Source organism: Manis pentadactyla, chromosome 4, assembly GCF_030020395.1.
Source record: "Manis pentadactyla isolate mManPen7 chromosome 4, mManPen7.hap1, whole genome shotgun sequence".
NCBI lineage: Eukaryota > Metazoa > Chordata > Mammalia > Pholidota > Manidae > Manis > Manis pentadactyla.
In genome coordinates this window covers 123251562-123312509 of record NC_080022.1, presented here as the reverse complement: position 1 = coordinate 123312509, position 60948 = coordinate 123251562, and the positions used below count along the sequence as shown (strand labels likewise).

The 60948-nt window shown below is 45.3% G+C and overlaps 2 protein-coding genes and 1 non-coding gene across 3 annotated transcripts in view; 1 reads left to right on the top strand and 2 right to left on the bottom strand.

Moving 5' to 3' along the window:
• Nucleotides 1-2050: 2050 nt before the first annotated feature.
• TRIM16 (tripartite motif containing 16) lies at nt 2051-25918 on the bottom strand. Its single transcript, XM_036925840.2, has 6 exons — nt 25041-25918; nt 19683-19778; nt 13983-14216; nt 11722-11887; nt 11151-11246; nt 2051-7777 (listed from the first exon to the last, which is right to left on the bottom strand). Exons 1-6 carry the CDS (start codon nt 25530-25532, stop codon nt 7194-7196), a joined length of 1668 nt encoding a protein of 555 aa, XP_036781735.2. The 5' UTR covers nt 25533-25918; the 3' UTR covers nt 2051-7193.
• LOC118932413 (U6 spliceosomal RNA) lies at nt 9252-9355 on the top strand. Its single transcript, XR_005032771.1, has one exon. It is a non-coding gene; the product is annotated as a U6 spliceosomal RNA (small nuclear RNA).
• A 31092-nt stretch (nt 25919-57010) lies between the features above and the next one.
• Nucleotides 57011-60948, bottom strand: part of LOC118932406 (zinc finger protein 300-like) — a 20606-nt gene continuing 16668 nt past the window's right edge. Inside the window, exon 6 of the mRNA XM_057500832.1 lies at nt 57011-57270. Within this exon, the coding sequence (XP_057356815.1) occupies nt 57119-57270 (152 nt within the window). The 3' untranslated portion in view covers nt 57011-57118. The remainder of the gene's footprint in view (nt 57271-60948) is intronic.

Here is a 60948-nt window from a genome sequence, read left to right as displayed (position 1 = left end):
CTCAACTATTTCTTTCAGAATGTATGTGTGTCCTTGACCAAGTCACTTAACCTCTCTGAGCACCAGTTTTTTCATATTCATTCCCTAACACAGGGAAGCTATCTCATTGGCCTGCAAAGGTTAAATGAGATAAGAAATGGTGTGGATAAAGTGAAGGTTCCTATGGCCAGGATCCTTACCTGACCCTAAACTACTTGATGATGAAACAGCCCTGCTGCTGGGCTACTGCTTCCACACCCATAGGCAATAAGCTATTATTGACTGAGTCACTATAGAGACGAAGGAGGATTACAGACCTGCAGACTGTTGGATGCAGATGTAATTCTAGTGCTCGACCTATCGCCAGGAGAACAAGCTGAGCAATAAACCCTTTCTCCCCAAGCATGTTCCAATATCATTCCTCAGTCTCACTGAATCCATAGTGAACTTGCCCAGGGCTGAAACCCATTGGTAAGACAAATGGTATTCAAAAATAGCACTCAAAATGCTAGAGCCCTTTTTACTTCTCATTAATCTTTTAAAAAGTTTAAGCTTTTTAGAGGACACTTGAGGACCTCGGCAGCACTCAGCTGATACATGTGATAGCCCAAGGTGGACTTGGAGAGAGGCTGCAGGTAACTGACACAGCTAACCCACTGAATCTGCTATTGTATGTTGTCTTGCCTGAGGGTTTCAGCCCTGGCAAGTTCACTCACTATGGATTCAGTGAGATGAAGGAATGACAATGGAACTTTCTTGGGGTAAAAGGGTTTATACCCGGCTGTTTTGCCAATGGGAGTTTCAGCCCCAGGCAAGTTCACTATGGATTCAGTGTGACCAAAGAAAATGATAGTAAAACGTTCTTGGGATGAAAGCATTTATACCCAACTTTATTTCCATGATGGCAGGTCAATCACTAAAATCCTGTTTGCTCAGAGCAAGTCTGCATGCAGCAAGCTGGTAGCTGCCTCTGGGCCTCTTTGCCACACAGTCATCCTGCACAGCCATCCCCTGGGCCTCTCTGCCACACAGTCGTTCTGCACAGCTGTCCTCTAGGCCTCTGTCCTTGGCGCTGCCACCACTCCAGCCTCTGCTCCACTCTCCTGCAGCCTTGCAGCCCTGCCACCGTATCACCCAGAGCACTGGGCAGAGCTCTTTGTATAGAGTCAATAGCAACATATTGCCCACATGTGTGCAGTGAGCTAGCCAACCAGGGCCAGGTGAGAATCCTGGCCACAGGAATTTTCATTTTATCTACACTGGCTTTATTCTCATGGTAGTAGGTAGAGCACTAAAATAATGTCTGCACGCAGCAGTCTGCAGGTCTGTAATCCACCTCGGTCTCTGCCTTCGCCCGGAGCACTGGGCAGAGCTCTTTATATAGTGACTCAATCAGTAATAGCTTATTGCCTATGGATGTGGAAGCAGTGGCTTAGCAGCAGGCCAGTTACATCATCAAGTAGCTTAGGGTCAGGTGAGGATCCTGACCTAGGAACTTCCATTTTCCCCACACATGTTATTTGTGCTTACAGACTTACCAGATTAGTGAGGGCTCCTGTGTGACAGCTGTCTGGTTTGCTTTCAGACAGGCCCTAAAAACCATGCTACAATAGCTTAGTAGCTTTTTGGGGGCTCTAGCTATGCATTTATCACTGATGAATAACACATGATACATTGGTAAAGGAGGCAAAAGTGATCACCAGTGTTCCGTGAATAAGAAAAGGGCCAGGTTTTAGGGCTGGATGCACTCTGAGATGCAGGTGGGGAGTCCAATGCCCCCATTTTGCATATGAAGAAACTGAGGCTCAAAATGATTCCACTGGCAGAATGCCAAAGTTAAAGGCAATGATGAAAAATAAAGTGACAAATACATTCCAGGGGAAGTAGGACTTGGGGGTCAGTGAAGGTGACTGTTCACTTCCCTGAGACAGGGGACCAAGAAACCCTGCAGTCCTAATGGTCAATTTGAGGAGCAGGTCAAAAACAGGATAAATGGAAGTGTTACTGGTGGAATGCGTTGTTTCCCCAATTCTTCTCTTCTCAAAGGAAAGATTCAGTCTAGAGACCAGACAGCAAGAAAAAGAGAAGAAAGGACTTTATTGGTTAAACCGTGAAAGCAAAAAGTACACCCTCAGACAGGAGAGTGGCTGTCTGGAAACCAGAAGCAGCTCCCTATGAGGATTAGGTTGGCTTTTATTTTTTCTTAAATGGCAGGAAGTCCTGCCCTGCATCTTACATCATTTGACTGACAGGTTGATTGACAGCTTTAGGAATATATAACCTTTTTCTCTGTGCACAGACACCTTACCCATAAGTACTCAATCAAAGCCCACAGAGGGGCCAAAGCCACAATGCTAATTATATTTAGATGTTATTTTAATGAGGTGGGGTTACCTTCGAACAAGGTCTTCAGACCTTGCACAGGCCTTGTAATCAGGGAAGCCCCTGAGGTCCTGAGCCTCTTGACAGTCCAGGTGTCCTAGACTGCCTGGGCCTCCTGATCAGCTAGTGTCCTTGACTGTGGAACTGGGCGCTAAGGAGGGCTGAGGGGTTGGCCAGGGAGGAGTCCTCCTTGGTGATGGGCTGGCCCCTTTCTCCTGCTCATGTCTGACTGCCTGCTCTAACAGAAGAAATGAGAAAGAAAAGAAAAAAGAGAGAAAGGGTATGGAAAAAAATGGAGGCAAAATGAGAAAGAGTAGGACACCTTCCTCTGGCAGCCTTGTCCCCATGCCTCCTACCGGGGAACAGGATGGGATCCTGACCCTAATCATTACCACTGTCAGCCTGGCTACTGAGGTGAGTGCAGAATCTATTTGACAGAGAGGAAAAGGAACACTAAATGGAAGGATGATGAGAATGATGAAATGAACACCATTGTGAAATGGGAACACTACTCATTTAAGATCAAGAAAAGTTAATAAGCAGACCCCATACCTTTTGGGTTATCATGCCCCTCTAAACTTACTTAAGCAATAGGATAAGTAAGCTAGTTGCACAGAACCAGGCATCCTTGTCCTCCCCCAGAGAGAGCTAGATAAGACAGCCCAAGAGCCCACCTCTAAGTGCACCTGAGCCCCAGGACCCCAAAGTCCATCGCCACCTGCCACTACCCCTGCCAGGCCACCAGCCCTGCCAGCACTTCCAGCAGAGAGGGCTATGTGCCTGGGCAGAGGCCAGCAACGGGACACCCAAAACCAACCACACTACCTTCGTATCACAGCGGAAAGCCTGGAGCATCCAGTGGGAAAATAAAATTTAATTTCAAAATAAAGACTGAATGGAAGATGGAGCAAGAGCAAGGGAGGAGGGGTGTGGGAGGTACGTCTGGAACAGAAGGATGACAAGGGTTTTTATGTAAACGTCTGGAGAGCACATTATAATTTGAAAAGACCAAAAATGTGCATCGCTATAGCGCAAAGCATCTGAGATAGTGTAAGGGGTTAATTGCAGTTTGCAGCAGCTTGGTAGGATTTTTGAAAAGTACTTTTTCATATGAGACATCAACACACACACATGCACATTTTTTCAGGTTATCAGGATCACTGCACAAGTCATTAATTTGGGGGACAAGATTTTAATCTCAAATGACCGATCACTGCTATGCTGACCCTCAGTCCTTTTAGATGACTTGCTCTCCCTCCTCCTCTCCAGGACTTGGCCTCCTTCCTTAGGGCAGAAGGTGGGATTTTCTCAAAAACACCAGAAATAAAGATAAAGGACTAAGCATGTCCCAAGAAAGCCTGGGTGACCCATCCCTCTACCTGAGCCACACGCAGTGTGAGCCCTGCATGTGAATACCAGACACACACGGTACAGTGCACCTCCCTGCCAGGGCCTCCCGCCCTACCACCACAGTGTCCCCTCAGGGGTGCTGAGGGAGGGAGGGGCGCCAAACCTGAGGGAGCCAGAACAAAAAGGAGGTGTGCTCGCTACCTTTCCTTGCACTTCTGTCTTTGGCTGATGGGGCTGGAGTAGCGGCCCCTGGAATGGGAACAGTTGTTTGCAGAGATGGGAAGTAATCAGGTGTGAGTCAGTCGGCAACACAATCTATAACAGTCACTGGAGATGGCCTGAGACGACATTAAATTAGAAGCAGTGTACAAAACACCAAGAGGAGGAATGCATTTCCTATATGGCCTCACCTATTATTGCCTTGAATAGTAGATTCCTATTAGCTCTTCAGATTCTAATTCTGTTCACTTCAACTTAAATCAGCTTCTGTGACCAAAAGATACAGCTAGCTGTCTTCTGAGTTACTGTATCTTAGTACCTAGCACATGGTGCTTTGCACATTATAAATGCCACATAGGTTAATTCAATTTGATTTGAAGACAGTCACACCAAAACACACCAGAGCAAGTTGAAGACAAAAGGGCTCTGTGATTGGGACAAAATTCCTATCTTATCATTTCATCACGAATCTTGGGACAATGCGGGAATTTACTCCAAATCTGTAAGTTTCCTGGAAATGAATGCCATGTGCACTTGGATTTCAGAATTTGAGTCAACAATGAATCACATTACAGCTAAAATTACATTCATCCTCTACAATCACAGTGATCTGCCACTAGGGGGTGCTCCTGATGAGCACAGATTTTCTTTTCCCCAAAATGAGTCCACACAATGGGTGAGGAAATAAATATGAGTAAGCACAGAAGAGTGGCACGCTCTTACCCAGCTTTGGGGAAATGATGGAGAATATAAAAATAGGCCTTCGTTCTCTCTCTTTGTTTTAGGAAATTTTCAGTTTTGGATCAAAAGAAAGAAGATAAGCCCATCCTCTGAGGCAATGACAGAAAGAAAGCAAATATTCCTGACTCTCAATTTTGCTTTGACCTCTTACAACAAGAAAAAAAGTCTTGAAACTGAAAACCACTGGACAAAAAAAGCTGATGGGGAATGAAGCTCAAGACAGGTCAGGAGACCTCCCAAGGGTTCCTCTGATATGAGGTCGGGTATTCCCACATAACCTCTCATGACTGACACAGTTCACTACTTTAACTAACACCAGGCAGGCATCTTTGGGAAATTAGGGAAAAGTATAAAGGGTGGTGACAGGAAAAATATTCTTGATTTTAAAGGAGAAAAATATGGTCAATTCTGGAAACAACAGACTAGTCAACTTGATGTTAACCCACAGAATTCAAAAATAGTTTGATCAAGTATTTTGTGAGTGATTAGAAAATAAAGTGGCCAGCATCAATGACCCACAATGGTTCAATAAATACAAGTCCGGCCAAGCTGATCTCACTCTCCCTTCTGGCAGCATCATGAGGTGGGTAGAGTAAATAAATGTTCATAGCCTATGTTGATTTCTGCCCCTGAAAATCATTCATGGTCTCCCATTGTTAAAGGAGCAAAGGTGAACTACCTTAGGTACAGTTCTACCAATGCATAATTTGCTGAAAACAAAACCCAAAAGATAGGGAGTGCTGCCAGGTTCTGTATCGGGCCCTACCCTAATCAATGTATCAACAAGATTAAGACTTAAGAAGAAAGGTTACCAATTCTATAGGTGACAGTATGATAGGAAGAAGAGCTCATAAATTGGATGCAGAATCATGCATCAAAACTATCTCAGCATGCAGTTCTGATGTGATGAAATTAAAATAGAAAAAAATTAATTCGATAAAAATCAAATTTTTTAAAGTTCACATCCTATTAAAGGGCATCATGATTAGCACCATAATATAGCGGGGGCATGGGGAAGGCAGTATAGCACAGAGAAGACAAGTAGTAACTCCATAGCATCTTACTATGCTGATGGACAGTGACTATAATGGGGTATGTGGTGGGGACTTGATAATGGGGGTAGTCTAGTAACCACAATGTTGCTCATGTGAAACCTGAGCATAAGATTGTATATCAATGATACCTTAATAAAAAAAAAAAGAAAGAAAATAAATAAAGATAAGTCCCTGCCCTCCCCAGCACCCCCCAAAAAAATTTACATCCTACACTTTATAAATCCTGGGACAGAGATATAGGATGGGCTCTTCTGGAAACAAGCCGAGTGCTGCCCAAGTAATGTGCTCCTGAGATGGGACCATCAGCCTGGTTAGAGGAAGAGACTTGTCTTAACACAGATCACAGGGAAAGGCAGGAAGTTACATTTCCGGTGAAGCCTGACTGGGGCTTCACATTTTATCCTTGGGACCCCATTTAGACAGTTTGCCCTTCGCCTGAAGCCTTGGTGAATGTTCGCCATTAAACTGAGGGAGCACATCTGTCAAAAGAGGATGAAATGATGGGAGGGGAGGATCAAAGGCCTGGACACCACGAGGGGAAGTGGGAAATACAGGCTGTAAATAAGAGAAGCAGGAAACAGAACGTGCAGACAGGAGTACTTCCCAGGAGAACTGTCTTCAAATACTTGAAGAGCTGTCCTTTGAAGGAGAAATCAGACAAGTGCACATAATCCAGGTGACATCAGAAGAGAGGAATGAGGCCCCTTCCCAGAGGTCACAGGGGCTAACACTTGGACTCCATTTAGACATTTCTTATAATCCTCATAGTCCAAAAATAGGCTGAGCTGCTGTGTGAGGCGGTGAGCTTTCTCACAGCTGCCTGGCCCTGTTGACATGGTGCAGAGATGGGCGATTTAAGATTCTCAGTTTCCGTGCTCTGTAGCTCATCGTGGAGTTTATTCCCTCGTGCACGATGCCCGTGATCTAGTAAGGCAGCGCTGTGCAGTGGTTGAAATCTTGGTTAGGTTTGAATCCCCGCTCTGCCACTCACTCACCATGCAACTACAATGAGCAAGTTCACTAGCCCCCAGGACCACAGTTTCCCCATCTGCAAAATGGGGATCTACCCAGTGGGGCTGCTCTCAGGGTTAATGCCCAGGAAGCGCTCAGAACAGGGTCTGGGATGCTTGAAATGATCAATAAAGCTAACAATTTATTATGGCTATTCTGCAATCTTTTTAATCTCTCTGAAGATTCCTGGTTGCCAATCCTGGGCACAGTGTGAAGTTCACCTGAGCAGATAGAACAACACTGGTCCAGAAGGGGATTCAGGCACCTGAGGACTCCTACAAACACAGAAGACAGGCCAGCATGCAGCAAAAGGGAGAAGCTGGAGACCCTTCTCCTGGTTCATGACCCACATGATTCCTAAAACCGGCTACCACTGGCAGAGATCTCTGCCCCCGAGTCACCCTTAAAATGCAAGCTGCTGCCCCAACTTCACAGTTAGCAAAAGCCTGGTGGAGTCTAGGGAGCAGCCTCTACCGAGGTGGGTGCCTGCTTCTCAGGCTCCTCTCCCAGATCCACAATCCGGATGGTGTTTTCCTTCTTGGAGAGCCAGAAGGCAGGGTAGATGGGCTCAGAGAACTTGCACTCAAACTTGTGAACAAGAGTCATGGCATCAGGCTCTACGCCATAGAACGAAAGGATGCCTCCCAGGAAGTCGACGTAGATCCCCAGCCTCCGGAAAGGGCTGGCTTTGAGAGGGGTCTCCAAGTCACTGTGCCAGGCCGTGAACTCCTTCCCGTTCCAGTGGAGGCTCCAGGAGAAGCTGTTTCCAGAAATGCAACCATTACGCTCCTCCCCTCTCCGGTCGATGCCTTTGCAGGTCAGGCCAACGTAGATGCCCCCGCCGGAGAGCTCCACCTCAAAGTAGTACCTGTGCAGGTACAGGCTCTGTTGGGACAGCACCTGCCGCCAATGCATGAACCTACTGGGGTGGTCGGGGTAGGGATGCTCCCAGGGCGTGGTGTTGGTGACCTTGCGGTTGTCCTCCTGCAGCCGGAGATACTTGTGTGCCGTGTCTGGGTCAAACGCGATGTCACATGCATCTGAGGAGATACAGAGGGCAGTGAGAGTAGGTCAGGAACCAACAGGTGATTCAGACAGAACATGTCAAAACCCAGCCAGCCTCCAAGGTGTGAGAAAACAACCATCTCCTGTTCTCAGTTCCCTAGGCCACTGTTTCCCCCAAAAAAAGAGGTGGGCAAAAACCAGAAGGTAGAGAATACATCACTCCACTTCTTTCCTTTCTGAAGCTCAAAGCCCTTGGCCTTTACTGTATTATTTGCTGAACTGAATCAAGAAATAAAATCCATTAATTTGCTTGGTCACTCAACAAATAGGTATTGAAAGCCAGGCACTCTTCTATCCAGTGCTGGCAAGGGTTTGAGGAAATAAGCATTCATATACCCACATTTGATTCATTCATTCTTCTTTAGAAAATATTTGACCAATATTTAGCATGGTGAACTTGCAAATATTCCCTCAAACATATTCTCTGCCCAGTCCCAGACAATAGTAGCACCTCTATGCCAGTTGCTCAAGTCACACTGAAGTCATTTTTACATTTCTTTGCCCTCGTCCTCACCCTGCCTTATCACCCCCAGACACACACACAAAGGCAGCAGCAAGCCCTGGAGATGCCACCCACTTCTCCCCAGTCCCCTGCTTCACCTCCCAGCTGGGCCACCGCCAAGTCTCGCCAGACTAGTGGGAAAGGCTCCCTGCTGGTCGTCTCACCCTCTGGAACCTTTTCCACACCTTCTCCATGACAGAGCCACAGTGAGTGTTCCAGGGTGCAGGCTAAAGCGAATCCTGCCACCTGGGTGTGAAGCCCTTTGATGGTGTCCCTTGCTCGCAGGGTAGAGCAGCAACCACTCGCCTGCATGGCTGGCCCTTGCCTGCATCTCCAGCCTTGTGTCCTGCTCTCTCCCCCTTGATCGCCACACTCCAGCACCCAGACCTCAGACCTGCCCAACGCAGACCCCACTGCAGGGCTTTAGCACAGACCCTTCTCTCTGTGACGAGATAGTCGCCCTGACCTGAGTCTGGGTGATTCCTGCTTCTCCTTTCAGATGGTGGGTAAGAGTCTGGGTCCTCAAAGAGGCCCTCTGTGACCCCTGAGCTGAGGCAGATGCCTGTCCATCACTTCCTTTCTGAGTGCCCTGGCCACTTACACTTCATGGCACTCGTCGCAATGTACAGTAATCTATTTATCTGCATGTGTGTCTCTGCTTGTCCTTCTGATCTATAAGCTCCACATTACACAAGGGACTCTGTCTTGAGGTTCTAGCTCAGAGATGTTTGGTATATATTTTCCAAATGAATTACCATATTAAAAGCTATTAAAAACCATTACTTTAAAAAGTTATCTTAGATTAACCCAGAGTTTTCCAAACTGTGTCTGAGGTAAAAAAATTCTTAATAGTCAATGAGACCCCGTTAGAAGAAAAGGAGGGCAGAACAATCCAAGAAGTAAAAAGGGAAAATTAATGTGAACTGTGCACCATACAAAGGCATATGGCTGCTCGTTTCAGCAGTGTATTATTAAAATTGGAAGGATACAGAGATGAGCACGGTCCCTGTGCAAGGATGACACACACATTCGTGAAGTGTTCCATATTTTTGAAGGTGGTCCAACCTGCAAACTTTCAATTATAAGAGAAATAAGTCCTGGGGCTGTAAGTATGGCATGGTGAACATAGTTAACCATACTGTATTATATATTTGAAAGTTGCCAAGAGAGTAGGTCTTTTTTTTGTTGTCTTTTGAATAATCAAGGTAAGAGAGAAAGAGTAGGTCTTAAAAGTTCTCATCACCAGAAAAATAATTTGTAACTACGTGAGGTGATGGATGTTAACTAGACTTGGTGGTCATTTTGCAACATATACATATATTGAATCATTTTGTCATACACCTAGGATTAATGCAATGTTATATGTCAATTATATCCCAATTTTTTTTAAGTCTTAAAAATGAGGCATATTTTTTAAATGTCTGCTACTCTGTGGTCCTAAAGTGACCCCAACAGCATCAAAAACAACTCTTGCCCACCACTGACTCCTCTGGCAATCCTTAGCATCCAGATATTGAACAGAAATATCCTTCTCATCCAAGGGGAACTGGGACTCTTAGGAGAGTAGGTGGTTTTATGTCTTGAGGCCAGAAAACCAGAGTGGGTCTGGAACATTCTGTTAGTGCCAGAAGGCAATAATATTTTTAAGAATGTCAAGGTCAGAATGCTAATGTGTAAAGAAGGAAGAGGCCAGCTCTACAAGGATCAAGTTGGCAACTTGAGCTGCAGAACTTTGACAAGTGAAATAATCTGAGTCTATTAAAGGGCAGAAGTTCATAACAATACTCAAAGAGAAAAAGTTAATATCATGTGTGGAAAAAGACATTTGTCATGTCAAAGAAGACATTATCATAGGATATGTTTTGCTTTTATTTTAATATTAAGGATAAAGGTTATTTAGTTTCTTGTATTAATATTATATCTGTTTGTAAAATACAGGTGTGCTTCTGTCAGGAAGCAGGAAAAAATGAGTGAAGAAAACTGTGTGGAGGTCCTGGAAAAAGAGTAGAAGCCATGGCAAGAATAGGGGACAGTCATCAGAAACTCAGGCTCCACGCAATAACCAGAGAAAAAAGGGGTCCAGGAGTGAGTCAGCCAGTGGTCATCTCCAGAAAACAAGCAGAAGCAGGGTTCAATGGAATGTTCCAAAAAGATAAATTAGCCAAATGTCATAAAAATGAGTCTTGACTACATAGATACAGTCCTTCCTCTAGTAGGAGATGAAAGTTTATGGACTCCTTAGCCAAAATGAAGTATTGAAAGGAATTACAGTGTTTCAAAAATGCCAACAGACCAGGTCAATGTCACATAAGGACAGGACAATGGGTTATGCACCCCTGGCCCAACCAGACTTAAAAGGGAACCATTTGGTAATTAGCCAACATCTTCAAAAGCATCAAGGTCATGAAAGCTGGAGAAAGACTAAGGGACTGGACCCAGATGGGGGGAGCAAGGATGCATGGAAATATGTAATCCTGGATCAGACCTTGGGCCCAAAAAAGGATATTAGTTGGAACACTTGGGGAAACTTGAATAAATTCTGAAGGTCAGTTTGTGTAGCAATTTTCATTTCCTGGTTTTGATCAATATACTTAAGTCAAGTGTTAACATTTGGAGAAGTTGGGTGAAAGGTATACAGGAATTCTTTATCCTATTTTTGCAATGTTTCTGTAAGTTTGAAATGAAAAGTTAAACATTTTTAAACACTAATTTTTAAATATGTACCATTTAGGACTAAGCCCAAGGATGCAAGAACCTGACACCAGCATGAGAGATAGAGTCCTTGCTTCAGCAAAGCATTACAGTGACACCAATAACTGGGGAAGAGGAAGCTGTTCACAACTTACATTGGAGGAACTGTTCTCTGGTACTGGGCTCGGGTTTTGAGGTCCAATACTTGCGCTCAACAACAGCAGACACTTGAGTTGTGATGTCACACTCCTCTAGAAAATTAGAGAGTTATGAATGCACACGGTCCAGGCAGTCAGGAGAACCTAAGAGGCAGGACTCCCCAGCCAGTCTTCCCTGGGCTTCCTGGGAGAGGAAGGAGCTGGAGCTCCCCTACCCGCTATCTCAGAGGATCATGCTTGGCGGACTGCATTTCTCTCAGGGATGAAGCAAAATAGGAAGAAGATCCCAGACTGGCTTGGATTTCACTTGAAAGTACAGACATCAACAACCTCAGAAACCAGTCACAGAAATGCCAGCCAATTGCATTTGACTAACTTACCTTCTCTGGGTCTCAATCATAAAATAAAATCATCAGGATAAAGTCCATTAGTAACACAGTCAAACTGAAGGACGGCTTTGAAAGTACAGTATTCCCCGATTTCGCCCTCCCTCCCCGGGCTCTCTCGCCTTGCCCATCAACCACTCTGAGGGACACATACACAGCCCATGGCCCAGAAAGCCTCTCACCTTCCTTGGAGAAATCCTCCAGCTTCTCCTTGTAGTCCTGCAGCAGCCGGATCAGGTGCGCTGTGGAGTCCGTGATGACCTTGCGGATGCCGGAGAGCTTGTCCTTGAGGCCTATGTAAACACTGGGGAAGGCGCTGTCCTCGGTGTTCTTAAACTTGCAGTACTCCTGCAGGGAGGGAAACAGGGCACAACTTGCCTTGGTCTCTGCACTTCTTACACTGGGCTGCATCCGTGAAATGGGCTGATGATTTAACATGGGTTCACAGAGAAAGTGTATATAATGTGTCCACCTCAGGACCTGACAACCAAAAGTATTTATTGTTTGAACTGGGAAAATGGACTTTTAAAAATCAAGAGACACTAGACACCCATGAATAGCTCCAATATACAGTCCAGACTGGGGACCAAGAAACAGTGCACATTTTATTCCAACCCCCACTTGGCAGGAGCATTCCTGCTATGTTCATTCCCTCAGAACTATTTTTTTTTTGATAATTTAATCACAAGCCATGGTAGCAAATGCAGGAGCTGGTGCAGAACCTGGAAGGTCCACAGATAGGTCATCAGACAGGGTGCTGGCTTCTCCTTGTCAGCTTAATCCCACACACCATTTTCTGTAATTCTCATACTTTGCTTTACAGCTTGAGAAGTGTTTTTCACATAATCACATTAAACTGCTTAAGCTTCAAAATTATGTGGTGAACAGGAAAGGTTCCTTTCAGAAGTAACATATTATCAAAATTCAAATGCAATTCAAGTATTGAAGAACAGAGGGATACAGCAGGAAAGTCAGGTTGAAACAGTTGTTCCAAAATGCTTAGATTAAAAGCAGAGAAGAAAAAGTCCAAACCAGAGAGCTGATAGAGAAAAAGATAAACATTTTAACACTATATAGATTTAGTATCACTACGGTACTAAAGTAACATTTTAAATCAGTGGGGGAAAAGACCGGTTATCTGATACATGTTGTCTTTTCAAATGGCTAACAGTTTGGGGAAAAGGAGTTATCTTTAACCAAAATAAATTAGTTTATCTTACACTAAAATAAATTTTATATATATTAAAGTTTTTATGTTAAAGTTATAAAAGAGAAATTATTTAAAGAAATTATTTATTTGGAGAAACACATGACTTGGGAAACCAACTATTTATTCATATTTTCCTTGTTCTGATAGTGAAAGCAAAGGCACTGACAGAAAGAGAGACTGTCCATCGGCATTTTTTCTCTCCCTCTGCCTGCTTCTCTTTCTCTCATTCAGTAAAGGGTTAAGTTTGGTCGACCTTGGGTGGTAGGAGTATGGATGGTTGTTTTCCTTCATATTTTTCTGTATTTCCCAAGTTCTTTTTTCATAATAAACATTTATGTTTGTTGTAATCCAAAAAGTGCAAGAAAAATTATGTGTAGTTAGGGATATTAGAGCTGAAGGAGCCTTGAAAATTTTTGACTCCCATCTGATTGTCTAATGCGTGAGGGATTTGAGACACAGAAAGGGTAAGTGACTTACTAAAAACTACACAGCCATTTTAGCGACAGATCCAGGGTGATAGAATTTACACCCAACCTAGTGCTCCTTACCTGCAAGACTGCCTGTCCTTCAGATCTGCTTTAACGGCATGTGACTTAATGTACGAGTGGTTCGTGTAAAGGAAAGTCCCATCCCCTCAGCGGGGCCTCCCTCAATCAACCAGCACACACAGCTGCTCCGAAAGGCAACAGGTCTCCTGTCTCCTCGCTGGGAGGCAAGCTCCTGAAGGCTGTCGGAGTGGTTTATAAAGCACACTGACCTGAGCTCATCACTCCCCATCTGACGTCCTCCACTGCCTTCTGTGACCTCATGACAAACCTCATCATAACCAGATGCCCACCTGGCCAGCCAACCTCACCTCCCATCACTGCCAGCCTCCAGCACTCCAGCCCTACGCATGCACCCTGGTTCCCCAAGTCACCTGAGCTTCCTCAAACCTCTCTGCCTTTGCACACACTGTTCCCTCTCGTGGAACATACTTTTGCTTGGACATTACTCATCTTCTGTGACCTGGTTCCAGCCTCCCCATTCCAGGAAGTCCTCCCTACCCATTCCGGGCTCTGCCCTCTGCTGGATCTACACCTGCTTCTCAGCCCCACAGCTCCCTTATAAATGCTCCCATTCATCAGAGAGTGGCTCTGTATCCACATTTCCCACATCTGCCACAGGCTTGCAGGGCAAGGGCTCTCCCTGCCCCCAGCCACATGCATGCGTCCACCTGCACCCCTGCCCGACCTCCAGGAACAGGACGGTGTTGCTGATGGCGGCAATCCTGTGCAGCTCCTGCTTGCTCTTCTCCAGCCCTGCACTTCTGTGCTCCAGGTAGGTCTGGATGCCGTTGGCCTGGCTCAGAGCCGCCTGCTCCTTCTCCTCCAGGAAGAGCACCACGTCGGCCTGGGCCTTCCTCATGGCGGCAAGGACTTCCTCAAACTGCTCCTCGGCCGCCATCTTCACCTCTGACACAGACGCCTGGTGACCAAGGGAGTTAGTGAAGAACCTGTTAGTAAGGTTTTCTGACTTCGTCAAAGCTCAACACACAGAGATGTAACCTGAGAAACTGGACATGGTGAGCAATTTTCTATGCAATAGGAAGCTTTCATTCTCATCTGAGTCCTGGGTTCCTGGGAAAAAGGATTTACTCTCCAGCGTGTTAACAGCTTATTTTTATCAATCTTTAACAGTCTCTACCTATTTGCTGAGCAACTCAATTATATATTTCTGAGACCCCATCCAGCTCTGACAATCCAGGGCTACTATTCAAGTTTCTGAAATCGATTTTCCTGCCAGGGCAGTGTATGTATTCAGAATACTTGATAGTTGTATTTCTTGTGGCAAATGAGTGCTTTGGCTTCTTTGTACAAATCAGTAGCATGAATCAGCTTTCTTAGCATTTCATTATGTCAGGTTACACTGTCTACTGAGTCCATCAGAGCTGAAAGCGCATCTAAGCTTATGATGATCACGGCACCCGAGTGTTGCAGGGTGAGCCCACCTGTGCAGAATGGAATGGTACATCCAAACAAAACAGAAAACAAAATCCATGTGATAAATATTAAGGATTTGTACAATAGTCCTTGTGTATGGGGGTGCTGTCCTATCACAGGTTAAACATCCTTTATAAGTGCCCTCAGTGGATTTCATATTTACGTTAACCCAAGTTTAAATGGTTTCCTCTTCTCCTCAGTAGTTCTTAAGTGTGGGTGCTGACAGCCCCCTCTGATACCCTCCAGTCTCATCTCATTGTACATCCATTAATTATCTCATTAAACTTCATATAAAGATCTTGGACACAAGTTCCTTTGCTCATACTCCTTCACCCCTACTCCCCAGCCCAGAACCTGTTCTCTGCCTGCCTCAGTCTCCCCCACTGTCCCCACCCACACGCATCCCATCTGACAGCATTCTGAGCACCCCTTCACGGTGCTCCTCTCTGCTCCTCCGGGAGCAGGGCCAGCCCTGAACATCCTGGGCTCCAAAGGGAGCCAAGACAAGATGCCTTCAAGGGCTGGGGCTGCAGGGGCACTTCCTCCACTGGCAAGGGAGGTGGGGAAGGAAGGAAGGAGGGGAAGGGGGCTGGGTAAGGAAAGGACCCAAAGGGATGGGACCTCAGGCCCAGGGCATGTGCAAGCCTTAAGGTTTGGAGGGAGATGGGAAGAAGAAATGATGACACTAGATAGGAGGACTCCTGCCTGGCTGGGACCTCTGCTCAACCAGGGCTCAGGAATGCAACCTCATAAGGATGCCTAGTCTCTGATCAGTCTGATCTGATGGTGGCAGGAGGAATGAGGAGGGGAAGGAGGCAGGGGCGTCCTTACTGGAGGGGGCGTGGACAGGAAGAGGGGTAGAACCTCCTTACATTCTCATCTGCCTGCCAACTGCTCCACCACCTATTGGCTTCCTTGAGGTCAGGGAGCTGAACAGAACTGAAAATATAAACTGGTAAAGGGATAAAGGAAGAGGGCAAATGGGAGATCTTCTCCAAATTCCTCAAGCCCAACCCAGGAAGAGCCTTTGGAGGATGGTGGTTGTAGTGTAGGGGCCTAACATTAAGCTTTTGGTTGCCGAGGCAACCATTTCAAAAGACATCCATGTGGAACTAACGCATTGTCAGCTGTGTGACACAGCCCCTAGTGAACAACCAGATAAGGAATTAGCCTGCCCCCACTTCCAGAAAGCCCTGGGTGACCTAGATAACTGAGTAACCCCACTCCTCCCTGCCCATGCCCTAATTCCCACTCTTATTGCCTTCAATTGCCCCTAAAAGGGTGAACCCATGTGTCTTGCCTGAGGGTTTCAGCCCCAGGCAAGTTCACTATGGATTCAGACCCTAGAAATGACAATGGAACATTCTTTGGGTAAAGGGTTTATACTGGCTTTATTCTCCGGGTAGTAGGTCAAGTGCTAGAATCACATCTGCACCCAGCAGTCTGCAGGTCCATAATCCACCTCCATGTCTGCCTCCTCCCAGAGCACTGGGCAGAGCTCTTTATACAATGGCTCAGTCAGAAGTGGCTCATTGCCTACAGGTGTGGGAGCAGTAGGTCAATTACATTGCCAGATAGTTTAGGGTCAGGTGAGAATCCTGGCCATAGGAACTTCCATTTTCCCCACACCATGAAACCCTAGACACCCCATCCTCAGACCCTAATAAAGACAGAGCCCCAGGCCCACACTTTCTCCCTCTCTCTCTACCTGTGACCTCACTGCCTGCTGTGTGGCCCTCAAGCATGTTGTGTGCCATCCAGAAACTGTGAATAATAAACTGTGTGCTTCAAAGTTCCCAGACAGTTTCTTGCTGAAGTGCATCCTGCAGTTATATACAGTAAGAGCCAGGCGGGCTCTCCAGCCGTGACATGGCCCTGGAGGGGAAATGCCCGTGGGGCTCGCCCTGAGCAATACCAGCCCCAGGGAGCATCACTGACAATAGGTGGGAGCCCACGGCAGTGCTCAGCAAAGGCAGCAGAGAGCCAGGCCAGGAAGCCCGAGGGCATCCGTGGTCTCTGTTCCTTTGGAGCCCTGGTGGTGGGGCTGCCCTAGCTCCTGGGGGGAGAAACAGCAGCACCTGAGCAAGCTGCTCAGGGCTCTCAGATGGGATGTGGGAGGGTGGTGATGAAGGGGAGACTGAGGCAGGCAGCAAACAGGCGCTGGGCTATGGGCAGGGCCTTTAGGTCACTCTCTGAAGACCGAAGACCTGAGAACCAGGGAAGCTACCTGGACCCCTCCTGGGCCCCAGCAGCACACCTGGGCGGGGCCTCTGCTGGGCACAGGCTCAGCAGCCATCTGACATCTCACCTGTCCCCCTCTCCTCACTCGCCAGGGAATGACGACCCTCTCTGCCTGTCTGGTCTCTTTCTTAATTACATAAAATAGTGATCATAATAACTAATACTTAGTAAGTGCTTTTTATGCAGCAGCCACTGTTCTTAGCACCATACACACATTATCTCAGAGCAAGGCCCAGAGGCGACTACTATCCCAGTCCCCTTTCTTACGGAGGCAATAATAAATGACGTGATTTGCCCAAGATCACACAGCTAAGGCTTGACTCCAGTCTGTCTGCCTCCAGAGCCTGTTCCTTTACCACCACTCACGGGACCTCTCAGCAGGGCTGCAGCCCAGAAGCTTCGTAACCACAGCCTGACCTCTGCCTGTGGACACAGGCACACTCATGAGGCAGAACAAGAGAGGTGAAAGGTGACTCCGCTGAGCTTGAGCCTGAGGGCTGGAGCCCTGCGAGGACTGCAGGGAAGGGCCTTTGGGCTCAGCCCTTTAAACTGAAGCCCACGGGACTTCACCGTGGGTGCCAGTCCAGGAGCACTGCCCGCACCGTGAAGGACCAAGGGTACAGGGAGCTTCTGGGCAGTGGCTGGAGGAGAAAGACGGCAAGTCTTCCTAGCCACTCCTGGGTCAACCGTTTACGAGTATTGCCTCCTGTCATTGTAAAACCTATGAATCTGAGAAAATTAAATCATACATGTATTTAAATCTAAGTGTCCAATTATACTTCAAGACTGCAAGAAGTAAAGATGGAGAAATCTCTCAGGAGGCAGGCCGGTTTTGCTTATAACCAGTTTGGTGGGGAGTACCGCTGTTGGTGTTTTCACCAGGCTCCAAAGTAACACATTCCGGCTGCCTCGCTTCCTCCCTTCCCTGCCCACTTGGGGGCCACAGGGTGCTCCCTGCCCACTCCTGATCACTGCCAGAAAGCAGGGGCAGGCAGGGCCTTGGGGCCCAACATGAGGGTGCTGTGGAAAAGGCACAGAACCCACTCATTCCCTATAATTATGACATGTAGCTTCCTCATACAAGCACAATTCCAAGAGGCTGAGAGGCACGGCTCTAAGACAACATCAGCGTCCAGAACCCCTCTCCCCCGCTGAGGCCCTCCTGAGCAAGGGGGTGGCAGGAGGTCTCAAAGGACGTCAGTGGTTTGACTGTTCCGCAGGCTCGTGACCCTCATTCCTAAGCCATCCCATGGAGAAACACTTCTTCCCAGCATGAAGATGGAATGTGCAAAGGATATCATTTACTGCCCAAATTACAACAAATAAAGACCACAGAAAGGACGGGCCGCAAACACAGTAGAGTACCCAAGTTAATGGTTTAAAAAGGTTGAGGATGTTGCATCTGCCTGTCAATGTACCGAGTCTTCCTGAAGTTGAGGGAGCAACAGTCCCGGGTTCTCCTGTTCCGTTAACCTAGGGGCACCAGACAAGTCTTGTCATCTTTCTGTGTCTTCAAGTCCCTCATACATGGTGGCCACTGTGATAACCACCACCCCCAGCTACCAGGCAATATGAGAAGCGCTGAGCAGGGATCAAAGAATCCAAGAAATAAAGAGCTGGAAAAAGGCAAGATGCTCCATGTGGTTCTCCAAATTATTGTGAACCTGGAAATCAACAGTCTGGAAAAAGGCAAGATGCTCCATGTGGTTCTCCAAATTATTGTGAACCTGGAAATCAACAGTCTCTGAAGTTATGAGGTTTTAAAGGGACAATTACTTTTTTTCTTTTCCTAAGACTATGTGGGTATGAAAGAGGTGTTTGTCTGTCAGCAGGTAATAAGTTGTAAACTCTGAGGAGGAGGAAATTAAATTGAAATGGGTACATGTATTAGATATGGAGGATGGATGGGTGGATGGGTAGATGGGTGGATGGATGGATGGACAGATGGGTGGGTGGATGGATGGGTGGATGGGTGGGTGGGTGTGTGGATAGATGGGTGGGTGGATGGGTGGATGGATAGATAATTCATGGTATGCAAAGATGATACTGCTAACTCATTACCATAGGTTAGGTTTTTGCATTCTCTTCTGAGTGGTGGTTATTGGCTTGCCACTAGTGAGAGCATTTGTGGCACTGTTTGGGTTTGCATGAAAGGTGACCATAAACCAGACAGACTAGAGCTGAGTAGCCTGGCACACTATTGGCTTTTCAAGTTACCATCCACTAATCCAGCTGCTCTTAACTCTTTTTTCTGGCTCTCAGGACAGAAGACTGGTGAGACTCACATGCAGAGCCCCCTCCCATGATGGAAGAGGCTAGGATAATTCCTGGAGCTCTAGCTAAACACCACATCCATTCCCCAACACACTCTTTTCTCCAGGTCAGAAAAGCATATGCAAATGTAAAAATAAGAGTACCGTTGTCCGGGACCAGCCTTGCTTCTACTCTACATTATTAGAAAGTAAATCACTTGCCAGTTTTGAACTTCAAACTAATTTCATAGAAAATCCCAACAGCAAGGTGAAGACACCCATGGTGTAGCCAACAGTATCTGTACATAAAATTCTCATCTGCTGAGAAACCACTGGGAGCCCATGTCCAGGGCAGCTGGGCCTGCAGCCACCTGTCCCACAACCCCAATGGGCCTGGCTAAGCCTGCAGCAGCAGCCAGATGTGCTAAACCCTGAGGGTGACCCCAGACCAGACTTACCAAAACAGATTTGTGGTTGGCTTGGAGCCTGGCAATGGCATTTTCATTCAACTTGAGTTTCCGCTCCAGGTCTAACTGGGTGCTCCAAAGCTCAGCCTAAGAAAAGGAAAGGACAGTATTAAGGAAGAAGGAGCCCAGTGCACACAGAAGGTCCCCAGGAGCAATGGCGCTATCCACTCTTCTTCCATTGAAAGGAAAGTTTGACCTCAGAAGCCAGCCTAAAAGAGTGTCCTAAATGGAGGCCTGAAGGGTCAGCTGGATTCCAGCTGAACTCAGCACAGATCAGCTAAAATGCAGTGAGTACATATGTTGTGTTGTGCTGGTTTTCATTACAAGCATTAATATGGATTACCTCATATCCTGACCACACCCATATTAGGCAAATATCATTATTTCCATTTTACAGATGATGAAATCAAGCCCCCATCTCAGGTCTCACAGTTCACCGGTGGAGCTGAACCCAAGCCATCTGACCCCAGAATGATCTAAGGAGGAACTGAGCAGGGGGTGGGAGCCCAAGTTTTCTGTTTTGCAGCTGGAACTTTGGAAAATTCTACTTAACATCTGCAGACTTCCATTTCTTCACCTGTGAAATGGGGATAGCCACAGAGGCTAATTCAGAGGGTTTCTGGGAGGACAGAATGAGAGGGTGTGTGTTGGTAAGAATTTGTCAGGAAGCTGGCACACTGTAAGGGCCCCACTAAGGCCAGTAATGCCGTTGTCATCAGCATCAGCATTATTATTATTGCTACGATGGCTGCTTCCCATCACGGACTCTCATTCACTCCTGGAGGCAGGCAGGACAAACCTCCAAGCCAAGGCAGGTGCTGGCAGAGAGCCAGGGGTTGGCCTGCTTTGACCTCATCGCCCACTACACTCTAACCTCCTGTGACTCTCTAAGCACTTTCTGCCAAGAAGTGTACCAAGGCATAACACCTAAGCCTTCAAAAATTTCAAAAGCCCTGTCACTTTCCCACTTCCACAAGGGCATGAGACAGCAAAAAAGAATCGCTTTAAGTACTTTTAATAAGTTAAGTCTGCATTCAGAGCTGTGAGTCCTTATGCCCCAATAGAACCCAGAGGGCAGAGATGAAGTGTCTCTCCTTTCCCCCACTGAAGCCTGGGGGGATTCCAGGCCCCCAGGGAGGACCACAGAGGCAAGCAGGGGGTTTGCCTCACTCTGCAGAAAGCAGGTAACATTTGCTCAGGCTCTGGGATGCTGACTTGGAGCAGAGGGAGCCCCAGTGAGCCCCTGCCCTGGGACCTGAAACCTGATGCCCCCCCGGGGGAGTGGGCAGGGGAGTCTGGCATTATCTGACTGCAATCATGGGACCTCGGTCGGTCTATCTAAAAGGCTCACAAAGCGACCTGTTCAGGGAGAGCAGAAATGCAAACTACTGTTTAAAGGTGGTGGAAGACACAACAGAATACACCCTAGCAACAGGATGCATGGCCCCAGCATGCTCCGGAGCCACAGGGAGACACCCAGAGAGTATCCAGTTGGGGGGCCTCTCCACTATCTGAAGGCTGCCATAAAAGGAGAAAAGGACTCCCAAGTACCGAGTACCTGACCGGGACCTCTCTGAGTCACCCCAGGAGGAGGCCCTCCCACTTACCACAAAAGGTGGGGCCACTTTGGGAGACCAGTATCTCCAGTCATTCCTGTTCCCAGAAAATGACGGGGTGCCTCAGACCCCGGCTCCAGGGCTTCCCAAGATGCCAGCTGTGCACATGACTCAGGCCAAGGTGGGGCCTGCATGAAAGTGGGACAGTGATGCCAGTGAGTGAGGGCTGCCCTCCATGGAAGGGCCCAGAGCCCCACCTCCTTCAGCAAAGCAATGAGAAATGCTGTGCAAAAGGCCCAGTATTGGGGATGGGAAGACCTGTGTTGCTGGAATATGGTCTTTGTCAAACCGTTTAGCTTCCATCTGCAGGGCAGAGGTGGCACCTGAGCTTGGTGGGCAGGGTTTAGAGATGCAAACAGGAACAGCAAAGGTGTGAGAAGAGAGAAGAAAATTCCAGATGGTGTCGGTTCCTTTGTATTTTGACCCACACAATGCTGGCCCTTGTGGAGAGTTAGCATTTGGTAGCACTAGGATTCCCCCTGGACCCTGGCTTCATCCCTCAGTCAATTGCCCAGAACCTACTGGCTGCCAGTCCAGTCAAATAAAACACCCTCCCTGCTCTTGAAAGGCATACAGGCTGGTAGAATGTTTAAGGAAAAAGAAGTTACACAACACTGAGTCCACGGCATTCCTCAGAATTTCCAGAGGAAGCTCTTTTCCTGAATGGCCTCAAATCACCCCCTTCTTGGCACCCAGCAAACGGGCTGTGAGCAGTGCTGGTTAACCGCTCCTCAGCTCAGCACAAATGCTTTTGGCTCTCAAAAACTTGCCTCCTGCTCCTCATGGAGACCAGGTCTGAGGGCAGCATCCAGTCCCGAACTTTCTGGAACCAGTGGTGAGGTTGGATGTAACCACCATCACTGGGGCACTCCACCATCCAACACAGAGCCCAGCTCAGGTCTTCCCTCCTCCAAGGACCTGCCCTGACCTCAGTCCCGATGCCAGCTCCCTCCTTGGCATATGCGAGCCCTTTAGCACTCCAAGGAGCCACAGAGCACCTCGGCTTCCTGGTTCCAGCCCACGCTGCCCAAGGACAGATGGTGTAGGCCCACACTGAAGAAGCACTCAACTGTGCTTAATGTGCTTGGAGACCAGGAAAGAACCACTCATACTCAAGGGGTCAGAACAAACAGGAAAGCGGCCACTGAAGGAATCCAAGTTTTACAATGCATGCAGGCACACACACAGCCTCCCTTCCATGGCAGCAAGCCTGAGATTCAGAGACGGCAAGAGCAGTCAAGACCAGGTGCTCTTAAAACTAAGGGGCCTCGAGAAGCTGGCCTGGAGGAAGGGGAAGAGCTGAGGTTCCCATCAGGAAGAGCCAGGCTATGGAAGCCCAGAGGAAGTGAACAAATAACCAAACAGCATCCGGAACTCCCCAATCCAGAGTTTGTGCCCATTAGCATAGTTAGAGACCATGGAGCTTCAGAAAAGGGTCACTTGGTTACCTGAGAAATTAATTGCTCTGGGGACCTGATTTTGGCAGCCATGTGTCCTCATGGACGACCTTGCCATTTGCATGCACCTGCCTGAGTAAATGGCCCTTAATGATCCAAGTGACCTTCAGCAAGTCACTCCAGCGGGCTTGGGCTAGCTGAAGGGAGTATCTCTGGAGCCTTGATTACATCCAGTAAGACGTTCAAAATAATTCTGGTGGCAGCTGCAGCCCCATCAAGGGATTGTATCTTCTTGGGCTCCTTGTAAAACATTGTTTGGCTCCTGAGATGTGGCAGAACCACCTGGAGAGTGGCTGCAGTTACAGAACAAATTGGTCTCTCCACCAAAAACAAGCATACAGGGTAGAAAGGACAAGAACACTGCTAGGCAGACAGAAAGCAGAGGTTGTGACTTGGGACCATCACCAAACCCCCGGAGCACAGGGCTGTTGCATTGTACCTATGACCATGACCGCTTTCAGTACCAAAACTGCCCCGAGCCCTTCCCCAGGTGTGCTTGTTGTGCAGCTCTTTCCCAGGATGGTTGATGCTGGGGTCCCACTTATGTCCTACACGGCTCCTCCTGCTCAGGATTACAACACCCCCAAGTCTCTATGACGTACCAGTTCACACTTGTAAAATTCGTATTATATCTATGCTGCTCCAGGCACAGAACATTTCTGAAATGCTTGCCTCTGCGGAGGGAGATGGGGGCTTCTAACATGGGAGGGAGGCCTTTTCCTGGTATAATCTATTGCAGTATTCAGTGGAGATAGTTTTTCGATGTGCATACATCAACTGTCCTGTGATGTATAGCATTATTCAGATGCTATACCCAAAAGGAAAACCAGCTTGCTTTGTCTAAATATTTCTACTATATGTGTGGCAGGTTTTTGGTACCCAAAACAGGAAGATTATAAGATTGTGATCTTGGGGTCCTTCCCTTGTGCTCCTTCAATAAGGTAGCTTTTCAGAAACTTCCATTCCTTACTCCATGATTTAGTCATCTGTACAAGTTTGGACAAATGTGGTGGAAATAAAAAAGAGTTTGCCACTTCATAGAGTTATGTGAGGACCAGATGATAAAATCCAAGAATGCATTTAGCACACAACAATGCTCCATGAAAACTAATTTCCTCAATTACATGGAGCTTTTTCTTTTTTGTTTCTTTTGTTTCTTTTGTTGATGCAGAACCCTCTTCATGGTTATGAAAGCAGGGAAATTCCCTGACACTGGAAAGGCTGGAAACAGTTGGCTTCCAGAGCTAGAAATGGTGACTCATTGGTATCTAGAAAACAGAGCTTTCCAGAATAATTCCCACTAACACTGGATAAAATCTATGCCTAAGAAAGAGCATGGGGGTGGGGGCAAGTCAACTGCCCTTCCCAGAAACCTCTTTCCTTTGCTGCCGAGGAACACAGGGCCAGGAAGGTGCCATGGATCTTTAGCTGTGTGCAGTGCAAGCAGGGAGCTGCAAGGAATATGAACACGAGGAATGTGGGACAAAAATCAACTGTACCTCCTTAATGAGAAAAAAAAATGCTCATGAAATTCAAAAGTATGAGAAACAAACTATGTAAGTTGCTAAATCCATCCCAAAGAACCTCTCTAGGCTCTCATCTTTAGGGCAAAGAAAAGCTAGCTGTTCTAGAAACAGTTTCCCCATCTGGTGGGAATAAAATTACAGTCTGAGATCATGATGTTTCTCAGTCTCTCCTGTTACCTCTGATAAGGAACTTTTATTTTCCTTAAATTAAGCCATTCTTGACATTGTACCTGCATGTAAGTTTCCAATGCTGTTATCTCAGTGTTTTCCAAGCTCTTACCATTTCATACCGGGTAGCTCTAGAAAGGTACTTCCTTTCTACTGGTCTCTTGTTTGGGGTAAAAAGGAAAAGAGAAATGAGGAGAAAGGTCTGATTCTTTTCTCTTGAATTTCTGCCAATGTTCATTGCCACACAGATCACTGCCCCCAAGCCCCACAACTTGTGCACCCCACACCCAAACACATTCCAGTCACCAAAAGTTGAGTGAGAAATAGCAGGAAACCAGCAAGTTTAAGGAGAGACGGACACCTATAGAGACAGCACAGGGACAGCAGGACCGAGATGGGGAAGAGGGACCCAGTTCAGTTTCCAAAACCAGCTACAATGAATATTTGTGCTTCCTGAACAGCTATGTACTAAGGCTAACGTTCCTTTCAGGTGAACTCAGAGCACAGAAGGGAAGTGGGCAGCCCGCTCTCCCTGGCCACACCTCGCCCGACCTCCCTCTCCCGACAGACCCCAGCACTCACCTCCTTTTCCCTGCGGGCAGCATCCAGGGAGACAGAGGCATGGCCCCTGTGCTCACCCTGGCCACACTCCTGACAGATACACTGCCCATCGGTGCGGCAGAAGGCGGCCAGGGGGCTACAATGGGCAGGGCAGCTGCGCAGGTCCCGGTCCTTCACCGGCTCGGCCAGCTGGTGGCTATGCAGCTTGCTGTTCTCCTGGTGCGGCCGCAGGTGCTCCTCGCAGTAATTCACCATGCAGGTCAGGCAGGACTTCACTGCCCTCACCCTGCTGGCCCCGAGGCAGAAGTCACATAGGACCTTGACGTCGTCCTCGCCGCCAGGAGCCTCCCGCAATGCACAGCCGCGGCCCTGTGCCTCTGTCTCACCCTGGGGGCTCCCCAGGGAGCCCATGTCCACTCCTTCTGCTGACCCGGAGTCTGGGCTGAGAGCGGCCAGAGGGTGAGCAGTGGTCCCAGGCAGTGGCCCTGAGGCTATCAGGTCCAGCTCGCCCATCTGGAAGGCTCTGATGCCTAAGCTGTCCTTCCTCTGCCCCTTGGCCCAGGGTCTGTGCAGCCCGAGTCAGACAAGAGCACCACGCCTAGATGGCCGCGGCTGCCACGGGAGTTGAACTGTTTGCTCCCTCCCAGAGGAGGTTCAGTCCCAGCGCCCAGGCCTGGCCGGCAGCCAGCTGCGCTGACGACAGGCGGCGACAGGCGGCCCGGCCTCAGGCTCGCAGGCAGCCAGGCGCTGCTCAGGACCCGGGCGGGATCAGCCCCTCCTCCGGCCCAGCCCCCTAACTTCTATTCCTACGGGACTCATTCCTCCCCAACAGGCTCAACCCAAGACCGTATGTGTCCGTGGCTGCTCCGGAAGGGGCTAGAGATTCCTGAGCTCTGCTGTAACCAGCCGGCACTGCTTTGTGTGGTTTGACAGGCTAAATATTTTGTTTTCAATTTTTCAAGAGATCCAAAATGTAAGGACTTCAGCGATAGGGCAGCCCTTCATCCCTTCCCACCTCATAGGACTGGAAATACCCAGGAGTCATGTTTCTGACTCGGACCTTTTCCATATCACCTTCCAGCCCTTTCTGGCAGACAGGCTCCAGGCGGGAATCCAGTGTGGGTCAGGAAGGTCTGGGGAGAACCGTCCTTCCAGACAGAGCCCCATTCAGACAGCCTCTGGGGCTGCACATCGGCCCTTGGGGCCCCTGGAGAGGGCCTGTGCCCAGAGCAGCCCCTTTGCCCAGGCAGTGAGGTGCTCAGACACGGTGTAGGACTTCTCTCAGGCTGCCAGCACAAAGCACCACAGACTGATCAGACTGATCAATTTAAACAGCAAATGTATTTCTTCACATCTCTGGGGGTTAGAAGTCCCAGATCAAGGTGTCAGCAGGGTGGTCTCTTCTGCAGCCTCTCTCATTAGCTTGCAAACGTGGTCTTCAGCCTGTGTCCTCACATGCTCTGCCCTCTGTGTGTGTCTGCGTCCTACTCTTCTCCTCTTAGGAGAACTTCGGTCATATGGGAGACCAGGCCCACCCTTATGACCTTATCTTAATTACCACTTTAAAGACCCCGTCTCCAAATACAGCCACATTCGGAGGGGCTGAGGGTTAGGACTGCAACATATGAATTTTTGAGGGGAGGACACAGTTCAGCCCATAACACATGGCCAAGGGATGTGACAGGAAACGCCTAGCTCCTTAGATGAAAGGGGCTCCCAGGAGCGAAGAGTTCTCAGCCCGTGCCAGGGGAGCACCGGAGCACCCGGGATTATTCCAGGGTAACTGGACCCCGACTTCGGCATCCTGGAGAGGTTCTGCAGCACTCCCCAGGGATGTCTTCACAGATACTCAAATGGACTTGGAAAGCTACCGGAGCAGAGAGAGAGGGGGAGGGACGGCGGCCAAGCTGGCCCCTGGGGTGCGGTGGGGCGCTCCAAGGCATTGTGGCTCCCAGCTACCCAGGGGCTCTCCACCCCTGGGGTGAGGTCTGCAGGATCTGCATTCAACCAGGTAAATCAAGTGGCATTTCTTGTCACTAACCAGAACATTTTGGAAATCCAAGAAAGCCAGAGGCTGCTCAGTGTTGGAGGACATGGAAAATCAAACATCTCTCGGATTGCAGCTCTCTTTCTATTTCCAACATGGGCAGAACATGCACATCACGATGGCGTAAAAGCAGCCCTTTTTAGCAACATGAAGTTTCCTAAGTAGCCTGTCTCGCCTACCCTCTTCCACTGCTGAAGAACCCCCAGAAGAGGATTTCTTGCACTTAATTTCGTGGTTCTTATATATCTTTGTCTGAAGAGAAAGCTGGCTTCAACTGGCCCAGACCGTTTTCAGGCTTTCTTCAATCTTACCAGACAGGGTTGTCTTCCTTTACATCCCTTTTCGGAATGACCGGGTGCTGGAAGCTGAACTGGTCCGCCCACACGCCCGGAGCCTTGATCTCTCTGAGGGGAGAGAACGCGGTTGCCCTGCCCGACCAGTCCCATGGCCTCCAGGGCCGATCACTGGCACTGAGCTTTCCCCAGAGCCTCCTCATCTGATTCCCTCCCTTTTCTTGTTTCACGAACTGTTTCCTGCCTACCCCTTCTCTGCTGCCAATCCTGCCGGGCGGCTTGTGGAAGTGCCCAGCCCTTCCACGGGGCCCCGTCAGAGCCCTGGGCTTGCAGACGGTCCACAGCTGCATGGAAACTAGAGCATCTGAACTCGGGCCCCAGCCCAGCCTGGGAAAGCCGTTTGTCCTTTCGTAGCCTCGGCTGCCCCCCACTAACGTGAGGATGTCGCCCATGGCAGGGCTGCTAAACGCGCTCCCGGGCTGACTCTGGGGAATCATGCTGTCTCTGCCATCATGTCTGAGTTTACTGGGACAAGGCGCCAGGGTGGAGTCATATCTGATGTGGGCCCGAGACAGGAGAGGGATGGTCCTCTGTAGCCCCACCTCTAGCCCTCTGGGGACCACACAATTCGCCACAGCCTCTAAATCCCCCCCACCGCCACACCTTGAGGCAGAGCCTTCCACGCACACACTGTTCACCTGAGCTCGACCCTGCTTCCGGGACTGGAACGCGTGTCATCACACCCCGGGCTCAGCACCTCAGCACCAGAAGATTGGGGCTTGGCATCAGGCATAGCTCCAAAACTCAAACTCCCTATTGTGCCATGCATTCTAACCCACCGCCACCCCTTCCCCACGGCGCCCTGGGGGGACCCCCAACAGCCCCACCTGCCATCACTGCAACGTGGCTTCCCCCGAAGACAGTCTCTGCTGCCCCCTCCCAGCTGCCGCTGCTCCCTCCCTCCCCCACCCGTATCTGAGCCCAGGGGGCAGGGAGTCCTCCTCACCAGCACAAAGTCCAGACCACCGCCCTTGCCTTTTTGCCAGCCCCGCTCCCCTGATGCCTGCACAGCCCCACAACACCACCCTCTCCTCTCTGCCTGCCCGGCTTCCTCCAGGCCCCCACATTCCTCCAGGCTGGAGTTCCTGGCCAGAGTACCCCCCCCACAACCTGCCCTCCCCTCCAGACACCCTGGCCTCACCCAGGCTGAAGCTCCTGGACTGCAGCCCCCACGATCTGCCCCCCCTTTCAGAATCTGCACCTCGGAATGCTTCCTTCACCCCCTCATTGCTGAGGACCTTTTCCTCAACCACACACCCTATGGTCACACATGGATTTATTTTTAATGTGAACTACCAATAACACAAAAAGTACCATATTAACCCCTTTCAGGGGGTCTGGGGCAGTAAGCACATTCACACTGTTGTGCAGCCCCCACCTCCACCCACGCAGAACCCTTTGCATCTTCCCCAGTAAACACTACCTCCCCACCCCCTCTCCAGCCCAGGCCAACCACCACCTGTCTTCTGATGAACAGGTTCCTCATGTGAGTGGAGTCATGGAGTGTGTGTCCTTTTGTGTCTGGCTAATTTCATTCAGTGTAACATCCTCAAGGTCCATCCATGCTGTGGCAGGTGTCCAAGTCCTACCCTCACACATGGATTTTGCATTCACCAGAAATCACTATCTCCAGAATCATGAATTGATAATCCTACTCTCTATCCCCCAGCTCACTTGCTTAAGTGCCTCAGACCCATCAGGCCCCGAAGCCCCCGCTCCCACCTGTTCCTCCTTGTCGTCTCCCCTGCCTCAGCTGCTAGGCCCCATGGTCCAGTACAAGCATCATTCTCTGGCATCTCTCTTGCCCTTTCAACCCTCCATCACACTCCCCTGGCTAGCCCAGGACCCTAAATGGCCCCCACTGCGCTCCTCCCTTGAGCTTGCACCTAAAAGCAAAGATTACTGGGGCACAGTCACCAATCACACAGAGGAGCCCCCATAAGTTCAAGATTACCCTCCAGTGGACCCCCGACATTGCACAGCCATCATGCTCTCTTCCCTCCCCAAAGCCTGGGTTCCTCATTTCTCAACCCTCTTCCTTCTTACCGCCTCCACTTTGAGCAGAGGGTCTTGACACATGCTGTCCTTGGAAAAGACACCACTAATTAGGAACTGCCTATTGCCCCAGACCAGATCTGCCAAGATGACAGCATCTGTAGCCTCTCCTCCATTCCCTGTTGCAAGGCAAGCAGGGTCCCTATGCCTGTGAACATCCAGTCCCTCCCTCTGCCTTCCCAAGTTACTTTGGGAGAGTCTGGCTTGACCACCTTGGCAGCAAGAAGTGACACCGAAGGTCTGGCTGCCCTTCTCCTCCCACTCCCAACTCTGCTCAGTTCAGCTGTGACCTCAAAGTTCTGTGGGGCATTCTGCAGTCTGCCAGCTGGTATCCACAGCAGTGAATTATTATATGCAAACAATTCACTGAGATCAGTTCAGGCAAAGGAATGATCCTGTCTGAGAGAAGATTTAGACGACGGTATTAATCCTACATCACTGACTTTGTGCTAACCAACCCCAAACACTCAGCCTTGTGTAACATGAAGTGTCTCTTTTTCCACAAGACAAATGTAATTTCATCCTGGTATCCTTTCTTGAGTCAAAACCACCACCAGGAATGTTAGGACCAAGTTGTGGTTTGGTATTCCTTTCCAGAACTGAGGAAGGCTTCCCTACCCGGAGTTCTGAGGCTCCAAATTCTAACAAGCTTTGGGGTAGGTAATTGGTAGGTAGTGTTAGAAAGAAAGATGGAGCCTGGGATGCAAATGGCCCCATGCACAAACCAAGACTTAATATCTAACCCAACTGCAGTTTCACACACACATATGCACGCACGTGCACACACCACCTCCAGGAATATGTTAAAAAGAAAGACAAGCCCAATATGGTGTCCCTTATGCTGGGCCAAGTCACCAAAACTGGGCTTAATACCTAACCTAGGTGTAGCTTCAACCTTTCCCAGTTGGTCAAGAATTCTCTGGTAATATCCCATATGCCCTTTCCATCCCATCCCCAAAGGCAGATGAGGTCATCTGCCCAGTGAGACCCCTGTCCTTGGCTCCTCATTCCTAGCACTGGAATGTCTATTACATGATCTTTCAGGAAAATTACTGGGTGTATCCCTGCCACACCGCTTGATGCATTGATAAATGTGACCTGTCTACACAGGTCCCCTGCTGTAGAGAAAGTGTTTGGGATGTCTCTGGAGCAGTTTATCAGAGCACTGATGGGCTGCCCTTGCAGCCATGGTCCTCAGTAAAACTATGAATAAACTCTATTTTTCTTAAAAATAACAGTCATGTTGATTTCAGTCAACAAACATAACCTTTAATCAGTCAACATGGAATTTCTTGGTCAGCACTAGGAAATTTTCTTATAGACCGCTTCTGTTCCCCTTAGGAGGGCGACCTTGCCTAAAACAATGGATTCTGTCAATAATTTCCTTGCTTCAGCACCCTCTCTACTTCTAAAAACCTTTTTTTGTCCCTGCAGTTCAACAGAGCATCGCTACTTGCCAGAGGGGATGCCACCCAATTCCCGAGTCATTTAATAAAGCAGATGAGATCTGCAAATTTACTTGGTTGAATTTTGTCACAGTAAGTAGGTAATTATTAATCTTTCATCCAGTTGACTTTGTGACAAGCAGTCCCATGAGCTAACAAGCTCCCTGGGAGGTGCACAAACAGTGAACGCCAGGAGACTCCCTCTGGTTTATGGGCTTGAGGTCATCGCCTGAAGGAACCTGAAGAATTCAAGATCTTTCTTAACTCAAAGACTGTATGTGGCAGTTTCTGGCTAAAGAAGCTCCCCGAGCTTTTCTTCTAAGCAAACAGCCCTCGGTTGTTTCTTCAAAACTCTTGTGGATTTTTTTTTCATTTGTGTCTCTGCTGAACCTTGCAGAGCTGTGATTCACATATATAGGTAGTATCTGTCCATGACAAAAACAAAACAAGAGAACAACTGAAGAAGAGGCCAACCGAGCATTACAGACCCAAAGGACCACAGCTCATCTCAGACAGAGATTAAGCCTGCAGAGATTAAGAAAAATCAGTCCATCAATCTGAGAAGAATAAGAATATAATAAACTAGTTATGAACCTGAATTTGATCCATTTTAAGGGATGGACTTTACTGAGACTGTCCTTCCCCCTTTTCTGGAATTAAGTCTTATCTTTTATGAAACTATGGTGACAGTAGTGGGGGTGGAGTTTTCTGGAAATCAATCCTCCAAATTCACTTGGCATTTTTCCTGGTAAGATCCAAAGCCTGAGAACCACCGAGCTAGAAGTTGCGTCAGTCTTCCAGAAACCAGCCTATTTCCCTGGTTCACCTCCAGGTTTGGGCCCAGGGGACTCTCTGGCCCGGGGCCACCATCAGCAAACCGGTCCCCAGCCCTGCTTTTCTCCTAAAATAAGAAGAGAGCCTCTTGGATGTTTTGGTAATGAGTTACTGGTAACAAAACAAGAGAACAACTGAAGAAGAGGCCAACCGAGCATTACAGACCCAAAGGACCACAGCTCATCTCAGACAGAGTAGTTGGACACCCCCAATGGCCCCCTGGGCCTCCTACCTCTGCATAGGATAGTGACCAGCCTCCTCAGGAAGGAGGGGTCTTCTCTTCACAAACTCAGGTCACCTATGTGGGTTCAGAAGATGAGATTGCCAACTCCAATAGGGTCTGGCTTGCCCAGCACCTAGCACAATGCTTAAAGGATTCCTGCCATTGGGTGGAGAAAACTGGCCAGAATCAGCTTCAAATGTGCCTTGAGCTACAGACATCCTCCAGCTAAGGAAGTGCATGAGGGTCATTACCTCCCTGAGCCACAGAAGGTCTAGTCCTGGGCTGTTCCCAGGCTCCCTTTTGTTTGTCAATGAGGTGTGGCCGTGGTGCACCCTTGATCACCTCTGCTCTGCACCATCAGGCTCACAGGGCCAGGATGCAGTTGGGCCACCCAGAAACCTGTGTGGTGGGAGGAGGAGGGGGGAGTCTTCAGTGCTCTGCAAATGATGCTCAGGAATTTGACCACACTCTCCAATTATTCTTAATAGATTCCAGACCCAAGGCCATGTTCATGTGGGACACAGTTAGCACATTGAACTATGTGCTCTGTTGAATCTCTGTATCAACCTCTGTAACAATTCTAGAACTATGGTATAATAAAACCCAAAGTAATTATACAAAGTAAGCTCTAGTTTTCTTTACGTGTTAGGCAAAATGACCTACTCGTAACAAATGGAATAAACCTTATAAAATTGGTGACAACTGTCCTCCCTTGCCCTGGAAAGACAAGAGAGTCCCTGCCTTGGCTCCCCCAGAGGCCCTCAGCCAACTGTTGTTTTGGTACAGCTGGTTCTCTGGAAGTTGGACAGCTGCCCAGCCCCAACAAAATGGGCACCTCTGATCTTGCTATTTGCTGGAATACAACACAGAGAGCCATATTCACCTCCATGAATTATCTCAGGCCAGCATAGGCCAGCCAGGGTGTATCACCACCAGCATGCTGAGAGGCAGCAGTTTAGCAAGGCAAACATCCAGACAGGGAGCAGCCAGGTGGGTGTGCAGGTAACAGGGCCAGGGAGGGACCTCTTAGATTTGCTACTGAGGTGCAGACCTTCAGATTTGGAACTGACCTGGGAGAGTCATCCCCTCCACTCTCTTCCTTCCCAACGTTTATAAATAATGAAACTCAGTGTTAAAAAGAAAACCACAGGGAGGGCGGAGCCAAGATGGCGGCGTGAGTAGGACAGTGGGAATCTCCTCCCAAAAACATATCTATTTTTGAAAATACAACAAATGCAACTAATCCTAAAAGAGAGACCAGAAGACACAGGACAACAGCCACACTACATCTACACCTGCGAGAACCAGCGCCTGATGAAAGGGGTAAGATACAAGCCCTGGCCCAGCAGGACCTGAGTGCCCTTCACCCCAGCTCCCGATGGGAGGAGAGGAGTCGGAGTGGGGAGGGAGAGGGAGCTGAGGACTGCTAATCACTCAGCCCTAGCCATCCACACCAGAGCACAGACACAGTGCATGCGTGGGGTGCTGGAAACTAGGGAAACAGGGCAGCAAGATCTTTGAGCGGGTCCTGAAGCCGGCACCCCTGTGACAAAGAAAAGTGAGTGCTTTTTGAAAGTCTTAAAGGGGCAGGGATGCCACAGCTGGACGGAAGGATCCCGGGTCACAGTCCAGCAGCTGGAAATTCCAGGGAACTCTGGGCTCACTAACCCCTGGGCAGCAGCTCTAAGACCCCTCATGGAAGTAAACAGCCAAACAGCCCCCCGTCCATTACCCCTCCGGGGCCCCGCCATAGCAGAACATCAGCCTGAGGCTGGCCATACCCAAGGGAGAGCAAGGGAGCTTCCTCCATACCGGCCAGGCAAGAAACAGAGACCCAGTCTACACGCAATTGCCCAACACAAGCCACTAGGGGGTCGCAGTTGTCCCAGTAAAGAAAGGCCAGGAGCAAGTGGAAAGCCTTGGTGCTCCCAGCTGATAGAAAGTCAATAGCTCACCATTGCACCTACCAACATGAAAAGGCAAAAAAATTTGATCCAGACAAGACTGACCCAGACAGCTTCAACATCTTCTACATCTTCCCCTGAGAAGGAACCTGGGGAGATAGATTTAACCAGTCTTCCTGAAAAAGAATTCAAAACAAAAGTCATAACCATGCTGATGGACTTGCAGAGAAATATGCAAGAACTAAGGAGGGAGAATACAGAAATAAAACAAGCTCTGGAAGGACTTCAAAACAGAATGGATGAGATGCAAGAGACCATTAATTAATGGACTAGAAAACAGAGAACAGGAATGCAGAGAAGCTGATGCAGAGATAAAAGGATCTCCAGGAATGAAAGAATTTTAAGAGAACTGAGTGACCAATCGGAACAGAACAATATATGCATTATAGGGGTACCAGAAGAAGAAGAGAGAGAAAAAGGGATAGAAAGTGTCTTTGAAGAAATAATTGTGGAAAAATTCCCCAAACTAGGGGAGGAACCACAGAGGTACACAGAACTCCCATGACAAGGGATCCAAGGAGGGCAACACCAAGACACATAATAATTAAAATGGCAAAGATCAAAGACAAGGACAAAGTATTAAAGGCAGCCAGAGAGAAAAAAAAAGGTCACCTACAAAGGAAAACCCATCAGGCTATCATCAGACTTCTCAACAGAAACCCTTCAGGGCAGAAGAGAATGGCATGATATACTTAATGCAATGAAACAGAAGGGCCTCGAACCAAGATTACTGTATCCAGCACGATTATCATTTAAATATGAAGGAGGGATTAAACAATTCCCAGACAAGCAAAAGTTGAGGGAATTTGCCTCCCACAAACCACCTCTACAGGGCATCCTACAGGGACTGCTCTAGATGGGAGCACTCCTAAAAAGAGCACACAACAAAACACCCAACATATGAAGAAGGGAGGAGGAGGAATAGAAGGGAGAGAAATAAAGAATCATCAGACCGTGTTTATAATAGCTCAATAAGTGAGTTAAGTTAGACAGTAAGACAGTAAAGAAGCTAACCCTGAACCTTTGGTAACCACAAACTTAAAGCCTGCAATGGCAATAAGTACATACTTTTCATTAATCACCCTAAATGTAAATGGACTGAATGCACCAACCAAAAGACACAGAGTAACAGAATGGATAAAAAAGCAAGACCCATCCATATGCTGCTTACAAGAAACTCACCTCAAACCCAAAGACATGCACAGATTAAAAGTCAAGGGATGGAAAAAGATATTTCAGGCAAACAACAGCGAGAAAAAAGCAGGTGTTGCAATACTAGTATCAAGACAAAATAGACTTCAAAATAAAGAAAGTAACAAAAGATAAAGAAGGATATTACATAATGATAAAGGGCTCAGTCCAACAAGAGGATATAACCATTATAAATATATATGCACCCAATACAGGAACACCAACATATGTGAAGCAAATACTAACAGAATTAAAGGAGTAAATAGAATGCAATGCATTCATTCTGGGAGACTTCAACACACCACTCACTCCAAAGGACACATCCACCAGACAGAAAATAAGTAAGGACACAGCGGCACTGAACAACACACTAGAACAGATAGACCTAATAGACATCTACAGAACTCTACATCCAAAAGCAACAGGATACACATTCTTCTCAAGTGCACATGGAACATTCTCCAGAATAGACCACATACTAGGCCACACAAAGAGCCTCAGTAAATTCCAAAAGATTGAAATCCTACCAACCAACTTTTCAGACCACAAAGGCATAAAACTAGAAATAAACTGTACAAAGAAAGCAAAAAGGCTCACAAAGACATGGAGGCTTAACAACACGCTCCTAAATAATCAATGGATCAATGACCAAATCAAAATGGAGATCTAGCAATATATGGAAACAAACGACAACAACAACACAAAGCCCCAACTACTGTGGGACACAGCAAAAGCAGTCTTAAGAGGAAAGTATATAGCAATCCAGGCATATTTAAAGAAGGAAGAACAATTCCAAATGAATGGTCTAATGTCACAATTATCGAAATTGGAAAAAGAAGAACAAATGAGGCCTAAGGTCAGCAGAAGGAGGGACATAATAAAGATCAGAGAAGAAATAAATAAAATTGAGAAGAATAAAACAATAGCAAAAATCAATGAAACCAAGAGCTGGTTCTTTGAGAAAATAAACAAAATAGATAAGCCTCTAGCCAGACTTATTAAGAGGAAAAGAGAGTCAACACACATCAACAGAATCAGAAACAAGAAAGGAAAAATCACGACGGACCCCACAGAAATACAAAGAATTATTAGAGAGTACTATGAAAACCTATATGCTAACAAGCTGGGAAACCTTGGAGAAATGGACAACTTCCTAGAAAAATACAACCTTCCAAGACTGACTCAGAAAGAAACAGAAAATCTAAACAGACCAATTACCAGCAACAAAATTGAAGCAGTAATCAAAAAACTACCAAAGAACAAAACCCCGGGGCCAGATGGATTTACCTCGGAATTTTATCAGACATACAGAGAAGACATAATACCCATTCTCCTTAAAGTTTCACAAAAAATAGAAGAGGAGGGAATACTCCCAAATTCATTCTATGAAGCTAACATCACCCTAATACCAAAACCAGGCAAAGACCCCACCAAAAAAGAAAACTACAGACCAATATCCCTGATGAACGTAGATGCAAAGATACTCAACAAAATATTAGCAAACCGAATTCAAAAATACATCAAAAGGATCATACACCATGACCAAGTGGGATTCATCCCAGGGATGCAAGGATGGTACAACCTTTGAAAATCCATCAACATCATCCATCACATCAACAAAAAGAATGACAAAAAACCACATGATCATCTCCATAGATGCTGAAAAAGCATTCGACAAAATTCAACATCCATTCATGATAAAAACTCTCAACAAAATGGCTATAAAGGGCAAGTACCTCAACATAATAAAGGCCATATATGATAAACCCACAGCCAACATCATGCTGAACAGCGAGAAGCTGAAAGCTTTTCCTCTGCAGTCGGGAACAAGACAGGGATGCCCACTATCCCCACTGTTATTCAACATAGCACTGGAGGTTCTAGCCACGGCAATTAGACAAAACAAAGAAATACAAGGAATCCAGATTGATAAAGAAGAAGTTAAACTGTCACTATTTGCAGATGACATGATATTGTACATAAAAAACCCTAAAGACTACACTCCGAAACTACTAGAGCTAATATCGGAATTCAGCAAGGTTGCAGGATACAAAATTAACACACAGAAATCTGTGGCTTTCCTATACACTAACAATAAACTAATAGAAAGAGAAATCAGGAAGACAATTCCATTCACAATAGCATCAAAAAGAATAAAATACCTAGGAATAAACCTAACCAAGGAAGTGAAAGACCTATACCCTGAAAACTATAAGACACTCTTAAGAGAAATCAAAGAGGACACTAGCAAATGGAAACTCATCCCATGCTCGTGGCTAGGAAGAATTAATATCGTCAAAATGGCCATCCTGCCCAAAGCAATATACAGATTTGATGCAATCCCTATCAAACTACCAACAGCATTCTTCAATGAACTGGAACAAATAGTTCAAAAATTCATATGGAAACACCAAAGAGCCCGAATAGCTAAAGCAATCCTGAGAAGGAAGAATAAAGTGGGGGGGGATCTCATTCCCCAACTTCAAGCTCTACTACAAAGCCACAGTAATCAAGACAATTTGGTACTGGCACAAGAACAGAGCCACAGACCAATGGAACAGAAAAGAGACTCCAAACATTAACCCAAACATATATGGTCAACTAGTATTCGATAAAGGAGCCATGGACATACAATGGGGAAATGACAGTCTCTTCAACAGTTGGTGTTGGCAAAACTGGACAGCTACATGTAAGAGAATGAAACTGGATCACTGTCTAACCCCATACACAAAAGTAAATTCGAAATGGATCAAAGACTTGAACGTAAGTCATGAAACCATAAGACTCTTAGAAAAAAACATAGGCAAAAATCTCTTAGACATAAACATGAGTGACCTCTTCTTGAACATATCTCCCCGGGCAAGGGAAACAAATGCAAAAATGAACAAAAGGGAATATATCAAGTTGAAAAGCTTCTGTACAGCAAAGGACACCATCAATAGAACAAAAAGGTATCCTACAGTATGGGAGAATATATTTGTAAATGACAGATCCGATAAAGGGTTGACATCCAAAATATATAAAGAGCTCACACACCTCAACAAACAAAAAGCAAATAATCCAATTAAAAAATGGGCAGAGGAGCTGAAAAGGCAGTTCTCTAAAGAAGAAATTCAGATGGCCAATAGACACATGAAAAGATGCTCTACATCGCTTGTCATCAGAGAAATGCAAATTAAAACCACAATGAGATATTAGAGAAATGCAAATTAAAACCACATGGCTACCATCCAAAAGACAAACAACAACAAATGTTGGTGAGGTTGTGGAGAAAGGGGAACCCTCCTATATTGCTGGTGGGATGTAAATTAGTTCAACCATTGTGGAAAGCAGTATGGAGGTTCCTCAAAATGCTCAAAATAGAAATACCATTTGACCCAGGAATTCCACTTCTAGGAATTTACCCCAAGAATGCAGCACTCCAGTTTGAAAAAGACAGATGCACCCCTATGTTTATCGCTGCACTATTTACAATAGCCAAGATATGGAAGCAACCTAAATGTCCATCAGTAGATGAATGGACAAAGAAGAGGTGGTACATATACACAATGGAATATTACACAGCCATAAGAAAAAAACAGATCCTACCATTTGCAACAACATGGATGGAGCTAGACGGTATTATGCTCAGTGAAATAAGCCAGGTGGAGAAAGACAAGTACCAAATGATTTCACTCATATGTGGAGTATAAGAACAAAAGAAAACTGAAGGAACAAAACAGCAGCAGAAGCACAGAACCCAAGAATGGACTAACAGTTACCAAAGGGAAAGGGACTGGGGAGGACGGGTGGGAAGGGAGGGATAAGGGCGGGAAAAAAAGAAAGGGGGCATTACGATTAGCATGTATAGTGTTGGGGGGGCATGGGGAGGGCTGTGCAACACAGAGAAGACAAGCAGTGATTTTACAGCATCTTACTATGTTGATGGACAGTGACTGTGAACGGGGATGTGGGGGGGACTTGGTGAAGGGGGGAGCCTAGTAAACATAATGTCCTTCCTGTAATTGTAGATTAATGATACCAAAATAAAAATTTTTAAGAAAAAAAAAAGAAAACCACAGGCCCAAATTAATTCATTTATATCAGGAATCCTACATCAGCAAACCAAGACTTACTATCTAACCTAACTGCAGTCTCAGCTCCCCCACCCAAGAATGTAACCTTTCACCAATCAATATGGAATTTCCTAATCAGCACTAGGAAATTTTACTGATAGGCTCCTCCCATTCCCCTTAGGGCAACGTTGCTAAAACAATGGATTCTCTGCTAATAATTTCCTTTTCCCACTCCCTCTCTACCTTTAAAAACCTTTCTTTTCAAGTAATGATTCTATAGCATCTTACTATGCTGATGGACAGTGACTGTAATGGGGTATGTGGTGGGGACTTGATAATAGGGGGAGTCTAGTAACCATAATGTTGCTCATATAATTGTACATTAATAATAACAAAATTTTTAAAATTAAAAATTAAAAAAAAATTTTTTTAACTTTCTTTTTCTGTAGCTCAATGGAGCTCCCCTCTATTTGCTAGATAGGATGCTGCCTGTTTCATGAATCAATTAATAAGCCAATTAGATCTTTAAAATTTTCTCAGTTGAATTTTTGTTATTTAACATTGGACTCAGACAGCAGGAGTATGTGATGTCAGGTAAACAAAAAGGATGCAGTAGGTACAGAACACATGCCAGATCCTCAGCATACTGACTACATCGGTACGAGACACCTGTGAAGCAGAGGAAGGAGTGAGGAGTGGCTAGCACAGGCCACCATTGTGACAAAATGATGGTAAAATGTGGAAAATAAGCCAAGGGCATTGCCCATGGTCTGTGAGTGTGAACATGTGTGTGCATAGTACTGAAGGAGCTGGTTCTGGTCACTGCATAACTTGAAAATTACCAAAACCCAGCAACTCCCAGGAAACATGCTGTAGCTCCAGGCCGGAGTAGGTTCCAAGCTCTGGGCAAGTTCACTCTAGATTCTGTGAGGCCAAATAACAACAGAGGAACATTTTCAGAGGGGAGTAAAAGGTCTTATGCCAAGCTTATCCTCATGGTGGCAGGTCGAGTGCTAGAGTCACATCCGCATCCAGCAAATCTGCGAGCAGCAAGTCCATCTCTGCCTCCACTCCAGGCTCTGCGTCAAGCACTGGGCAGAGCTCTTTATATAGCAGCATAGGCAATAATGGCTAATTGCCAACACGTGTGCAAGCATGCACCTGTGCAGTAGGCTCAGTATTACATCATTGCATGTGCACAGTGGGTGAGTAGATTAGGATCAGGTGAGGCTCCTGGCCATAGGAACTTCCATTTTCCCTACACATGCCCAAAAGTGGTCAGACTTATCAGAAGAAAAGTGGGCATCTGGGCTGCCAGGAAACTCCATGGCTTCTGGGCCCTGTGGGAGAAGATAACCAGCCTGGTGCCATGGGATGCAGCCAGGCACTACACACACACTCAGGGAAGAAGGGGCATCCCAAGGAAAGAGGAGGAATGGAAGAAACAGGGGCCTCTGCAAGAAGCCAAAGTTTCCAAAAGCCCCAGAACCTTAATTTGAAGATCTAATTGGCTTTATTCAATGACTCATGATTCATGAATCAGGAAGCAACCCCTCTAGCAAGCAGAGTGTGCTCCAACATGCTGCAGAAAAAAGAGGTTTTTAAAGACAAAGAGAGCATTTTAAAAAAGAAAGGAATCCATTAGTAAGGTATGCACTGTTCAGACAACATTGCCCACCTAAGGAGGAAGGGTCTCCCAGAGGATTATTTCTAGGAAACTCAAGTTTGGCTGGTTAAAGATTACACTCCTGGAAAGGGGATCCCTCCTACACTGCTGGTGGGAATGTAAACTAGTTCAACCATTGTGGAAAGCAGTATGGAGGTACCTCAAAAAACTCTAAATAGAAATACCATTCGACCCAGGAATTCTACTCCTAGGAATTTACCCTAAGAATGCAGCAGCCCAGTTTGAAAAAGACATATGCACTCCTATGTTTATTGCAGCACTATTTACAATAGCCAAGAAATGGAAGCAACCTAAGGGTCCATCAGTAGATGAATGGACAAAGAAGAGGTGGTACATATACACAATGGAATATTATTCAGCCATAAAAAGAAAACAAATCCTACCATTTGCAACAACACGGATGAAGCTACAGAGTATTATGCTCAGTGAAATAAGCTAGGCAGAGAAAGACAAGTACCAAATGATTTCACTCATCTGTGGAGCCTAAGAACAAACAAAAACTGAAGGAACAAAGTGGCAGCAGACTCACAGAACCCAAAAGACTAACAGTTGCCAGAGGGAAAGGGACTGGGGAGGGTAGGTGGGAAGGGAGGGATAAGGGGGAAAAAGGGGCATTATGATTAGCAGACATGATGTAGTGCGGGGGAACACAGGAAAGGCAGTATATACAGAGAAAACAAGTAATGATTCTATAGCATCTTACTATGCTGATGGACAGTGACTATAATGGGGTATGTGAGGGGGACTTGATAAGAGGGGGAGTCTAGTAATCATAATGTTGTTCAAGTAATTGTACATTAACAATATCAAAAAGAAAAAAAAGATTATACTCATGAGGGGGCTGAAACTGCAGTTAGGCTAGGTATTAAACCTTGGTGTGTGCTGGCCTTACCTTTAAGTGATCCCTTCACGGTCTTGTGATCTTTCTTTTTAACAGCTGGCATGGACACAAATACAAAATTCAAAGCAATGCAGAAAATACAAGGCCCTGGGCTAGCTGATGTACCTCTGCACATCAAGTTTGATGAAGCTCAGAGTATACTATAGAGAGGACCAGCATCAATATCAACACTAAGGACTTTACATATATTACATGGGCTAATCTTCACAACAATCCGAAGGGGGAGATGCTATTGCGATTCTGTTTAGTAGATGAGGAAACTATACCAACACATTTAAGATTATTGGATTTAAATAACTTGCCCAAAGATCCCGAGCTCTGAACCAGCCAGGATTTGAAACCAGGAGGCTGACCCAGCTTGTGACGCTAACCAGGGCAAACCTACAGTTTCTTTGAGAATATGCATTACCATACTGCACAGTGTTAACTCTCCCCCAGCAATCTCGGCATCAGCTCCATTTATTTATTTACTTACTTTTTTTTTTTTTAATAATAAGTAAGGACTACTGACCTAAATCCCTGAACAAAGGGAGGAAAAGACATTTTATATTTTAGGGCCAAAACCTGCCCCTCCCTCCAGGGATTGTCTGCTGACAGAGTCAGAGAACAATGAGTGGTTTTCCCTATAAACAGCACACTCTGCCTCATGGAAGTGCCTTCCCTGGGATGCTTATGTCTCAGGAGCCACTAGAGCTCTTAGTTCTACTACCCCTGAGAGGGACATCCACTTGCACAAATGGTTTCGATTTCTACCTCATTGCTGCAAGCCAGATGGTTGAAGAATGCTTGCTCTGTATTTCTTACCCTGTTTGGACAGAGGAAGCATAATGTCTATATATGAATTTTCTGGGATGAGGGGTGCATAAGTGTGCACCAAAGCATGGAGCATAGAGGAACTAAATACCTCCCAGCAGTGCTCAGAAGATATAAGAGCTATTACCTCTGTGACAGTGAAGCAATCACTGTCTTGCCAATAATATTTTAGTATAGGAAGGAAACAGACTTATTAAACAGGAAACGTGAATGGTTTTATTATGAGAAGTATCCAAATATAGTCAGAAAGAGAATCTGGAGTTACAAGTGTCAAGTGGTCAGTGTCTATGACTGTGGTCTAGCACCCACCAGCTATGTGACCTTGGTAAATATCTTAACTAACCTCTCTGAGCCTCAGTTTCTTCATCTGTCAAATGGGGGTACAGTGTCTGCTCCAAGTAATTTACATCTTGTGAAAAAAATGAAAGTGAAGACACCATACAAATGCATACCCCTCCTCACAGTGTTACTTGGGGTTCCTGGAGGCAGTACTGCATCCCTGGGCAGGCTCTTCTCCCACCATTGCTGCTTCTGATGCTCTGGAGTCCAGACAGTGCCCAGGTGCCCAGGAATAAAGTATAATACATTCTGCTAGAGGAGTCCCAAAGCAGGGTACACGGTGCCCCTCCAATTTTACTGAAACTGCCTATTCTCCTCTTATTCAGAGCTCTTTTTCTCCCTAAAACTCCATGATTCCATGGAGGCTGGCTAAAAGGAAAAGATGGGATGCAAACTCCACAGTCCAAGCAGATTTACTGGTAAACCTGAGAGGGACCCCTTCATTCTGGTGAGCAGAAGGCCTCTCTTACAGGGTAAGAGGCTTTTTATGGCCAGGTTTTTGGGCGGGCTTTCGAGGGGATGGGTCAGGGAAAAGGTGGGCTTGTGGCTTGCTGATGTGTCCTCCGGAGAACGACTGTAGCCTCAGTAAGATGACACCTAGGTCTCTCTGAGTGGCGGGTGGGCTTGTTCACAAAGCAGGACTCCTGTCTGAGCTCTATCACTGGCTCCAGGGCAGAGCCTAGCAATATGTTGTGTCCTACTTAGGACCACTTTCCCACTCTGACCCTGAAATTGTGACCCTTGGGCCAGTCTGTCATGGATAACTCCTTCCCTCAGGGCAAGTGTTCTGCCTGGAGGCTCCTGGCCCCTCCTACAGTGAGGTTCCTGGTGGGCTGCCCCCTGAGCTCACAGAATTTTCTGAATCCTGCGTTCAAGCTTCACCAAGTGGCAGAACAGAGCTTCTTATTTTTTTCTCCCAGAGGTTGGAAAGCATGCCTCCCAGCCACCAGTCCGTCCCCGCTCCAGGGATGGACTCTGTTCGTCTGCCCCAGACTCGCTTATTCCAGCCCACTGGCCAGTGGTTGCTGCTCTAGGGATGGGGAAGTCTGTTCAAAGTTAAGTCAGTGATATCTGAGAAGTTTGCTGGGATTTACCTAGCTCTTAAAAGAAATAGTTGGGAAATCAGCCTCTTTCCCTCTGGAGAAGGACAAGGAAGCATTGCTACCAGCAGCCATCCTACAACAAGAAGGGACCAGCCTGAGGACGCTCCTCCCCCAGGACAGCAAAGCAGAAGATGAAGGGGACCTGGTCCTCGATGACATCGTCAGGCTGCAGGACCAACCTCTCTACTTTCTACACATCCCAATACAGTTTAAAAGGGTCTGGATTGGTCTGAAAATAACCCGAAACATCCTAACTGACAAAGGGTTACTTTCAAAAGTACAAGCCCTGAAACTGACTTACATTCTTTTGAATCCTTCTGACTTAAAGAACTTTGGGTCAAGCTGTACCTCAAGTTACTGCTGGCCTTTCTTCGGGAAAGAGTGAAAATTTCCAAGAAACCTGTTTCACAAAGCCTATCACAAACACCCTTGGATTTATGTCAGATGTTTTTCTGGGTTACAGAGAAGCCCTTTCATTTACAGGCATAAGATTTCTGCTAGTGACCATCACCAGCTGGCTTTCAAGTTCTCCTGCCTTCCTTAACTCTTACTATTCCTTTTGGAAATATTGGTGGGTTCAGGCTGCCTGCACCTGATGTGACCATCAGAGTGGGTTCCAGCTCTGGAAATGGACCCCCCTCCACATTGCATCCTGTTGCCTCTTCTCAGTGGGGAAACTGGCCATTTCTGCAGCTTACAGGGCAGGCTCTGAAAACAGACCATCTGGATTCAAACTTTCAGGGGTGACCTTGGACAAGTTCCTTACCTATTCTAAGTTTCCCCAAATGGAGAAATAATAGCACTCACCTCCCGGCACCGCTGCAAGGACTCAGTCATATGGTACATGTCCACTGCAACAGACTCGCTGTCCTCATGAGCTATTACCAGGAGATTTAGCAGGATGCGAATAGTGGCTAGGCAGGCTCCCACCAGCACTCCGAGTTACTTAGAGACCACAGCACCCTCCTTGAGACCCAGTGCTTCTGTCCCATCCCCAGCCCTTTCTGCTCCAGCTTATTCTCTGACAGATGCTTAAAGAAACTTGCTATCATAGATTTGAGGCTCAAGCAAAGCAATCATTTCTGCCTCAATTTTCCAAACTCTTCCCTCCAAACATCAACCCTTCATGTACCAGCTTGAGTTTTGTTCCCTCCTCTTCTCCCATCACTTCATAATTATTGATGTTTCCCCTTTCTTCATTGCCTCTAAAATTTATCCTCTATTCCAATAATTACAGCATTAGGTAAGTTATGTAAAGCATACAGTAGGTGCCTAATAAATATATATCAAAATGAATCATACTGAGACCTGGTTGTGAGGCTCGGGGCCCAAAGGACTGTGAGCTCAGATCTGGCTGCCCTATTTGTACTGATTTCTACCCAATTATCCCAAGAGTCACAGATTCCCTAACATGACCTTGCTGGGGTTTCTTTGAATTTCTTAGTTCATCCTCACCTCTGTCTCTTCTACTATTTACATACACTGAATACATTGGGGTCCTTCAGCTTGTGGTTCTCAATTTTCATCATCCCCATGGCTGGGTCCTCAGGACACCTGGATCTGATGTCCCCATCAAAGAGCACCACGGACACAAGGCCTAGTTTTCCTCCATGCATCTTCCTGAGCTTGACAGCAGAACCGGCTCTGAAACCAGCCACAGCCCCTGCGGCCACCACCACAGTCCCCACAGCTGGCTACTTGCTCATGCCAGGGGCCAGCTAAACAATGAATGCATGCTCTCTCCCTGAGAACAAGTTTTACAGGTAAGAAAATTGTCATTTAGTGACTCACGGTAGCCTGGCTAATGCCATACATTTGATATATGATGGAGTCAGGATTCACATGCACATTTGTGGACTCCAAAGCCAGCAGAAGTCCCAGGCAAACTGTGTGGTGACCTTCCTGCTGATCCTGGGGAAGGACAGGGCTGCCCCCAGATATCCTTCATGTCAGTGGAGAGGGAGGGGGCAGACTTGTGGAAGGTTTCTTTGACTTGGCTGGTAGTGGAGATGCGGGTCGAACCATCCCTTAGGCCTTATCTGCTCTTCAGACGCATCTTCCCTGGGAAGAAGAAAATAGACACAACACTCCCCAATGACCTGGCACTCCTTCTCTCTCTTGAAACACCTTTATCTCACCTTAATTGTTTCCCCAACACCTAAGTGCCCTCCAGTGAAGAGCGTCTGCATGTGTCTGCCCTGGCTTCAGGCCAGGCCCAATAGATGACCCAGAAAACATTTCTATGTGCCGGTCTCCTCCCCACTCAGGACTGGTTCCTTTATCAAGTATTCATTCTGCACCTGCTACATGCTTAATGTGAGATACTGTGGAGGCCACAAAATAAGTACCAGGATCGGATACAGGCCTTGCCCGCAGAGAAGACGGGTGCCAATCCTATACTGACGATCTCTCTGGAATTCGGCCTTGACTTGGCTGACGTCTCTGCCTTTCAGGCTGCAGCAGCCACCTTACAGTCATGAGCACCAACACAAGGACCCCGTGAGTAAGCCAAGGATAACAGAACAGAGAAGCAGAAAAAGCTTCAATGATGCTGTGGAGGTGTTTAACTCCAAAACTGCTAGTTTTCAGGGTTCAAATCATGTAAGATAAAATGTGTCCTTATTTCTCCAGCTGGAAGCTGGTCGTAAGACACTCTCCATGTGGTAGGAAAAGCTGTCAAATAGCAGGCAACTTACAGCTTGAGATGCCAAAAGGAAAGAGACTTTCCCCCTACCAGTCCCTCCTCAGTGAATGTCATGGAAGGACTCTCATCCACCCGGTTTGCTCTGCTTGCCCACCCCTCGGTCAGCCACCATGGCTGGGGACATTCAGGGCTATTATCAGCCCCCATGTGGCACTGGACTGAGTCCCCCATGGCCACAACGAAGGGGTACAGTGTTCAACCAAACCCATACCCAGCAGGTTCCCCCATGGTGATGCAGGCCAACCAAAGCAACATATCCACCAAAATGGGATTTAAGGACAAAGTTGAACCCCTGGTTCTGCGTCATCTATGAAACAAAAAGGGGCTCCTATGTGGTGGCAGCTGTAATTCAGACAGGGTGGTAGGGGCGCGTTTCACCCAGTTGAGACGCTGCATCAGCTGTAATGCTGAGGAGGTGATCTCATCTCTCCGCTGGCGTCAGAGAAGCGGGGCAGCTGCCGCCTGTACAAGAGCGCACCCCGGGGCTGGGCATGGCCCTGGATACAGGCTTGGATGGGGCTGAAAAAGGAAATGCAGCATCAGGCATGGCCTGGAAGATTCATAATGCTCAGAAGGCGGGAATAATAAACATGAGTGCTGGAGAAGAGCAAAGCCATGAAAAGCCTGGGTGAATATAAAATGTGAGTGAAGACAAAGGTGGGCAAAATCAACACTGACAAAATCCAAATAGAGATGCAGGAGGATCTGCTGTGACCTTTGGTCCTGCTCTGTTGAGACTTACTTGCTGAGTCCCCAACATGACCTGGCACCTCAAAGCTAGACAGACTACATCCTAAGAAAGTATGCATCCGGGAAGCTTCCTGAGCAAGGCGGTACCACAGTATGAAGGTAATCATGCGCCTTGTATCTGCTGCCCTGACCAGGAGCCAGGAAACATTGCTTCCACTGACCTCCTGGGCATGTGTTCCCCCTCCCGCCCCAGACCTGTTACCCCACCTGGCACCCACCCTGACACCCATGTTGACCTCCTGGCTCTGATTCCCTCAGCTGAGAGCAGGGGCATTGTAGCTTCATCTTTTAAATAAGGTGTGGCTTCCCCTTGCGGATCTGGAGAAAAGTGTGTTTATTCTGTCCCCACAGACTAGAAACAGGGTGAGGTGGACCCACAGGCCTGGATAAGGTCACTTCTGGCTGACGCATATAGCACACGTATGCCAAGGTTACGTGACTGCAGCGGGGATTACAAATCTGAGTCATGAAGACTTAACTTCCTGCACCCCTGCTCATTCCAAAAAGTGAATGCACATGTTTTGGCTTCCATAAATGGTATAGCAAAAGGCCTAGGCTGTTGGGCAGTATTGTAAGTCATCTAACCAACGTGACTTGTTTGCTCTGGCAAGTTGTTCTGTTTGCTTTTCTAAGATTCTGCCAAACAACCCATTCAAAACCAGTTTTTCATTATTTAATGGCACAAGGAAAAGATCACAATATATATTAAGTTTCTAAAAGAAGGTTATACAATGGGTTGTACACTCTGAGCCTAATCACGACAAAAAGAAATGCTTCAAGTGTGTGTGTGCTAAGCATGTACCCAGCAGGAAGATATCCACATGAAATTATTGTAGGCACTTACTGTTTTGTGCTTTCCCATATTTTCCAATTTTCAGAATAATAGCTTATAATTTACATAATCAGAAAACAGCAACTTTAAAAAATAAAAGTTTGTTGACACATCTCCTATGGCAGTTCAGAATCATGTTCACAAGCAGAGCTGCCCCAGATTTAGGAGTAGGGAAAACGGGCTTGCATTCCAGCCCAGCCTTTTATTAGCCTCTTACAGACGTTGTTTGCCTTCTGAGCTCCAAGTTTCCTCACCTGTAAAATTAGAGTAGCACTTACTTTTCCTAACTCTCAGGATTATTGTAAGATTCTAGACTTTAAAACAAGATAATGTATTGAAAAACTAGATGATGAATGGATAACACTCAAGTGATTCTACATTGTCCAGCTGCCCTCCTCTCCTTGCCCGTTCTTTCCAGCCTGCCTCTCTTGCTCCTATCCTGTTACCCAGAAGTTGAAGCTCCACCCAAGATGACTCCTTCTTCCCAGCCCATTTTCTCTCCTTGATGAGTTCATCCAATCAATTCTAACACCTCAGTTGACCATCAGTACAAATGACTCACCAGATGTCTCCAGCCCAGACTTTCAGATCTGAATACCCAACTACTTTCTAAATATAAAAATTTTACTTTCTCACGGACACCTTGAACATACACCTAAATTTAAACTTAGGACCTTCCCAGACCCCACCACCACAGTGCTGGTCCTCTTCATGGTTCTCTCTGAAGTTACCACCAGCACTCAACCAGACGGGCAAACCAGAAACCCTGGGGGCAACCCCAGCTCCTCGCGATGTCCTTAACCCCATACCATTCCATCACCTTTGACATCCCAAATATGTCCAGAACCTTCACCCTTTACATTTTCCCTGCTGTGACTGTAGTCCTAGACACTATTGTCTCTTACCTGCATTATGGCAATAGGCTCCCAGCTAGAATTCTGCATCCACTCGTTGTTACCTCTGCTCTGTTCCCCAAACTGCATCCAAAGAAAGCTTTTTGAAAAATCAACTTTACTGAGGTATAATGTACACATAATGAAGTTAACACATTTCAATGTACAGGTCAATGAGTTTTGACAAATGTAACCACTGCCCAGTCAAGATACCAAATATTTCCAGCTCCCCTCCAGTCCTTTTACAGTCAATCTCTCTGCCATCCCTTGTCCCAGGCAACCGCAGATCTGATTTTTCTATCACTATAGATTAGTTGTGTTTGTTTGACAACTTCATGTAAATGGAAATACATGGTAAGTACTCCTTGGTGTCTAGCTTAGTATTCATTGAGCAAAACAAAATTTTCATCCACATTATAGTTTATCGGTCGCTTGTTCATTTTTATTGCTGGGTAGTATTTCATTCTGTGACTATACCTCAAAGTGTTTATCCATTCACCAGCTGATGAGCATTTGGGTTGTTTCCAGTTTGGGGCATTTGGTATCATCTTTTTACCAACCTATCTATATCTTGATATTTAAAATGCATCTCTTTGTAGGCATCATATAAGTGAGTCTTGTTTTTAATACAGTGTAGTGAGCTCTGCCTTTGGCTGAGGGAGAAAGGCTAATAGGTTTTATGAATGGGATAAACACAAAGTATTTGTAAGGACTTGCCTTCATCTTCCAAAAACTCTGGGTACCTGCCATTAACCCAGTCGTTCTAAAAGTATGATCTGGACTCTTGGGCTCACTGAGACCCATTTGGAGGTGTGTGAGATCAACACTGTTTTCACATCACTGTGCCTTTTTCACTATGGTGGTATTTGCACTGATGGGTAAAACTCCTCAGTCGTTTGCACAAGTCAAAGCAGCAGCACTAAAGTGCATTAGTCATCATAGTACTCTTCCATCCACACATTCACAGATGAAAAAACAAAACAAAAAACACCAGTATTACTTAAACGTACACTTAATGAAACAGTGAAAAATACTAATTTTGTTAAATCTCAACCCTGGAGTACCTAGTTCTCTAATATTCTCTACGTGACAAAATGGAAACTATGCATATGCCCTTCTGATGGTTGGCTAAAAAAATGTTTTTGTGCAGTTTTATGAGTTGCAAGTGAAAGTAAATATTTTTCCAGAAAGAATAATATTTTTATTAATTAACTTACTGTTACACCTCTTTGATTCTTCTTCCTTTATTTTCAGCTGCCTTCTCTTTGAGTGCTTCTTCACATGAGAATTTTATATTACCTATTAAAAAGAATAAATCCCTCTACCACAGTGGAGCAAACTTTTTGCACTGAATTCCATATATCCTACACCCAACTTTCCCTACTGTTAACACCTCATGTTGTTATGATAATTCATCACAATTAGTGACCCAATGTTGATACACTGTTAAGTGAAGCCCATACTCACTCAGATACCCCCAGTTTTTACCTAGTGCCTTTCCCACCATCCCATGCAGGAGCACACATTCAGATGCCACATCTCCTCAGGTACTTCTGGACTGTGACAGATTCTTAGACTTCCCTTAGTTTTGGTGCCTTGACAACTTTGAGGAGTCCTGGTCAGGGGTTTTGTATAATGTCTCTTAACAGAGATATTTGTCTAATGCTTTTCTCATGGTTAGACTGGGATTTAGGTACTTAGGGGTTGGGGGAGGAAGACCAGAGGCACAGTGACATTCTCACTGCCTCATATCAAGAGCACATACAATCAGCAGGACTTACCACTGTTGTTGACCCTGATCACCTGGCTGGGGTGGTGGTTGTCGTGTTTCTCCACTGAAGTTAGTCTTTTTTTCCTCCTTTCCATCCTGCCTTCTTCAGAAAGAAGTCACTATGCACAGTGCACACCTAAGGAGCAACGCATTATGCTCCACCTTCTTGAAGGCAGAGTATCTACAGAAATTACTTGGAATTCTATGTGAGAGATTTGTCTGTTCTCCCCAAATTATTTGTTTACTCATCATTTATTTACATCAGTATAGTCTCATGGATATTTATTTTATACACTGGGTTATAATACAGTACTGTTTTTCTTTTGCTGCTTAAGTTGTACCAGCTTTGGCCATTGGGAGCTCTTTCGGTTGGCTCCTGTGCCCTGTGACATCCCCACAGTTCTGTTCTTGGTTTGGTTTGGCCTTGGTTTTGGAGAACTACTAGATGTTCCACGGTAGTCCTGTATATTCTCTGCCCCAATCCAGAGACAGCTATTTCTCCAAACAGCCCTCGCTCTTTTCATTAAAGAATGGCATTAGAAACAAGATCTGGGTATTCTCTCAGCTGACAGAGCAAGAAATATGTGTGTGTACTAACTGTAGATACATACATATCTATAAATATTTCTATATGTATCCTCCTGAACCTATATTAAGCTGACCATGAGTCCATACTGACATCTCCAACTCTAATGTGGTCCACCATGGATCATTCTTGCCTTCTCCCTTGATTGTCTGTAGTCTCCTACTCCAGCAGTGAAAAACCTGGCTTCCACATGTGGGTAAAGTTGTAACATTTCCAGAATATCTCACCTGGCTTTAGTGCCTTTGCATATCCTCAGGGGTGAAGAGAAGTTCATCTCCATATCAATGGGCAACTACCTGGTCAACCTATCTGTACCTGACAGATGAGGGGAGGGCTTGTTTTGCTTCTGCTGGAGCAGGAGAGAGAGATGGCCCCAGACTTCAGTTTGTAAGCAATAAAAGGGCTTTAAACTTTATTTCTCCCTTTGACTGATTTCAGTTTTAGAGGTATTTTGCCCCAGGATTTCCCCTCCCCAGACTTACACCCCATCCACCACCCATGTACTTAATTGTTCAATTAAGTATACGTGTATACTGGTTTCAAACTTCTCAACCCATAACCTCATGGGAAATAACTTTACCAACTATAGTACAGTGCTTACGTACAATTCATTTTGTCTTCAGTCTTACAGATTCCACTCACTTCTAACATTACTTAGGTCAGCACCGATTTTCCCCTTCAGTGAGGTTAGTTCATAGCATTTGAAATATAATTAGATTCTCTCATCACAGTCATTCTTCCTGGAATCCCCCAGCCTCCTAAGTGATTTTTTAAATTTACCTACATTAAGGATCATTCTTCACACTATTAGAAGTTTATGGATTTTAGCAAATGTATAGTGTTATGTATTCTAGACTGTATCATTTTGCATTCCCACAAGCAATGAACTTCTGTTTCTGTTGCTCTATTTCCTCACTGGCAAATGATACTGTCAGTTTTTTGGATTTTAGCTGTTCTAACAGATATCTCTATTCATTTGTGTTTCTCTAATGAAAAATTATGTTGAGCATCTTTTTTGCTATGGCCATTTGTATATCTTTTGGGTAGAGTGTTTGGTCAGATTTTTGCCCATTTCCAAATTGTATTGTTTTCTTATTGTTGGGTTTAAAGAGATCTTTCATCTTATATTCTGGATACAACTCCTTTATCAGATATATGATTTACAAATACTTTCTCCAAGTCTGTGGCTTTTCTTTTCTTTCTCCTAACAGTATCTTATACATACCAAAAGTTTTTAATTTTAATAAATCGTAACTATCAATCTTTTTTCCTTCATGGATTTTGCTTTTGATATTTAAAATCATCACCAAATCCAAGGTGAATAGCCCAGCAAATATTTAATTGTGTATACCCCTACTATCATTTGTGCAATTGTTGTTATAAACAATTTGTTATAAACCCCCCATGTAGCAGTGTTATCATTTTCACTTTTGTTTTTTTAAAAAAAAACAAACTATGTTTTATATTAATCCACTTTTATCATTTCTGGTACTCTACATTTTTTCCTATGTTTTCTTCTCAAAGTTTTATACTTTTGAATTTACGTTCATTTAGATCCATTTTGAGTCAGTTCTAGCACTATTTGTCAAGTGATCTCCCTTTTGAGATGTTTAGTTCATTTACACTTAGTGTAATTATTGATATGGTTGAGTTTAACTCTGCCTTCTTGCTATTTGTTTTCTAATTGTCCCTTCTGCTTTTTCCTCCTTTGTTTCTACTTTTCTGCCTTCCTTTGAGTCATTCAATATTTTGTAATGTTCAATTTTATTTACCTTATCAGCTTCTTCGTTATATCTCACTATATTTTTAGTAGTTGCTCTAAAGTTAACAATATGTGTCCTTAATACATTAGGATCTATTTAGAGCAATATTGTAACTCATTTCTCTTCACACTTGACACTTCACATGCAATATTCCTTATTTCCTATTTCATTTCACACTCTACACACTTAACTTCACACCTAAATTTACACTTCACAATGAATAGCCCAGCAAATATTTAATTGCATATACACCTACTTTATCATTTGTGCAGTTGTTTGTTATAAACAATTTGTTATAAACCCCCCACCTAACAGTGCTATCACTTTTACTTTAGTTTTTTTTTTTAAGCATAGTCTTTTTTATTTATCCACTTTTCCTTTATCACTTCTGGTGCTTTTCATCCCTTTACGTAATTCTCAGTTTCCACTTGCTATCATTTCCCTTAAGCCTGAAGGGCATCTATTATTATTATTATTATTATTATTATTATTATTATTATTATTAACTGCTTGGTTAGCAACAAATTCTCTCAACTTTTATTTGAAAATGTCTTTATTTTATCCTCATTCCAAAGAATATTTTTGGTGGTATGCAGTTAGTGTGATAGCTGTTTTTTTCAGAACTTTAAAGATATTTTCCCTTATTCTTCTGACCTCCATAATCTCTGGTAGAAGAAAGTGGATCATTCTTTTCCTTCTCGTTGAGTATATGTATTTTTTCTCTGGCTACTACAAAGATCTTTTTCTTTATCTTTGGTCTTTAAGGTTTGATTAGGATAGATATATTGAGGTGTAGTTCAATAGACAAGTGATAGATGATAAACAGATAGATAGATAGATAGATAGATAGATAGATAGATAGATAGATAGATAGATAGATAGATAGATGATAGATAGATAGATGATAGATAGATAGATAGATAGATAGATAGATAGATAGATAGATAGATAATAGATAGATAGATAGATGATTGATAGACAGACAAATTTATTGGGCTTCTTAGTTCTGTAGTTGGTGTTTTCATCAAATTTGGGAGATTTTCAGCCATTATTTTTTCAAGTACTTTTTTTTGTTCCAATTTTACTTTCTTCTTCTGAGATTTCAATTACATGTATATTAGACTAATGCTGTCCCCCATGTCTCTGAGGCTCTGTTCAATTTCCTTTATTCTCTTTTCTCTTAGTTTCTCAGATTGATCTTTCTCTAAGTTTATTGGCTCTTTTTTCATCTCCAATCTGCTAAGCCCTTCCAGTACATTTTTTATTTCTGTTTTTTGCTTTTCAACTGCAGAGTTTTCATTTGCTTCTTTTTTATACTTCTCATTTTTTTAGCTGAGATTCTCCACAAGCTCACTTTTTAAGGTCATGTTTTTCTTTTAATTTTTAAACATATGCTTCTTTAATTGTATAAACATATTTATGATAGCTGCTTTAAAAGTTTAACTGCTAAGCCTAAAATTTGGACAATCTCAGGTTTGGTTTTCTATTGATTTCTTTTTCTCTTGGCTAGGGACCACAGTTTCCAGTTTCTTTGTCTAATGATTTTTTAAATTAAATGCTAGATATTGAATAGTTCATCGTAGGAACTTCGGATTCTGAAGAAAACTATTCACATTTTAGGAGGCAGTGTGATTACTGGCTGATCATCCTAAATTTTTGTAGGTTTGGTTTTACATGTTGTTAGTGCAGATCTGTGTAAAGTCTGCAAAAAATGAAAATATAAACATACGAAGTGACATTCAACCTCATTAAGAATGAAATATAATATAAATTTATAATAGTAAAATATTGGCAGTATCTAATGTAGGCAAGAATATGGGCAAATCGGTACTCTCCTACACTGTTAGAGTCCAAATTAGTACTGCCAACACATCAAGACTCTCAATGCACATACACTGTGACCCAGCTCTCACATTTCCAGGAATCTATCCTACAAAAATAACAGCATGGCCACAGAATTGCTTGTATCACAAAAAAAAAAAAATGGAAAAAACCCAAATTCCCATCAACTAGAATATATATAAATAAATTATGATAGATTCATACATCACAGCATTATGCATCCATTTAAAAAATGAGGTTCCTCTAAATTACTTTTTTAAATGTCCACAGTATGATTTTGAAAACGAAAATTGTGTTGCAAAACAAAAGAAACAGTACAATGCTAATTGTGTGTGTGTGTGTACATTCACACACACATATACACACACATACACTTATATATAAGAAAATAATCTGGTCAGATACACATAAAACTTAATCCTAAAAGGTAGAATTTGAAGAGAGAAAACAGAGGAACCCTTACTTTTTACCTTATATACTTCCATGTAATTTAAATCTGTTGTGAAGAATATTGCATTTTTGTGATTTTAAAAGTGTGTGTGTATGTGTGTGGGCGCGCGCGAAGATTAGAGTAACGACTGTTTCAGCCAGCTGTGCTCCGGGTGCATGCCTCGGATTTCACCGTCCCAGCAGCAGGCGTTGACTGCCGCCTGGTGCTCGCGTGCTGCCGCGGTAAACTGCCTGCCTGAGGGTTTCCCCACCTCGGCCCTGTAGTCGTTTGGAGCCAGATAATTCTTTGTCAGGGGGACTGTCCTGTGTATTGTAGGGTGTTAAGCAGCGTTCCTTGCTTCTATGCTTTAGATACCAGTGACCCTCTCCCCAAGCTGTGACAACCAAAAATGTCTCCAGACGTTGGCAACTGTACCCTAAGGGTCAAAATCACAAAATCGCCCCTGGTTGAGAACTACTGATCTGAAAGAATGAAAGTTTTGTGAGTGCAAAGTACATAAATAAAATGTCGTTCTTCACTCGCAAGAATACCCCCCTAGGCAAAGCCTTGACAGGCGGCTTTCCCGTGCCAGCTGGGATGAGTGATCTCTAGCTCAGGGCTGCTCTCCAGCAGAATTCTTTTCGCAGCTTTGCTATATCCTGAGGTTTAAATTCAGTAACAAGAAAATCCGTGCTTACCCAGTGAATCTTCGATGCCTCCGGCAGAAACAAGGATGGCAAATCCTGGCCCACGTGGTGCCCCCCTTGCTCCGACCTCCGGCAGGAATTCACAGCTCTGCATGCTGGGGCCTCATCTTGGTGCTCCCTCCCCTCGGGAACTGCGTCTGAATACCAAGCCAGTCCCCTCCTGTCCCTCCCTCAGCCCACTGCTTCCCCCATTCATAAGCATCCCTACGTCCACTGACTCGCACGATTACTTCTCTATAGTCTACATGTTGTTAAGAGGTATTTGGGGAGGGAAACTGGAAATTCAGCTCTGCTGTTGACTAACCACCCTCCGCATAAAAAAAACAACAGCAAAAAAAAGACAGGGCTTGGGCATATCATTTATGCCCTCCATCCCCTTGCTTATAAAATATAAGACCTCCAGACCTCCATCCCCTTGCTTATAAAATATAAGACCTGTACTAGATATTTCAAGTTCACTTCAGTTCTAACATCTATTAGAGGGGAACAGAAATAATCAGTAGTAATAAATTCTGCCATACCTATTGCAATGTATTTTCTCCGGTAAGGATTATCCTGTATAAAATTAGGCTGTGTTACTGGAGTCTTTTCATTTACCTATTTATTTTAATCCCAGGATTTGGGGTCCTAGAAAAACTGTGATACTGAATAAGCACCGAATTCTAAGCCATGTCTTCACAATACATTTATATTTCTAGGGGTTGGTTTTGTTTTGCAGGTGTACATTATCAATGACATACGAATGAACACTTTCTGATGTGTTCCCACTTTCATTCTATTCAGATTCATTACATGCTCAGTATGTGTATCATCAGATGCTGAGGCAGGCTAGGTGAAGACCGAAGATGTTGCTGTGTTTACATGGTCTCTCCAGGTTGAATCTGCAGGTACAGAGTAGAAGCTCAGTCATGACAGTTTCTCTCAAATTTGCAGCCTTTGTAAGGTCTCTTTTCTGGGCAAATTCTGCAACAAGAAGAGTGAAGCTATGACCAAAGGCTTTGCCACATATCCTACATTCATATCCTCTCTGGTGTGGGTGCTGCCATGAGAAGATGTATGTCACAGCCAAGCGTCTCCCACATTTAAGATATTCAAATAATTTTTTTCCAGTGTGGATTATTTCATATAAAATTCGGTTTCAGCAATTACTGAAATCTCTTCCACGGCTTCTCTCTAGTACAAGTGTTGATGTTGAGTAAGCTATCTATGTCCACCTATACCTATCTATCTATCTACATATTTACAGTTACATATAAGCATAGATTTATGTATATGAAATGGCTGAGAGCTATAACATGTAATGGCTGATTTATTGTGTATAATATATATAATTGTGTATAATAAATAATATATAATGGATGAGCACTTCCTCATATTTAGGAACTAAGCAGTAGTATTCGATTATAAACTTAATGTTTAAATTACATTTCTGGCACTTACCCAACCTAAGGATTTTCATGAGGACAAATAATTGCCTGAAACCTGTCTCTTGAATAAAAGATTTCTCTGCATCTTTCCTAAAATGTTCTTATGTGTTTCTAACCAGTTCTTATCTTCAGTCTTTGTCAATCATGGGGCCCAAAGAGACATTGACCACTATTTTGAGGCTGTCCTCTGTGTAGCTCCAGGAGACACTACTCACGTGGACTACAGTGCAAATGTAACTTGGAATCTTTAATACTGATCTTCTTAACAGGGTCAGATGGAGTTAGAAAACAGAAAATATTTATATGGGTTATATTGACACATGAAAATTTCAAAGTACTTAAAATACCTATGAAATGTTGCCTTTCTATCCTCCTGGCAAGCAGACATACCTGAATTTATGTTCTGATAAAATAAAAAATAGCAGGGTGCTGGAGCCATCATGTATCACTCACAAGAGCCACTCATGCCCATTTCTTCCCAACTGTACATTCAGTGCTGAGAGTAGCTTGATATCCACCATGATGGGAGTATTCACACCACAGAATATGGCAAACACAAATCAGGGTCACCCAGTACCCCAGAGCTAGTTGTTGAAAATTTGCCAGCATACCACCGGGTGTATCAGGTCCCATATGTGCCTCTCCTGGAGAGGCTGCATCTCTGCAATGAGGAACATGTCACGTCAAGATTCCCCCAATTAAAATCCCCCTTTTAAATGGGAACTATGCTTGCTTGCTTGCTTTTATTTTTATTAAGGTATCATTGATACACAATCTTACAAAGGTTTCACATGAGCAACATTGTGGTTATTACGTTCCCCATATTGTCAAGTCCCCCACACCCATTGCAGTCACTGTCCATCAGCATACTATGCTGCTATAGAGTCACTCTGTCTTCTCTGTGCTGTACTGCCTTCTCCCATGACACACCTACATTATGCGTACTAATCATAATGCCCTTTAATACCCTTCTACCTCCCTCCTCACCTGCTTCCCTTTGGTAATCTCTAGTCCCCTCTAGAGATGTTTTGTTCTTTTAGTTTTGCTTTGCTGTTGTACTCCACAAATGAGTGAAATCATTTGGTACTTGTCTTTCTCCACCTGGCTTATTTCACTGAGCATAATACCCTCTAGCTCCATCCATGTTGGTGCAAATGGTAGGATTTGTTTTCTTCTTATGGCTGAATAGTATTCCATTGTGTATATGTACCATATCTTCTTTATCCATTCATCTACTGATGGACACTTACGTTGATTCCATGTCTTGGCTATTGTAAATAGTTGTAACTCCAGGGGGAAATCCCAGGGCAAAATACCTTTGAAACCAAAATCAGTCAAAGGGAGAAGTAAAGTTTAAGAAACCCATTTATTTCTTACAAGCAGTCATCCCATCTCTCTCTTGACCAGGCTGCAGCAGAAGAGAGCTCCACCCAACCTCTCCAGTCCAGATAAACCCTCTCATGCCCTTGCAATTACCTATTGATATGTAGATGGACTACTTCTCTCCACCTCTTAGAAACACCTATTGATATGCAGATACACTAAAGCCAGGCAAGAGATTCTGGAAATATTACAATTTTACCCACAATAGTGCTGCAATAAATACAGGGGTGCATATGTCTTTTTGAATCTATGATCTTGTTTTCTTCGGGTAAATTCCTAGGAGTGAATTCCCAGGTGAAATGGTATTTCCATTTTTAGTTTTTTGAGGAACCTCCATATTGCTTTCCACAATGTTTGAACTAATATACATTCCCACCAACAGTGTAGGAGGGTTCCTGAAGGCAAATTCTGGCTGCTAAGACCCCCACCCCTTAAGATCCAATCACCAATGCAGAACACACCCTACCCCTACTCCTTAAAAAAGCACTTCCTCACCCACGAGCAGCTGCTCCCTCTCTCTGGGGGCAGCCATTTTCTCTTTCAGATAATAAAATCTCTTGCCTGGGCCTGTGTCTCCTGAGTCATTCTGGGGTAAGGAGAGTCGCAGCGAGTTACCCTTTCAGTTCCCCTTTCTGCATCCTCACCAGCATTTGTTGTTCCTTGTCTTTCAATGTTGGCCATCCTACCTGGTATGAGGTGATATCTCATTGTGGTTTTAATTTGCATTTCCTTGATAATTAGCCATGTGGAGCATCTTTCCATGTGCCTGTTGGCCATCAGAATTTCTTCTTTGGAAAAGTGTTCAGATCCCCCACCAACTTTTTAATCGGATTATTTGTTTTCTGGGTATTGAGGTGTGTGAGCTTTTTATATATTTTGGATGTTAACCCCATGTCAGATATGTCATACACGAATATATTCTCCCATACTGTAGGAGGCCTTTTTGTTCTCCTGATGGTGTCCTTTGCTGTACAGAAGCTTTTTAGTTTGATACAGTCTCATTTGTTCATTTTTGCTTTTGTTTCCCTTACCCAAGGAGATGTGTTCAGGAAAAAATTGCTCATGTTTATATTCAAGGTATTTTTGCCTGTTTTCTTCTAAGAGTTTTATGGTTTCATGACTTACATTCATTTTGAGTTTACTTTTGTGTATGGAGTTAGCCAATAATAGTTTCATTCTCTTACATGTAGCTGTCCAGTTTTGCCAACACCAGTTGTTAAAAAGACTGTCATTTCCCCATTATATATCCATGGCTCCTTTATTGTATATTAATTGGCCATATATGTTTGGGTTTATATCAAGGCTCTCTATTCTGTTCCATTTATCTATGGGTCTGTTCTTGTGCCAATGCCAAATTGTTTTGATTACTGTGGCTTTGTAGTAAAGCTTGAAGTTAGGGAGTGTAATCCCCCCAGCTTTATTCTTACTTCTCAGGATTTATGTTTGCTTTCTTACAGTCCTAAAAAACAAGGAAGTCTGTCCTTCAGTGTCTAAACAAGGCAAAAGAAAACTGTCATTAATGCCATCACAGCTCACCATTTCTGTCCTCTCTCAAGCATAAGAGGGGAAAACACTTTCCCCCACCCAGCCCCACCCTCATGGTTGCCTGGTCCACCCAGAGAGATCCTTTTGTCACAAGCAGCCCTTCCATTTTCTGCCCCCATTGCCAAGGGAGGAGCCAACGCCAGCTCTGAGGAAGGTAAACAGACCCTTTGTGGTGGGCAATTTGACAACATGGATTTAAAATATGCCTACCATTTGATCCAAAATCCATTTCTGGGACTCTTACCTTAAAGATACAATCAACCACATTGCAAAGAGGTACAGAAGT

Coding starts and splice junctions, on each gene's coding strand:
- TRIM16 (XM_036925840.2), bottom strand. CDS start 25,532: ATGGGCGAGCTGGACCTGATAGCCTCAGGGCCACTGCCTGGGACCACT. Junction 19,779..25,040: donor CTGCCCGCAGGGAAAAGGAG/GTGAGTGCTGGG, acceptor TCCTTTTCTTAG/GCTGAGCTTTGGAGCACCCA. Junction 11,247..11,721: donor GGAGGATTTCTCCAAGGAAG/GTGAGAGGCTTT, acceptor CTAATTTTCTAG/AGGAGTGTGACATCACAACT.